The sequence below is a fragment of the Glycine soja genome, chromosome 1, assembly GCF_004193775.1.
Source record: "Glycine soja cultivar W05 chromosome 1, ASM419377v2, whole genome shotgun sequence".
In the NCBI taxonomy this organism is placed as follows: domain Eukaryota; kingdom Viridiplantae; phylum Streptophyta; class Magnoliopsida; order Fabales; family Fabaceae; genus Glycine; species Glycine soja.
The window spans coordinates 23,753,162-23,825,250 of record NC_041002.1 but is presented as its reverse complement, the minus strand read 5'-3'; the positions used below and the strand labels follow the sequence as shown (position 1 = coordinate 23,825,250).

The following is a 72,089-nucleotide window of genomic DNA, read 5'->3' as shown; positions in this document are numbered from 1 at the left end:
GGAGCACAAAAATCTAGTTGCTGATCATTTGAGTCGGATCGAACGTGTCTCTGATGCATATTCACCCTATTCGGGATGATTTCCCAGATGATCATTTTATATATTGTAATAGTATTTCTGACTCTTCTTCTACTCCCTGGTTTGCTAACATTGTCAATTATTTATTTGCCTCTGTTTTTCTCCCTTAGCATCTAAGGCCCAAAAAAAGATAATAAAGTGATGCTAAGCATTTTATTTGGGATGACCCCTACTTGTGGAAATTGTGCAGTGATCAGGTCATTAGACGGTGCATTCCAGATCATGAGACTGACTCAGTCCTACAGTTCTGTCATTCTTCCGCACCGGGAGGGTCATCTGGTGTTCAAAGGACAGCTCGCAAAGTGCTTGATTGTGGTTTTTTTGGCCCACCATCTTTAAAGATGCGTGGAAGATCTGCAGCACATTGTGAGCAGTGTCAAGAGAGCAGGAAATACACTTACATGCGACAACAATGCCTCAGAACCTATGCTATTCTTTGAGGTGTTGATGTCTGGGGTATAGATTCATGGGTCTTTTCCTGTCTCTTTTGGTTATGTTTTATATTCTCCTTGTAGTTGATTATGTTTCAAAATGGGTGGAAGCCAAGCCCACTAGAACTAATGATGCTAAAGTTGTCGCAGACTTGTCAGGTCTAATCTGTTTTGCAGGTTTGGAGTACCTAAAGCAATTGTTAGTGATCAAGGAACCCATTTTTGCAACAGAGACAATGCTATCCCTGCTTAAAAAGTACGGGGTGGTACACAGGGTATCCATACATACCACCCCCAGACTAATGGACAGGCAGAAATTTCTAACAGGGAAATCAAGAGAATTCTAGAGAAGAATTGTGCAGCCAAGCAGGAAAGATTGGAGTACCAGGCTTGATGATGCTCTCTGGGCACATCGGACTCCTACAAAGCACCCATAGGAATTTCTCCTTATCGGGTTGTCTTTGAAAGGCATGTCATCTTCCAGTGGAAATTGAGCACAAAGCATACTGGGCAGTGAAGACTGCAACTTCTCTATGGATCAAGCTGGCGAGGAAAGAAGTTGCAACTGAGTGAGTTAGATGAAATCCGCCTAGAAGCCTACGAGAATGCCAAGTTCTACAAAGAAAAGACCCAGAAGTTCCATGATAGCATGATAGTTAAAAAGACTTCGTGGTTGGGCAAAAAGTGTTATTGTATAATTCTAGGCTTGGACTCATGAGTGGTAAGTTGAGGTCTAAGTGGATTGGTCCTTTTGTTGTTACTAATGTTTTTCCTTATGTACAGTTGAGATCAAAAGCGACTCCACAAACAAGAGTTTCAGGTCAACGGACATCGACTTAAGCCATTCCTCACGAACCCTTCTTTAGTGGACGTAGTGGTGGAAGAGACTTCCTTACTCCACCCTACTCTTCCTCCACCATACTTAGGGAGTTTTCTTTTTCCTATCTCCTCTTTGCTTTTATTACACTTGTCCGATTCTCTTTGATGATTTAATTGTTTTTAATCTGTTATTGTGCTACATTGAGGACAATGTGTTGTTTAAGTATGGGGGGGGGGGGGGAGTGTTCTTTGGTTTTGCTAGTTTTGTGTTTTGTTAATTTGAGTTGTGTTAATTTGTTAATGTTGTTAGTTTCGTCGGATTTTCAGTTTAATATTTTGGGTCAATTTCGTGTGCACGTACGACCTTTGCATGTTTTTCTTTGAATTATAGGATATGTTCAAGAAATGGGTAATTGTTTTGAAAATAAAAGTTCTTGACATTTGTTGACTTGAAATCCTTGATTCTTCTCTACATGTCATGATAGTTTTGAAAGCTCAATTTGAAAGTGATGATTTTACCTTTGTGAGAATTTGAGCCATCCATCATTATAATCATTTGGTTGTGTTTGCCCATTGATTGCTTGCACAATAGCCTTGGCTTGATTCTTGGTGATGCGTCCTAATTCACATGCATATTTGGAAATGATTAAGCAATTGTTTCTTTATAAGCTTCTAGCCAAATGGACTTACCTTGAATTATTCCTTTGCTAGCCCTTTTGAGCCTTGTTTCCTTTCTTTGTTTTGAAGCTCACTACAAGCCTTAAGTGAAAAACCATGATATTACCATATCCTTAAGGAATTTTGGAGCTTTGGAATTGTTTTGAATAAGTGTGGGGGGTTTTTGTTTCATTGGACAACTTGTTTTGTTGCTATGTTCATGATGTATTTGGGCCATACTGATGTAACTTGTATATTGGTTAAATGTTGGACATGCTGAATGGAATGTTGTTTCTCAAAGGCTAGAGTAAAAAAAAAAAAAAAAGAAAAAAAAAAGAAAAATTCGAAAAGAAAAAGAAGCAATAAAGTCGAGTGATAAGATCTTAAATGCACAAGAATGATGAAAACTCTTGGTTCTACTCTTCTGTTTAATTTTTATCTTTACTTCTTTTTATTTTCTTATTTTTTTCTTATATGCACTTATTCCCCTTTGCTCCTCTATTCCTTTGGGATTTAGCCACTTATTCCATATTTCTCCATACCTTGTCTTGGCTCCATTACAACCTTAAAAGACCTTTTGATCCTCATGTGCTTGTGTTTAGGGTTGATTGTCAATTTTAGAATCTTGCCAAGTTTATGTAGTGTTTGCTTTCATGGTGCTTTGAGGGTAAATAGTAGCCTAGACACTTGAGAGATAGAGTGTATATCTTGTGAGGCTTTATCACTTTTCATTCTTGAGCTGATTAACTATTTTGCCATGATTGGGTGCTTGGATGATTTTCATGAATGTCTTGACTTTTTGGATCTCCTTATGTTAGATGTTACCATTCCTTTCATTCCTTGATGTTCATTGAGAATATGTGAATGTTTTTGTTTGTCTCCCTTTGATATCCTTGGATTTTGTTCTTGTTTTCATTTTGCCCAGGAGTTGCAAAAGGCTAAGTATGGGGGTTTTGATGTGCCATCATTTTCTTCTATTTCTAAACCCTTTTGCACCATTTTAATATTGAATTGGTCTTAATTGTCAATTAATTAGGCAGTTTTATTATTTTTGGGCTAATTTGATGTTTTTAATCTAATTTCAGGAATTAATGAAACATTGGGCTTAATCGGATTTTGGTTGTGGACTTGAAGAGGGCAAATAAAGCAGTGCTTACCTTAGTTAATTCTAATTAGGAAATTTTGCAATTTTATTTTATGTTGTTTAGTGTTTATTTCGTTTTGGGCCAGAGTATTGTAATAGGGCCCAGGGACTTTGAGTGACTCTTTTTAAATAGCTGCCTTGGATTCGTGCAAGGCATTTCTATTCTGCTATGCTATTTTCATTATTCAGAGCTTTGGTTTTAGTTTTCACGTTTTCTGTTCCCGTTGTTACAGTTTTCGTCTTAATAGAAATTTCCGTTTTCTGCTTTCTAATTACGAGTTCATTCTTGCTTCTTCTTTTACTTTCATTTACGTTTCTGTTCATTTACGTTTCTGCTTCATGCTTCATTTGCGTTTTCTGTTTGAATCCATGGAAGGCTGATTTTCTTGGTGTTGTTTCCTTTTGAGGACGAAGCCCAACTCTCTTGAGGTTTCGTTTGTATGTGGTTTCCTGGCAGTTTTCCCTTCACCAGTTATCCCAATTTCGTGAATATTAATCAGTGCACACTTCGTGTTCGATTAATTGCCTCTGAGCCTAACCTTGCGTTCATGCTTAATGGACGAAGGGCTAACTGTGTATGTGGTGCCTAATCGCGTATTGAAAACCCTAAGTTGATTTTCGCTTAGTAAATTGAAATAGGGTTGGATTAAGTGGTTGACTGTTAAGGACGAATTCTCCATAACCCAGGATAAGAGAGTGGGCCCTGAATCAGAGGAAACAACCCGTTTTTAATATTAGTAGTTTTCGTATTCCATTTTATTTGTTCTGCTCTCTTAATTACCAAACAACCAACCCCCCCATCGTGACTGTTACTGCAAGTATATTATGAACATTTGGCTTGTCACTGCTCGTTGGGAAACGACCTAGGATCACTTCCTAGTTACTGCATTTTCATGTTTATTTGATTCGGGTACGGCCTCGATCAGTAACACTACTCCATACAGAAGCAAAATATATTATAGCTAGAAGTTGTTGTGCTCAATGTCTTGGATGAAACAACAACTTGAAGACTTTTGAAGTAACCTTTTATCACATTCCTTTGAAATGAGACAACACAAGTGCTAGTAATTTGTCTAAGAATCCGATCATGCACTCTAGAACTAAACATATAGAGATTAGGCATCATTTTCTTAGAGATCGTGTATCAAAAGGTGATTGGTGCATTGAGTTTCTGCATTGAGTTTGTTGACAATGAAATAGGTTCTTCTTTTTAGGAATGAAATAGGTATCTTAGATGGATCTTAGTATTATGATGTTGATGCAATCCTACCCCCCAAGGGCATTGGATAGAAGACTCCAAGAAGATTAGGCCAGAGATGCAACAGAAGGCCAAAGTTCTCATGAGCCCTTAGGGTAGATTTTGGCCCATGGGCTAAGTATGAGCCCACATATCTTTGTACATATTAGATTAGGATTTCATTATTTTAGGGTCTTGTATTTAGGGCTCCATAATGTAGGTAGGGTACCCTAGAAATGTAGGATTTTTCAGCCCTTGTATTTTAGGGCACCTAGACTAGTTTTTGTATTAGGGGTAGTTTTGTAATTTCACATACATTAAGTGAATATTTGATGTGTGTGTGTTGAGAAATAAATTTAATTGAATTGGGAAAAGCTCAATCCAATTAAATTTTAGAGGGGGAGGTGAGCATTGCTTGCTACACCTCATTCCCACATCATATAGTCACACTTTGTTCATGTCCTTCATGTTTACATGCCTCATGACACCTAAGCACACTTAGTGGAGAATCTTGGACTTGATCTTGGATTAGTGGGCTTAACCATAACTAAATTCACTAATCATAATTAGTGAAATTTTGGCTCCACAAATTCAAGTGAAATTTGAAAAGAAATTCAAATTTCCCTCCAATTTTGTGTGACACTTAGGCTATAAATAGAGGTCATGTGTGTGCACTTTTTCAACTTTGATCATTTGAGAATAAACTTCAAGTTCAGACTTCTTTAGAGGCACTAAATTTCGTGCTCTTCTCTTCCTCTCCCTTCATTCATATTCCTCTACATTCAAGCTCTTATCCATGACTTCCTATGGTGGTGTGAGCTTCTTCTAGACTCATCTTCTACTTAAGTGGCATCTCCATTCATCTTTCTCCTTCTCCATCCACTGCAATTAGACCTCAAGAAGCAAAGGAATCCATTGATGAAGATGATCCAAGGCCTACAAGCTCCACATGGAGCTACATCAGATGTTATGCTATAGTATGTAGCTTTTATATGCTCTCTATGTCTGTCAATTTCTATCTTGAATGTATGTATGTTGAGGATGTGTTTGCAATTTTTTTCTTCTGAAAATAATGTTTTACCCTGATTTCATGTTTCTTACCGTTTTAATCGATTACACAGATGTTTTTATGTGTTGATCAATTTTAAAAAGTTTCTATTTTTATCGATTACCTATATGTTTTTGCGGTTTTATGGTTTAAATTTTTCTGTTGTAAACGAATTACCATCTCATTTTAATTGATTACTTGCTATGGTTTATGACTTCTTTTGCATTGTTTTCTATTTAATTGATATACTCTACGTCTTAATCGATTACAAAGGCTGCAGGGGAGTTTTCTGTCAAATCTAATCGTTACATTGTGTTTTAATCGATTACTTATATCAGCTTTTGGTTTTTGGGTGAAAACAAAGGCCAATTTAATCGATTTACAATGTAATTGTAATCATTTAGCTTGCGTTTTTTTTTGTGTTTGTAAATCTGTTTTCTCCTTTTTTGTCTTCACCTCATCAACCATCATTATTAACTACATTTTCTCCCACAACCACACTCAGCAATCAAATGCCTCAACTCTCTTTAAATCCAACTATAATGATTTGCCTTGTCGCCTACGATATCACTACTCTAAACGCGTAATTTCAATTTTTAATTAAAATTCCATTAATTCGCTTAATGAAAAATGAGAGTAAATGTTTGCACAACTATAATTCACCCTAACAACGCACAATACTTTACTGAATAAATAATATATATATATATATATATATATTATATATATATTAACTCAGTACATCATCACATAACAAAAGTAATCCACAACCTTCCCTCGAAGAACTTGTGAGGCAAATGACTATGCAGAACATGCAGTTTCAACAAGAGACCAGAGCCTCCATTCAGAGCTTAACCAATCAAATGGGAAAATTAGCTACCCAATTGAATCAACAACAGTCCCAGAATTCTGACAAGCTGCCTTCTCAAGCTGTCCAAAATCCCAAAAATGTCAGTGCCATTTCATGAGGTCGGGAAAGCAGTGTCAAGGACCTCAACCCGTAGCACCTTCCTCATCTGCAAATGAACCTGCCAAACTTCACTCTATTCCAGAAAAAGGTGATGACAAAAATCTACCTAACAATTTCTGTGCAGGTGAATCTTCTTCCACAGGTAATTCTGATTTGCAGAAGCAGCACATTCCCCCTCTTCCATTCCCTCCAAGAGCAGTTTCCATCAAAAAAATGGAAGAGGCAGAGAAAGAGATCTTGGAAACGTTTAGAAAAGTAGAGGTAAACATACCTCTGTTGGATGCAATAAAGCAAATTCCAAGATATGCCAAATTCTTGAAGGAGTTGTGCACTAATAAGCGGAAGCTTAAAGGAAGTGAACGAATTAGCATGGGCAGAAATGTCTCCGCATTGATTGGTAAATCTGTTCCTCAAATTCCTGAAAAATGCAAAGATCCAGGTACATGCAGCATACCTTGTATTATAGGAATAGTAAGTTTGACAATGTCATGCTAGATTTAGGAGCCTCTGTTAGTGTTATGCCTCTGTCGATTTTTAATTCTCTATCTCTAGGTCCCTTGCAGTCAACTGATGTGGTAATTCATTTAGCTAATAGAAGTGTTGCCTATCCTGTTGGTTTCATAGAAGATGTCTTAGTTAGAGTTGGTGAACTGATTTTCCCTGTTGATTTTTATATCTTGAATATGGAAGATGGATTTTCTCAAGGATCAGTTCCATCATTCTAGGCAGACCCTTTATGAAAACTGCTAGAACTAAGATAGATGTTTATGCAGGCACACTGTCCATGGAGTTTGGTGATATAACTGTTCATTTTAATATTCTGGATGCTATGAAATACCTATCTGAAGATCTTTCTGTATTTCGTGCTGAAATAATTGACCATGTTGTTGATGAATACATGACTGATCTTTATTCTAATCTGCATGCCTCTTACTCTTCATGCAATGAGTCTGAAATTGTACTTGATCATATGTCTGAATTTGATGCTGAGAGTGAATCTGAGAGTGATATTGATTGCATGCCTGGTGGTGGTGTTTTACCTCTTGAGATTGATTTTATAGAGTCAGATAGGACTAACCATGTTTCAGGAAGTACACATACCTCTGACTTTCTTTATGAGGTAAACGCTGAGAAACCATCTCCTTCTACCACTGTCCAGCCGACCACACCAGAATTGAAGCCTCTGCCATCAAATTTAAAATACGCTTACTTGGATGATAGCAAGAGTTTTCCAGTGATTATATCTGCCTCCCTTGCTGATGAGCAAGAGGAGAAGTTGTTGTCAGTTCTCAAGAAGCATAAGAAGGCTATAGGCTGGACCCTGGCGGACATTCCTGGTATTAGCCCATCCACATGTATGCATCGAATAAATTTAGAGGATGGAGCTAAACCAGTAAGACAGCCACAGAGAAGACTCAACCCGGTGATTCTTGATGTAGTGAAGAAGGAGATAACCAAGCTTTTGCAAGCTGGAATCATTTATCCTATCTCCGACAGCCAATGGGTGAGTCCCGTCCAGGTAGTCCCGAAAAGACTGGCCTCACAGTGATCAGAAATGAGAAGGAGGAGCTGATTCCTACTCGGGTGCAGAACAGTTGGAGAGTCTGCATTGACTATAGGAGGCTGAACCAGGTTACCAAAAAGGACCATTTTCCCCTGCCATTCATTGACCAGATGCTTGAACGCCTGGCAGGTAAATCCCATTACTGTTTCCTTGATGGTTTTATGGTTATATGCAAATTACTATTGCTCCTGAGGATCAGGAAAAGACCACATTCACCTGCCCCTTCGGCACTTTTGCTTATAGGAGGATGTCTTTCGGCCTGTGCAATGCCCCTGGTACCTTCCAGCGGTGCATGATTAGTATTTTCAGTGATTTTTTAGAAAATTGCATAGAGGTGTTTATGGATGATTTCACTGTATATGGATCCTCTTTTGATGGTTGTTTGAATAGTTTGGAAAAAGTTTTGAATAGATGCATTGAAACTAACCTTGTTCTAAATTTTGAAAAATGTCATTTTATGGTTGAGCAAGGTATAGTTTTAGGCCACATTATTTCCAATAAGGGTATTGAAGTAGATCCTGCAAAAATTTATGTTATTTCACAATTGCCTTACCCCTCTTGTGTGCGAGAGGTGCGATCTTTTCTTGGTCATGCAGGATTCTACAGGCGCTTTATAAGGGATTTTAGCAAAGTAGCCCTTCCACTGTCCAACTTGTTGCAAAAGGAGGTGGAGTTTGACTTTAATGACAGATGCAAAGAGGCTTTTGATTGCCTCAAAAGAGCGTTGACTACCACCCCCATCATCCAGGCACCCGATTGGACAGCCCCTTTTGAGCTTATGTGTGATGCATCAAATTATGCATTGGGGGTTGTCCTTGCTCAGAAAATTGATAAATTGCCCAGGGTGATATATTATGCTTCTAGGACTTTAGATGCTGCCCAAGCAAATTATACTACTACTGAGAAAGAGCTTCTAGCCATAGTTTTTGCTCTTGAAAAATTTCGATCTTATTTGCTTGGTACTCGCATTATTGTTTATACTGATCATGTAGCTCTAAAGTACTTGTTGAAGAAGGCTGATTCTAAGCCTAGGTTGATCCGATGGATGCTCTGGCTCCAAGAGTTTGACTTGGAGATCCGTGATAGGAGCGGAGCACAAAATCTAGTTGCTGATCATTTGAGTCGGATCGAACGTGTCTCTGATGCATATTCACCTATTCGGGATGATTTCCCAGATGATCATTTGTATATATTGTATAGTATTTCTGACTCTCTTTCTACTCCCTGGTTTGCTAACATTGTCAATTATTTAGTTGCCTCTGTTTTTCCTCCCTTAGCATCTAAGGCCCAAAAAGATAAGATTAAAAGTGATGCTAAGCATTTTATTTGGGATGACCCCTACTTGTGGAAATTGTGCAGTGATCAGGTCATTAGACGGTGCATTCCAGATCATGAGACTGACTCAGTCCTACAGTTCTGTCATTCTTCCGCACCGGGAGGTCATCTGGGTGTTCAAAGGACAGCTCGCAAAGTGCTTGATTGTGGTTTTTATTGGCCCACCATCTTTAAAGATGCGTGGAAGATCTGCAGCACTTGTGAGCAGTGTCAGAGAGCAGGAAATACACTTACATGGCGACAACAAATGCCTCAGCAACCTATGCTATTCTTTGAGGTGTTTGATGTCTGGGGTATAGATTTCATGGGTCCTTTTCCTGTCTCTTTTGGTTATGTTTATATTCTCCTTGTAGTTGATTATGTTTCAAAATGGGTGGAAGCCAAGCCCACTAGAACTAATGATGCTAAAGTTGTCGCAGACTTTGTCAGGTCTAATCTGTTTTGCAGGTTTGGAGTACCTAAAGCAATTGTTAGTGATCAAGGAACCCATTTTTGCAACAGGACAATGCATGCCCTGCTTAAAAAGTACGGGGTGGTACACAGGGTATCCATACCATACCACCCCCAGACTAATGGACAGGCAGAAATTTCTAACAGGGAAATCAAGAGAATTCTAGAGAAGATTGTGCAGCCAAGCAGGAAAGATTGGAGTACCAGGCTTGATGATGCTCTCTGGGCACATCGGACTGCCTACAAAGCACCCATAGGAATTTCTCCTTATCGGGTTGTCTTTGGAAAGGCATGTCATCTTCCAGTGGAAATTGAGCACAAAGCATACTGGGCAGTGAAGACTTGCAACTTCTCTATGGATCAAGCTGGCGAGGAAAGGAAGTTGCAACTGAGTGAGTTAGATGAAATCCGCCTAGAAGCCTACGAGAATGCCAAGTTCTACAAAGAAAAGACCAAGAAGTTCCATGATAGCATGATAGTTAAAAAAGACTTCGTGGTTGGGCAAAAAGTGTTATTGTATAATTCTAGGCTTGGACTCATGAGTGGTAAGTTGAGGTCTAAGTGGATTGGTCCTTTTGTTGTTACTAATGTTTTTCCTTATGGTACAGTTGAGATCAAAAGCGACTCCACAAACAAGAGTTTCAAGGTCAACGGACATCGACTTAAGCCATTCCTCACGAACCCTTCTTTAGTGGACGTAGTGGTGGAAGAGACTTCCTTACTCCACCCTACTCTTCCTCCACCATGACTTAGGGAGTTTTTCTTTTCCTATCTCCTTCTTTGCTTTTATTACACTTGTCCGATTCTCTTTGATGATTTAATTGTTTTTAATCTGTTAATTGTGCTACATTGAGGACAATGTGTTGTTTAAGTATTGGGGGGGGGGGGGGGAGTGTTCTTTGGTTTTGCTAGTTTTGTTGGTTTTGTTAATTTGTTAGTTGTGTTAATTTGTTAATGTTGTTAGTTTCGTCGGATTTTCAGTTTAATATTTTGGGTCAATTTCGTGTGCACGTACGACTTTGCATGTTTTTCTTTGAATTATAGGATATGTTCAAGAAATGGGTAATTGTTTTGAAAATAAAAGTTCTTGACATTTTGTGACTTGAAATCCTTGATTCTTCTCTACATGTCATGATAGTTTTGAAAGCTCAATTTGAAAGTGATGATTTTACCTTTGTGAGAATTTGAGCCATCCATCATTATAATCATTTGGTGTGTTTTGCCCCATTGATTGCTTGCACAATAGCCTTGGCTTGATTCTTGTTGATGCGTCCTAATTCACATGCATATTTGGAAATGATTAAGGCAATTTTGTTCTTATAAGCTTCTAGCCAAATGGACTTACCTTGAATTAATTCCTTTGCTAGCCCTTTTGAGCCTTGTTTCCCTTTCTTTGTTTTGAAGCTCACTACAAGCCTTAAGTGAAAAACCATGATATTACCATATCCTTAAGGAATTTTGGAGCTTTGGAATTGTTTTGGGAATAAGTGTGGGGGGTTTTTGTTTCATTGGACAACTTGTTTTGTTGGCTATGCTTCATGATGTATTTTGGGCCATACTTGATGTACATTGTATATTGGTTAAATGTTGGACATGCTGAATGAAATGTTGTTTCTCAAAGGCTAGAGTAAAAAAAAAAAAAAAAAGAAAAAAAAAAAGAAAAATTCGAAAAAAGAAAAAGAAAAGCAATAAAGTCGAGTGAATAAGATCTTAAATGGCACAAGAATGATGAAACTCTTGGTTCTACTCTTCATGTTTAATTTTTATCTTTACTTCTTTTTATTTTCTTATTTTTTTTCTTAATATGCACTTATTCCCCTTTGCTCCTCTATTCCTTTGGGATTTAGCCACTTATTCCATATTTCTCCATACCTTGTCCTTGGCTCCATTACAACCTTAAAAGACCTTTTGATCCTCATGTGCTTGTGTTTAGGGGTTGATTGTCAATTTTAGAATCTTGCCAAGTTTATGTAGTGTTTGCTTTCATGGGTGCTTTGAGGGTAAATAGTAGCCTAGACACTTGAGAGATAGAGTGTATATCTTGTGAGGCTTTATCACTTTTCATTCTTGAGCTGATTAACTATTTTGCCATGATTGGGTTGCTTGGATGATTTTCATGAATGTCTTGACTTTTTGGATCTCCTTATGTTAGATGTTACCCATTCCTTTCATTCCTTGATGTTCATTGAGAAATATGTGAATGTTTTTGTTTGTCTCCCTTTGATATCCTTGGATTTTGTTCTTTGTTTCATTTTGCCCAGGAGTGCAAAAGGCTAAGTATGGGGGGTTTTGATGTGCCATCATTTTCTTCTATTTTCTAAACCCTTTTTGCACCATTTTAATTATTGATTGGTCTTAATTGTCAATTAATTAGGCAGTTTTATTATTTGGGCTAATTTGATGTTTTTAATCTAATTTCAGGAATTAATGAAACATTGGGCTTAATCCGGATTTTGGTTGTGGACTTGAAGAGGGCAAATAAAGCAGTGCTTACCTTAGTTAATTTCTAATTAGGAAATTTTGCAATTTTATTTTATGTTGTTTAGTGTTTATTTCGTTTTGGGCCAGAGTATTGTAATAGGGCCCAGTGACTTTGAGTGACTCTTTTTAAATAGCTGCCTTGGGATTCGTGCAAGGCATTCTATTCTGCTATGCTATTTTCATTATTCAGAGCTTTGGTTTTAGGTTTTCACGTTTTTCTGTTCCCTTGTTACAGTTTTCGTTCTTAATGCAAATTTCCGTTTTCTGCTTCTAATTACGAGTTCATTCTTGCTTCTTCTTCTACTTTCATTTACGTTTCTGTTCATTTACGTTTCTGCTTCATGCTTCATTTGCGTTTTCTGTTTGAATCCATGGAAGGCTAGATTTTCTGGTGTTGTTTCCTTTTGAGGACGAAGCCCAACTCTCTTTGAGGTTTCGTTTGTAATGTGGTTTCCTGGCAGTTTTCCCTTCACCAGTTATCCCAATTTCGTGAATATTAATCAGTGCACACTTCGTGTTCGATTAATTGCCTCTGAGCCTAACTTGCGTTCATGCTTAATGGACGAAGGGCTAACTGGTGTATGTGGTGCCTAATCGCGTATTGAAAACCCTAAGTTGATTTTCGCTTAGTAAATTGAAATAGGGTTGGATTAAGTGGTTGACTGTTAAGGACGAATTCTCCATAACCCAGGATAAGAGAGTGGCTTCTGAATCAGAGGAAACAACCCGTTTTTAATATTAGTAGTTTCGTATTCCATTTTATTTGTTCTGCTCTTTAATTACCAAACAACCAACCCCCCCCCATCGTGACTGTTACTGCAAGTATATTATGAACATTTGGCTTGTCACTGCTCGTTGGGAAACGACCTAGGATCACTTCCTAGTTACTGCATTTTCATGTTTATTTGATTCGGGTACGGCCTCGATCAGTAACACTACTCCATACAGAAGCAAAATATATTATAGCTAGAAGTTGTTGTGCTCAAAGTCTCTGGATGAAACAACAACTTGAAGACTTTGAAGTAACCTTTTATCACATTCCTTTGAAATGAGACAACACAAGTGCTAGTAATTTGTCTAAGAATCCGATCATGCACTCTAGAACTAAACATATAGAGATTAGGCATCATTTTCTTAGAGATCGTGTATCAAAAGGTGATTGGTGCATTGAGTTTCTGCATTGAGTTTGTTGACAATGAAATAGGTTCTTCTTTATTAGGAATGAAATAGGTATCTTAGATGGATCTAGTATTGAATGATGTTGATGCAATCCTACCCCCCAAGGGCATTGGATAGAAGACTCCAAGAAGATTAGGCCAGAGATGCAACAGAAGGCCCTAAGGTTCTCATGAGCCTTAGGGTAGATTTTGGGCCCATGGGCTAAGTATGAGCCCACATATCTTTGTACATATTAGATTAGGATTTCATTATTTTAGGGTCTTGTATTTAGGGCTCCATAATGTAGGTAGGGTACCCTAGAAATGTAGGATTTTTCAGCCCTTGTATTTTAGGGCACCTAGACTAGTTTTTGTATTAGGGGTAGTTTTGTAATTTCACATACATTAAGTGAATATTTGATGTGTGTGTTGAGAAATAAATTTAATTGAATTGGGAAAAGCTCAATCCAATTAAATTTTAGAGGGGGAGGTGAGCATTTGCTTGCTACACCTCATTCCCACATCATATAGTCACACTTTGTTCATGTCCTTCATGCTTTACATGCCTCATGACACCTAAGCACACTTAGTGGAGAATCTTGGACTTGATCTTGGATTAGTGGGCTTAACCATAACTAAAATTCACTAATCATAATTAGTGAAATTTTGGCTCCACAAATTCAAGTGAAATTTGAAAAGAAATTCAAATTTCCCTCCAATTTTGTGTGACACTTAGGCTATAAATAGAGGTCATGTGTGTGCACTTTTTCAACTTTGATCATTTGAGAATTAAACTTCAAAGTTCAGACTTCTTTAGAGGCACTAAATTTCGTGCTCTTCTCTTCCTCTCCCTTCATTCATATTCTTCTACATTCAAGCTCTTATCCATGACTTCCTATGGTGGTGAGCTTCTTCTAGACTCATCTTCTACTTAAAGTGGCATCTCCATTCATCTTTCTCCTTCTCCATTCCACTGCAATTAGACCTCAAGAAGCAAAGGAATCCATTGATGAAGATGATCCAAGGCCTACAAGCTCCACATGGAGCTACATCAGATGTTATGCTATAGTATATGTAGCTTTATATATGCTCTCTATGTCTGTCAATTTCTATCTTGAATGTCTATGTATGTTGAGATGTGTTTGCAATTTTTTTCTTCTGAAAATAAATGTTTTACCCTGATTTCATGTTTCTTACCGTTTTAATCGATTACACAGTGTTTTTATGTGTTGATCAATTTTAAAAAGTTTCTATTTTTATCGATTACCTATATGTTTTTGCGGTTTTATGGTTTAAATTTTTCTGTTGTAAACGATTACCATCTCATTTTAATTGATTACTTGCTATGGTTTATGACTTCTTTTGGCATTGTGTTCTATTTTAATTGATTACTCTACGTCTTAATCGATTACAAAGGCCTCAGGGGGAGTTTTTCTGTCAAATCTAATCGATTACATTGTGTTTTAATCGATTACTTATATCAGCTTTTGGTTTTTGGGTGAAAACAAAGGCCAATTTAATCGATTACAATGTAATTGTAATCATTTACTTGCGTTTTTTTTGTGTGTTGTAATCTGTTTCTCCTTTTTTGTCTTCACCTCATCAACCATCATTATTACTACATTTTCTCCCACCAACCACCTCAGCCAATCAAAATGCCTCAACCTCTCTTTAAAATCCAACTATAATGATCTGCCTTGTCGCTACGATATCACTACTCTAAACCGCGTAAATTTCAATTTTTAAATTAAAATTCCATTAATTCGCTTATGAAAAATGAGAGTAAATGTTTTGCACAATATACATTCACCAAACAACGCACAATTACTTACATGAATAAATATATATATATATATATATATATATATATATATATATATTAACTCAGTACACATCATTCACATAACAAAAAGTAAACTAGTTTATGCATATAATTAAATCTATGATTTACATCCTCGATTCAAAAAGAATTATAGAATCAACTATGGAGGAGTTAATTAACAAAACACAACTCTCTCCTAAAATAATCCCAACATTATCACGTCAGCTTGGCGGCTCAACAAAAGAATCTTATTTCACATACTCTATTGTTGTTCCTCTGCTCCCATGAACGAAGGTTCGCGATCATCATAGATACCAACCACACATTACAAAAATTACAAGGGAGAGTTTATTGTAAAAGAAACCAACACAAAAATCAAATGACCATAATTAGTAAGAAAACATTAACAAATACCATAATCATAGACAAACATCCATTAGTCTAACATACACTCAACAAGTAGTCATCAGCCTTCCACAATTCCAATCAATCATGCTCAGTATGATGCATGCACCTGACCTCAACTCTCAAATGCAATGTGGTACCATTCATCAAGAAATAGCCTAAGCGTGTCCATGAGACATTCTCACTTAGGAAAACTAGGCAACAAGTGTCGAGGTCGTGCACAGGAAACTCCCTCCCCCCTATGGTGATCGACCTAAGTCTTAAGGGAGTTCCAAACCGAGTGACATGCCCGCAAGTACAAATATTCCCCCTCATGAGAAACTACAAGTATTTACTGACAAAGTTTATACTATTTTCATGCAATATAAAGTATGAAACATGTGCACCATCAATGCACAGACCATGGATGATTAAAGATTCTAAGTCATCCCCTTCCAGAGATGCTTAAAACTCTCTAACCACTATATTTCCCCCACCATGGATATCCATCATGGTCATTGCACCCCCACGTACATACACAACATACATCATCACAATGACATTTTAAACATCAACATCTCATCTGAATGTCATTATCAACAAACATCATCTCATCTAAATGTCATTCTCAACATCAACTTCATCTCATCTTAATGACATTATCAACAACAACATCATCACAACACCTCATATCAATATTATCATAAACGCCAACATTGTCTCGTATCAATTATTATCACTATCATCTTCAATAACAACATCATTCTCTATCAACATTATCATAAACATCAACGTCATCCCATATCAATTAATATCACCAATAACATTATCATCAGTAAATCACATTCCACACATATATACATATATAGTTCATGCCTGGGATTCACACTTCCTAGGTCTTTAGACAATACAAGTCTAATAAAAATAATAATGTCATTTATCAATAACAGACGTATCGCATCCCATTAGCTGAAAACATTATCTTTCTTGAAAACCACCATACACAGGGACAAACATGCATTCCTATAATTGGATTCCCTAACCCCAATTATGGTATCAAAGCCATAAAATTATAATAAACTCCTCTCACCTATTGTGTGCTCTCCATCAGCTCCTCTCTACATTGCTCAAAGACCTCTCTCGTTCACCTTCGTTAGTCCAAACGCAAGGTTCTATATACCAAATCGAAGGAAACTTCGTATAGATTTCAAAAACAAGGTTAATAATTACATTTGGGGTCAATTACCCATGTGAAAACAAAATAGGCTAAGGGGTGTTTCAGGTTCTACTACAAGGAGACGTCAATTTGAAATTTCGACCACGTCAATGTGACCGGGGTTCAGTGAAGGTCATGAAAACAACATCAATTTTATAAAAAGATAACTTTTGCAACATCTCGTTTTCAAGGGTTTTTCAAAGGAAGTATAAAAACACCCTATTATAGTACCTAAAACACAAGAGACACTAAGAGAAACTGAAACTAACTAGCAGAATGGCTTAGAAGTCAAGATTATCTTAGAGAATCTATGAGAGAAAGGATTGAGGGCTTGTTCACCATCGAATCCTTGAGGTGGATTTTGAGGATTCCACTTCGATTAAAATGTTCCTCTCTATGAGGTGGTTCAACGACAAGCAACAACGGCTTGTGGTGGCCATTGATGGTTGTGGGTGGTGAAGGAGGAGTTTCTAAGGTGGTTTAGATGGAGTTTTGAGAGGGAGAGGTTGAAGAATGTATTTATACTTTGCAGATCTCGCTTAGCGAGCTCATCTCGCTAAGCGAGAATGCACTTTTGGTGCTAAGAATAACTTTTCACGCTAAGCGCAAACCCCTCTTAGGTTGGCATTTGTGTTGAGCGCGACAATTCACACTAAGCACAATTCCTCTTGTGCTAAGCATGACAATTCGTGCTCAGTGCAATTCACTCTCGAGTTGGAATTGCACTTAGCACGCTAAGAAAGATGTCAAAAAATTTTATTTTGCAAATCCCAACAGTTATAACCTCAAGATGTGGGTTATGAACCTATAGTCCAAATTTAAAGAAGATCCAACAGTTAACAAATCCAAGATCACAGTTTTACCGGAGTAGGTTTAGTAAAATTTGAAATCTCATAATTTCAACTTAGGTCAATAAAACTCCACATAACTCAACATCCACATCAAGCAAATCACACATGGCTAATTCACACCATACCTCAAATTATCCAAGTCAATCATTTAATCAAATAACACAATAAATACATTTAAACATCAATTTACAGTTAGCAAAATTTCAAGGCATTACACCAACCTTACCCTATCCACAAATCATTCCAACACCTTTCCCCAACTTATTGTTACCACCCCTCTCTGAACCCAAACCTCTTCTACTCTCAAACCTTATGTTTTCTCTTTAAAATGACAAGTAACCCTTCAAGAGCTAAAAAGAAGGAAAAATCCTTTAAGTATCTGGACTTGGAATGGTTCTCTCAACATGAGATCAACTTTCCCAATCTGTTGGAAGTGCAAGGGCTATCAAAGCTGGTGCAGATGGAAGGGACTTTTTATCCTAAGCTAGTCAAGGTTTACTACACTTGTGCATGTGATGACCTTAAGTAACCTCTTCTCTATTGTTAATGGAGTATATATGGTCATTGATGCTGCAATGTGGAAGGAAGTAGTTGGTCTAGACATAGGTGGAGTTCGCAAGTTTGGTGAAACAGTTAATGGATACAACAAGATGCAGACCTATAAGGGAATGCTTCTTGATCCTACTAGGATTTTAAGGAATCACTTAGGAGTTGGTGGACTAACTGCAGAGGGCAGAATGCTAGTATACGTCATCACCTACATTCTCGCACCAAGGTCAAGCAATCATGCTTAAGTTACAGATGATGATCTACAGATTGTTTATGGTATGAAATTAGATATCAAGATGAATTGAGTATTACTGATTGAATACATTATGCTGAAATGTCATCGCCTAGTGGATTATGAATTTCCTTATGTTATGTTTGCCTCTTAATTCATTGACAACTTTAAGGTTGATGTCTCTAATTAGATTGTGCATTTTAACAAAGCCTCTAGTGAAATTACCAAAAGGCATCTCAAGAAGCTTGGAATGAGGTATGTTGATAATGGTTGGAGAGCCTCCTACTGGAAACGTTGAAGGGATGGAAGAAGATGATGAAGTTGAAGATCAACATGAGCCTACAGCTCAATGGAGTCTTTTTTAGTCTCTTATGATTCAGAAGATGGATGCTATGCTCCACCTCCATCAAGAGCACTCAACAAAAGTTCATAGCTCTTTGGAGAATATAACTCCCAGGCTAAAAAAAACATAGAGACTAGGCTTACTCTTAGTAACTTCCGAAACCCTAATGAGGATGAAGCTTAGTTGTGTTTTAAGTGTTTGTTTCTGCTGTTTGGTTATCCTTTATGATTGTTTTTAATAATTTTTTATTTTTCTAGTCAGTTGTTATGTTTTTGATTAAGTTGTTATGTTTTTATAATGGTTGTAATGTTTAATGACTTGAATGAAATGCGATATTTTCCCAATTCACATCATATATTTGTCTGTTTTTACTCTAAGTGGTTGTGAGCATTTGGCCTTGTTATGCCAAATGGGGGAGAAAACATTGCATTAGCATTGCATTAGGAAGAAATAGTGCATTGCATACCTACATTCTTATTCTGTCATATGACAACTCTACTTTATGATGATGATGATATGATTTGACACTTCTCTTAGCAATAGTGTTCAGATATTTTTTCCAGGTTTATCTCAAGAGAAGTTTATACTCTCAAGCCTTTCCAAATGCACTCAAATGGCAATTCAAGTTTGGATTAATCAAAGCCAAAAAGGGGGAGATTGTTAGAGATAGGGGGAGCAACATGAAGATCAAGCTTTGAAAAGTTCTTTTTACATGCCCAACTCTTTGAGTGGCATTTGTATGGATTATTGCAGCTTAGTCTTAATTTATCCATATGTACATCATGCATCATCATGTAGAGATAGGAAGATTGTTTCTAAAGTTAGAAACTTCTTCAATGCATAAACTCTCTGTTTTAATCAATTATGAGGTTATTCGTAATCAATTACTCAAGTCTTTAGAGAAGCTTGCAGAGAGTTTCTCGTTCTGGTTTAATCAATTACCATTTATCGATAGTCGATTACACAATTTAGTTGAGACCATGTTTGGTTTTGATGAGTCTCTACTTTAATTGATTACCAGGTGATCATAATCGATTACTTTGTTCTTGAAAGTGTTCTCAGGAGTGATCAAGAACACTTTAATCGATTAAATCAAGAATCTAATCAATTACATTATTCTTGAAAGCTTTCCAGGTTTTGGGAAGAACACTTTAATCCATTGAAATGAGAATTTAATCGGTTACTTCTTCAAGATAATCGATTACATTGACAATTTAATCGATTACAGGTGATTATAATTGATTTCTCTATAAATAGTCACCTTGTGTTCTCACTTTCAATGATTTAGAATGAGCTTTTGCGACTCACTCACTCTAGTCTTCATTTTTGAAGCATTCATGGTTAAAATGAGTTGTTAACCTCTTTGTGAGATCACGAAGAGATCCATTCAATCAAGCATTGGTTCTTGCATTTGAATGACCAGGTTGTGTCTCTCCTTGACTCAGTTTTCATATGTTTTTACATGTTGTTTTAGAAAATGCATGAGTTTATGAAAGCATGCTAGAATAAGGTTTTCTAGTTTGGGCTAAGGGTAGGTGTCTCTTAGGATTTCATTCACAAAGGACCTTAGGGTTGGGTCCCTTAGTCTTTTTTTCTGGGTAGGAACTAAGATTGGTTGTGATTACTTGTAAGAACTCAAAGTGCATAATGGAGACCTATTTCAGGTTGAATTAGATAACTGGAGTAATTTCTCTAGAAATAGAGAGTGGACCAATATAAAATCTTGTTGTACATCTTCTCTTGAATCTTATCTCTCTCACACATTCTTTATCAATTTGCTGAGTTTAAAGATATTTATTTTGTAAAGAATATTAACAAAAGGATTTTATGTAAGGGTGATTGATTAGATATTGGTTTTAAATAAAAAATTTATGATACGATCCTTAGAAGCGAAATTTTTTCAAAACTCTATTTTTTAGTTTGATTTGATTTCAAAACCGATTTCATCCCGCTTCTTAGTTTGTGAGTTCCATCATCTTTTTCATAAATACCCTTTCAAACCTCAAGAAAAGGTTGACAAACTATTTGGTCCTAAAGTATCATATCTTTGTGCTATAAGAGCACTAATATATCTTGTTAGTTATACAGGACTTTATAACATTTGTTATTAGTTTATTAGCAACATATAGTTCTTCACCTACACAAATATATTAAAATGGAGTGAATAATATAGTTTTTTATCTTAGAGGAACAATGGATACAAATTTATTGATTAAAAACATTCAAAGTGAAATCTAATTGGTTGTACAAATGTAGGTTATTTGTTAGATCCTCATAATGGTATATCATAGATGGGATATTTGTTTAAATGTGGTGGTACAACCCTTTCATGATAGTCAGTCAAACAAACCATAACTGCAAAATCATCTAATCATGCAAAAATTTTAGCTTTACATGAGGCAAGTCGCGAATGTGTTTGGTTGATATATGTAATTCAACATGTGTGAGAAACTTATGGTTAATCTTCAAGAAAAATGGCATCAAAGATCATATCTGAAGACAAGGTCGCATGTATCGCTCAGTTGAAAAAAGGATAATTAAAGGATATCGAATAAAGCATATTCTACCAAAATTCTTTTTCACTCATGATCTCCAAAAGAATGGTGAAATAAATGTTCAACAAGTTTGTTTGTGTGAGAATTTAGCATATCTCTTTACGAAGTCATTACCAAGGAAGACTTTTGAGCAACTAATTCACAAGATTCAACTTAGTCATCTTAAAGATAATTGTCTGCATGAGTGGAGAAATAAATATGTTATGCACTCTTTTTCCTTTCCCCATGGTTTTGGTCCACTGGGTTTTCCTGAAAAGGTTCTTAATGAGGTAGGTGATAACGTATTGAAGAATGATGTACTCTTTTTTCTTCACTAGGTTTTTATCCCACAGGATTTTTCCTAGTAAGATTTTAACAAGATACATTCTCAGACAATGGACATCCAATGGGGAGTGTTACAAATAATCTATTTGTGGCTATCCATATCTTTATCTTTCATGATTTATCTTTATTTCTATTTATCTCTTGCAACTTCCCAGTTAAATTTTGTATCTATAAATAAGTTACTCCTCTTGAAAGTAATACACACAATTATTATTCTCTCTAAACTCTTCTCTTATCTACTTTTTCACTCTTATCTTCTTTTCCAAGTTATACTTTATTTAACAAATTGTTAATTGTTAGTTTTCTATCAACGGGAGGCACCAAACCTACAATCTTTCTCTTCTTTCTTTCTCCTTTTACCACCAAACCAACCATATAACACCATTAAAATTATTCTTTTAAAAGAGGTTGAATGGAAAACATAATATATGATAATTACTATTTTTCCAATAATGATTACATTTAACCTTTGAAGTGTTTAAATGGAAAACATAATTTTCTTAACAAATGGGAGACTTCTGCATTTCTTTTAGTATATTACAGTATTAGTTTTAGAAAAATATTATTTATTATGCTTATATTATGAAATCACATTATTATTGTTGTTGTTGTTGGTGGTGGTGGTGGTGGTTGTTGTTCTTGTTGTTGTACAAGAAAGGATAAGATACAAGAAGTTATTCTGGTTTGCCTCAACCACCTAGACGACATCCAGTTCTTGATAAACCACCAAGTTTCACTAACTTCAACGAGTTACAAGTACTAATTACTATCACTTATGGCTCTACAACTCAAGTTCTACACCAAGTTTGTGACAACTAGTATTATTTGTCCTATTAAGCCCTTGCTAGCTCTAATACAAATTAAAGGATTCGTTTTTTAGCTTGCACACTGAATCATCTTACAGATGAATATATAATCTCAACACTTAGCCTTTTCTCTCAAGGTGTTTTGAGAGTTTTACAAAATTTTATAGAAATATTCTACACAATGTTGCATTCAATTTTTGAATCGTTGTACATGCAATTGAAGCCATTAGAGAATCACGTAGTGATTGGTAGTGTGTGAGAAGAAATACTGGTAGCTAAGTGGTTTAGTGGGCGACAGTTAGAGTTGGTTGTTGTTGTGTGGCTTTGACTCCCAAACAAGATATGTAAAAAAAAAAAATAGCGTTATTAAACTAAAAACAAATTTAGGCTGGACAGAATGTGCTTACTTGCTTGTGTCGCATATCAACTGCTAGAATAGGGTGAAAGGAAAACTTTCAAGTAACACACTCTTCTTTTGAGAGAATAGCCCCAATGACGATGAATTAGGGTTGTAGAGTGGGTCAATCCTTGGAGCTTTATAGAAAGAAAAACTTTTTTATACTTAAACTCAGTCAAATTTGATAATTATGCGTAAAATGTTAATAATAACCTCCAAAATTAATTAACATAATGCCTAAAAAATTAAAAAACTATGCCTAAAATCATAGTTAATTTGGCAATTATGCCTAAAATGGTAATAATAATACCTAAAATCAATTAATATGTCTATAGTAAACACATTATTATTTGACAATTTGGGTATGTTTTAATTTATTTTTTCAAAATTGATTGCAAAGTTTGAGTTTAGAATTGTGCTATAATTGATAATTTCTTAATTGATTTGTTATTATATTTATATGGAGTGTTTTTGAAATTATTTACATATTCAATTGTCCATTCATTATCGCACTTGCACACGGGTTGTCATTTTGAAATAATTTAATAACATTTTGACGGAGCAAAAGTTAAAGTGGACAATTAATTTGAAATCAATAATTAATTTACAATTCCTAATTCAATTTTTTACAAATTCTTTTATGTTAAAATATAATTCAAAAATATTTTATAGTATTGTTTAAAAACGTCTTTTATGTTAACAAACATATATGTCATGAATGATAGGCGTCTCTTCAAATTATAATCATAAGAAAAAATGTCATTCATAAAAAAAAATCAAATTTTTATTATAATTAAAAACTTTCATTTAGATTGATAAAAATAAAATAAAAAATTATTCACCAAAAAAATATTGATCGAAATAAGATTTAACACTACTTATTTAAATTACTACCCCACACACATGATTATTATTTATTTCACTCATTTATTGCATTTTAAGAAGGTTAAAATGTAATTCTTGTCTCTCTATTTGTATAAACATGTGATTTTAGTCCCCATTAATTCATTCCTCCCTTTTAAAAAATTTATGATTTTAGTCTTGTTTTTAATTAAGGCATTTTATCTCCCACTTTTAAAAATATTTTATTTTATACCTATGACCAATTTCAAATGTTGATGTTGTACATTTTTAATTATTATTTTTATATAAATTAAGCTTATCAATAATTAAATAATTTTATCACATGAGTAATAAATATACATGTGTTAGTCAACATTAATGAAATACATACACAATCAAAGTTTGAAATTGGTCATAGATTAAAATCACTGGATTTTTAAATATGAGAGATAAAATATTTCAATTAAAAAATAAGAGACTAAAATTACATATTTTAGAAAATAGAGAAACAAAAATTACATTTTAACCTTTTAAAAATCACAATCTACTAAATATCTAATCAACTATCTGTAATGGATAATAATAATTAATAGCTAAAAATGTAAACTTTACATTATTTGGTTAAAATAAATCAATTTTTTAACAGTAAATAATTTCTAACGCAAATTTTAAGAAAAAATTACATATATAAGATATTTATGAAAATTCAGAAATAATGTTCACATGTGCATGACACGGGCACTACATTTTAGTTATATTATAGTACATACATATTTCTACAAAATACTAAATACAAATTTTGAAACTTTATAATTTATATGAATTCGTGGGTTTAAAATCTAGTGTTACGTTATTTCACTTATTAAAAACCATTTACAAAATAGGTTAATTAAGTTTTTAGTCCTCAAACTATGAAGGTTTTAAATTTTTGGTCTCTAAAATATTTTTTAAAAAAGTTGATACTAATGAATTTGCAGTTCTTAAAAATTGTCCCTATCGTTATTAAATCTTTGTTAAGTTATGAGATGTCTAGTTAAGTGGCCACGAATATCACCATAGATTATAGATGAGAATGATGAATTGTTGTTCTGCGTCGCATATCTCCTCATGGTGGTTGTTGTACGTTCATGGGTGCTTTAAGTGTTAGGGTTCAACAATGATTCTTCTTTTTTTCTTTTGTATTTTAATAACATAATATTCTAATTATTTACCTAAATATAATAAAACTTACGTGGTATGTATGTGAGATACACGTGGTATTTAATTTATCTTATTTCATGACACTTCGTTACTTAGTAGAAGACATTAACGACATAGACTATTTCTAATAACGACAAATTCTTTAGGGATCAAATTTTCAAAAAAAAAAATAATAATAATTTAAGGACCAAAAATTCAAAACCTCATAATTTAAGGATTAAAAACTTAATTAACCCTTTTAAAAAATTATACTGCAAAAAGTTTATAAAAAAATCGACAATAAAGCTAACTCAAATTACCTTCCCATGCATCGTGCAACTCATGTTCTAAAATAATTTAATTAAGGTATCATAAAAAATAATTTAATTAATTAAAATATTAAATAAAAGAAATAAACGTATGCAAATTTAAATACATTGAAATTGTGGATTTTTAAAAAAAAATAACTAAAATTGAGGATAAAAAATAACTAAAATTACAATTAAATTATATGAAAACTTAAACCAAGTGAGAAGCATATAACTCGTAATTAGAAAATTTTTATTAAAAATGTATATAATTGCATAATGTTATTTTTGTAGATATCTTTTGTATTATTATCTTAATGATTTAGTAAAAAAAAAACCTTCTACATACAAGAATATGGAAAATAAAAACATGGTTAATTATGCATTCACATTATCTCTTGTAAATTATATTCATAATATTTTATATTAAATATTAATTACTAAAATTATTAAGATCATCTTTTGTCCCTAAAGAAAATTAAAGAATCATAGGCATGTCTGATTGCTACAAAAGGCACATACAACGACGGTTCTATAAGACATTCAAAGACGACTTTAAACTATTTTTGTAACAAACGTCGTCGAAAGTCAAAACTTTCAACGACTGTCCAAACAAAAACTGTCTTACAAAAGTGTATCCTTTTAATACGATTCTTATATAAGAACCGTCTTAGAATGATACCCTCCTAAGACAGATTTTCAAAGAACCATCTTAAAATATCTTTTTTTAAAAAAATAAAATAATAAAAATAATGTCTTAGAGCTTTACCAATATGCATTGTTTTCAATATTCTAAAATTTAACACCATTAAAAAGTAATTCATCTACATAAATTTTACTATAATTTCAAAGGTATATATATCGAATGTGTAAAGAAAAGGTGTATATTGAATGAACAAGTAACATTAAACAACACCAAATTTACTATGAAATGCTTTCAATAAAATAAATTTGTTACATGAATCAAACCTTGCTGAAATAGAAAACTGGTTTTGGTACATGAATTTGGCCTCCAGTAGCATAAACTTTTTCACCAGGAGAATCGTGAAGTTCAATCTACAAAATGGGCTTAAAATAGTTGACAGGCTGATACAAATACACCTTGATGCAACTTAATGGAAAAATATTCACTAAACTTAACAAGCATGTACCTAAAAAATAAACACATAAGTTTCCACATCTACATTGTAGGACTCTTCACTGCACTGAATTTTCACTCCAATTAAGCCAGCAAATCTTCGTTCAAGAAATGCTCCTGCGTCCTTTTCATTAGAAAAGAAAATCAGTGTTTCCCTTGATATCAAAAGTAATTGAGGTGTTAATTATAAGGAAAGATGATAGTAATAAATAAGTAAAAGTTGTACTATGGATAGATATAGATACACTACTCTTAGAATACATGGAGAGTTTCTATATGCCTTTGGATTTCTACTTAACAAGAGCATAAGCAAACAATTAGTATGAAGTATAAAGAAAATCTAAGCGAGAGAATGTGAGGGTAGTAAAGCCTAAGGCTTCATAGGAAGTCCACCAATAATTGATTAATTGAAAAAAAAATATGGATAATTTTTAAGTGAAAAATTAAGGATAATTTTTTTTTTAAAATAGAAATTATTAATAAATTTAATATTATTAATTAAATAAACTGTTTTTAATATAAATTAATTAAAAAGATCTTATAAATTATAAAAAGATACAAAGGAAGGAAGTATATATTTAGATACTATTAGAGAATTAGCACGTACAAAATTTGAGACTTAATTAACCCTACTCACCAATGGCTTTTTATAGTGGTTTAGAGGAAGCGATTTCCTGTCAAAGTTGGCAGCGTAGGTCCAGTGTCATGGTTTTATTCAAGAGATTGACATAAGTAGTTAAATATCAAAACAAAGTGATTTAGTTTGTTTATGTAACTTCATAGTCTCAAAATTTCTCACAAAAGAAAAGAAAATCTAACAGTGATATAGCTTCATTGATCAATCTTCCGATGGCCTTAATTGTAAATTTAACAATATAAAGTAATTTGAAATTTTATAAGAAATATAAGAATTCGCTTTATGAACTTACCATTTCATGGTTAAGGATGTTTAACTTCTATGCATAGGCGGTTTCAAGGCCCGGCTACCCTGGGCAATTGCCCAGGCTCTGGCATAACCCTTTTAATTTTATGTTACTAATATTTTTTTTTTTTGGTGCTGTACTATTATTTTTCTTTATTAATGAATTAAACGGGCAACTATCATGTTTAGCACGCAGATTCAACAAAAAGTATCTTGATGTTAAATAGTTAGTTGAACTAGCTGGCATAACCCTTTTTGTGGACTGTGTATTCTTATCCTTCACTTTTTTTTTTTCTTGGTAGAATTTTCCTTCTCATTTATTTACCCTTTGTAAACAATAATTACGATAATTCATGCAATAGGGTAATAACAACTATAGAAACACCAATCACATGAATTCATTATTATTGGTCAACTTTTTCACAAATTTACTATGAGCTTAAAGCAAATATCATGTGATGTTGTTCTATAAATCTAAGTTGTACATTTATCAATTACTAGTATTTTAGTGAATGCTTATTTTATATAACTAAAATTTATAATTTATAATAAATAAATACTTATATATAAATTATGAAATAATTTTACACAAACATAAAAATGGAAAAAATTAAAAGAAAAATATTAAAGAAAGGGCAAGAAATTGAAAGGGCAAAACAATTGTAAGAGTTAAAAATTAAAAGGGCAAAAATATAGGTAACAGAAACAAAAGAAGTAAAGCTTCGTCACCGCAGCAACACTGTAGAAACCTTAAAGCTTCCGCCATCGACACCTACTGGTTCTTTTCCGACTACCGCCTTCCCCTTTTTTTTCGGTTAGTAATTGTTTAATTTCAACTGATTGTGGTTTTAAATTGAAACAATTAACACAAAGGTAGCAGAGAAGAAGAAGAAGAAAAATTTGGGTTTATTTGCACCGCCGAGTAGTAGCAGACACAGAGAAGAAGAAAAATTTGGGTTTGTCTTTGAAAGGTTAAATATTTTATGTTATATAGAAGTACTAACATTGTGAAAATGGGTCCCATATTTTTCAAGTTTATCTAAAATCTCATATGGTGAAATTATAATATTGTATCATACTGATAACTTCAATAAATTTCATTATAAAAAATATTTACTTTATAATATATTTTGTCATTTTGTGTGCTGCTAAGTGTCAGATTAAGCTACTACACAGCAAGATTCATTGGTTATAAAAGTTTTATTGATAAGTCAAACTAAAGTGTGTATCTAGTAATATTATAAGCATATAGTATTATTTATAATAGCAGTAAAAAGATCTTTTACAGTGGAATCATACCACTTGTAAATTTGTTTATTGATAGATAAATTATCTACAATAAAGGTTTCTTTTGGTTATCTAATTTTATTAGTTTCTATAATGGTGTTTAATTGAATATAATATAATGCTTGTTCCTACTCTTTATAAATCATAAGAGATTACTTTTATTTTGAAAAACTATTCTTATTTAAATTTTGATTCTTATGATTTTAATTGTTAATTGAGTATTAACTTAAGATCATTTAATTTCAGAGATGAGGAGATTTTTGGTTGATAGAGCAAGTATTGAGAATGTGAATGTTGTACAACAAGAAGCCGAATTAGAACCGCCACCTAATGTGCTTAATGAGTTTAACCCAAATGAGATTGTGCGTGATCCAGGTCATAGGAAACAAACGAGCTTTCAAATATATTGCAAAGAAAAGATCTTAATATTGTGAATGCCATGGAATTAGTTGATGTTGTCAAAGCTCGGTTGGGCACAATGAGAGAGAGTGGCTGGAATAATTTTTTTGCCGATGTCCAAGGATTTTGTGTTGCTAAAAGTATTCTGGTACCAAATATGGATGACGAAATACCAGTTCGGGGTCGTTCAAGAGCAGAAGGGAGGACTATCACTAATCTTCATCATTACCGTGCAGAGATTTTTTATGTTGCTATTGATAAAATATGTGTGGAGATGGATCACCGCTTTAGTGAAGGAAGTAACATTATACTTGATTGTTTCTCATGTCTTGACCCCAAGAACTCTTTCTCCAAGTTTGATGTTGATAAGCTTGCTCGTCTTGCTGATATTTATCATGCAGACTTTTCTGATGATGACCGAGGAACAATTAGGGATCAACTTGAAACTTATGTGCTTCAAGTGAGAAGAAATGCTTCTTTTTCCACTTGTGAAGATGTTCAAAGTTTGGCTATGAAGATGGTTCAAACTGAGAAACATTTGGTATTTCCATTGGTTTATAAACTTATTGAGCTAGCTTTGATATTGTCGGTGTCGACAGCATCCGTTGAAAGAGCTTTTTCAGCAATGAAGATTATCAAGTCTAAATTGCGCAATAAGATCAACGATGTGTGGTTCAATGACTTGATGGTATGTTACACCGAGCGGGAGATATTCAAGTCACTTGATGATATTGATATTATTCGAACATTTACCGCAAAGAAGTCTCGGAAAGGACACTTGCCTCGTAATTTTATTTAACCCGCTATTGTAAGATTATGTTTATCTCTTTTATTTTAAACTATATTTTTGTTGACAAAATGACGAGTCTCTTTTATTTTGATTGATTACTATTTACATATTATATACAATGTGAATTTGCTATCTTTAAATTTTTGCCCAGGCTTTATAATTTTTCTGGCTCCGCCACTGTTCTATGGTCTGTTTAGTATCAACGCCTTGACACCAGAGTTTCCTGTGAAAAGTACCTATAAAGAAAGTCATGTGATAAGGATATATAGTTATTAATAATCCCTTAGATTATTTAATTTTCAATTTTTCCTATCCTTTTTAGGAGATTTTGAGGGATTTTTTATAAAATTTAACTCATTAATTTTTCCCTCAAATAAATTAATTTTACAATTTTTAGAGTGGAAGATGTTTTTTTTAATTTTCTAAACTTTAATTAGGATTATTATCTATTATTTTTATCTTCTTTGTAATTTTAGGAAATAAAAAGAAGACTAAAAAGAGTCTGTGAATCATTTTCTGCAATTTTAGGATTTTCTGGATTTCTTTTGTAATCTGCCTTCACTCCAAAGACTAAATCATTGCTATTTCATGGAGTGTTCTGGGGTGTGCTGCATTTCAATCATTTGAAGATGCAGATAAGTAAAACAAACATCTTGAACTTTAGTTGTCTAGAAACAATATTCTGACTAATGACGCCATTTTGTATATCACATCAAATTTTCATATGTTAGCAGAAAAGAGTTAAGAAAAAAAAAAATAGTTCATATACATGTGATGTGACCATATGCAAAATGCTGCGTGGCAATAAGGTAGTTTTAAGAGAAAAGAAATTTCTAGTGATGTTGATGTTTAATTTGCGTAACCCATATTACACATTGTCATATTCAATAATTGAAGCCAGGTGTTAACCATCCATTTCTTAAAGAATCATACATGCAGTGATGCAGGAGAAGACATAAAGACACCTATATTTATTTAGCTCCAAAAGTAAGCTTCAATTCTTTCTTTCCTTTTTTTAGAGTTTAAATTTTAAGTATTACGTGTATCATCTGATGATGTACTGATATATTATTTAAAATAGTTATATTTTTTAAGCAATATATATAAGGATTAAGTATAAAAAGTTAGCCGATTACAACTTTGATTTTTATATGGTCCTTGATTAAATACACAACTTTAGTCCCTGCCAGTAATTTCAAGATCGAGGTCAAAGTGTTTTTATATAAGAAACATCATTCAAGTATTCTCCATTGGAATATAATTTAATCTCACAATCTTTAATTCAAATAAAATTATAGAAATTATACTTATACAATAAACTATACAATAAAATATACAAAAGAAAGAGAGAAAATAAAAATAAACTTAAATTTAAATTGAAATAAATGATAGGATAAAGAAGAGAAATAGACACAAAAATATAATGTTATTTCTAAGAAACGTTATTCAGATAGTCTCTTTTAAAATTTAATGATTAAGTAACCCATACACGGCTAATAGTTCAATCAATTCCTAATCAATGTTTTCAAAAACTAACCAATCACAAATGACAAAACTGATAAACACTCTAGTACGTGATTTAACAATTCAACTGAAGTGAATCATGATTAAATTAACAATAATTATATGGATTTCTGTAGCTTACCTCAAAATGGAATTAAACAATCTCATTTTCAATAACCAATACAATTTAGATAATTATTTTATTATAAATTCTATCATTAATGTATTGATTATCACATTTAATATAATATTCGATCTCTTAATTTCTCCCTCATCTTATTTGTGTAAAACTAAAAATTTATATTATATAAGACATATAACACATATCATATATTTTCTTTTATCACATACTCTTTCTTAGTTTTACTTAATTTATTATATAACTTATAAGTATAACACGTTTAGTTCATTTTTCAAAAAAAAGTTATTATATTTACTTATAAGTATAATACATTTTTCAACAAAGCATAAGACTTGGTTAAAAAAAATTCTACGTACTACGAATTTTTTCTAATTATTTAAAAAGTAATTATTAATTTTTAATTATTTTAATTCTCAATTATTCTTTGAGATTCTACAGAACCGAACAAGTTTAGTTTATAAGATCTTCGAAAACCTTTTGTTAGTTTCTGATTTTGTATATTCATTTTAGTTTTTTTTTCATTTAATATTTCATTGTCATTTTGCATATAAAAATAAAAATGAAAGACATCTTAAAAAATACACCGAATAAACTATAATAATATAAGGATCTCAAAAACTATATTTCTATAATTTTTATATTTTTATATTATTTTATCCAATTTATCAAATAATGTATACTTACAAAATAATGGTTGAGAAAAAAAAATAGTTCTGATCAATTATTTTCTTTGTTTGGTGGGAATGGTTCAAAACAATAAATCACAACTTTTTGCCGATTTTATACCAATTTGGCTAGTTTTTTAAATTAATTTTTGCCGGCAAAACATCGATTTTATCGTTTTTCTAATCGAACAAGTCAATTCAATCTAGCTTTTGAATCTATGCTACCACCACTAGTATTTTATCACTTTTTATTATTACTTAATAACAAATGTTTTTATTTAATCCAATAAAAATAATTCAATATCTATTAATAATTAATAATATGAAGATAAAGTTCACCTCGTCGTGTACTAAACATTTTATTTACGTTATCAAATACATATTTACAAAAACTTTTGCACTCTTTATACTGATATTACTAGCATGAATAAAATTAAAATAAATTATTAGTAAAACAAAATAATCAGATTAAACAAATATCATTCAATCTTTTTTAAAATAATTTTCAAGATAATAAAACTTCGAGTAAATAAAAAAATTAAAACGCAAAAGATTGATATATGTAACAAAATTAATGTACTTTGATCATTATTTGTTAAAAAAAATCTAGAAAAGTAACTGCAGAAAATTTTAAAAATTAAAATTTGACTGTTTAAAAAATATAAACAAAAAATCAGGAAAGAAAAACACGAAGTAGAAGGGAAAGTAGAAAAGTAAAAATAAGTTACAAAAAATAAAAATGAAAATCTAAGAAAAATGCGATATAACTTTTATATTGTATTATTATAGATTATGGGTGGACTATATTAGTATACATTAGTTAGATAGAATCTAGATACCTCCAATTTTGAAATATAGTCGCCAGTGAAGTGTCGTCCACATTGTCATTGTCACCTACTTCAACACTGTTTGGTCAAAGGGGTCTTTGAAATTGGCCTTCTCACTGAGATCTTGGAATTCATCCACAAGATTTTGAAGCCTTGCAACAAACTCTATCAAAAGGGAAGCAAATGTTGCCAAAGACAGAGAGCTTGCACTTTCATATACTTTGGAATCTTGCTCAAGTAACATGTTATCTCCATAAAATGAGAGACGTGGCCATGATATTTTATTGGACAACAAGCTTTGAGAAATGTGCAATTCAGGAACTGAAGGCTCTATGTTTATGTTAAGTCTTGAATCAACTCCTGTTTCACTGAGGGAAGAGATCAGGGAGTGTTTGTGTTCATGATGGTCTTTGAGATCAATAAACAAATTGTCATGATTTTCAACTTCTTTAGGCTTTTTTGCAGCCTGCCAGCTCTCTGAATTTACTAGGAGGAATGATTGTTGGTCAATCTTCATCGACAATTGCTCAGCTGCTTCATGCACTTTCAAGAGTATGTCTATGTTGCTTAGCTTTTCCATCTTTTCCACTTTGCTTCCAAGTTGACGCAATACTTTAGCTCCTTCAGTACCAACCTTCTGAAGTTCATTACTGAAAACCAGCCTCTTTTCTGGGGGTGCCTGTATAGATATGAAATTTGAATACCAAAAATGCATGGTAACAGAAAAATACGTGTAAAAGGCTATAAATAAATCAAAGGAAAATTTTCTGCACCATTGTTCTTCATTCTCAAATTTCACAATTTCAAGGTGAGCCAGAAGAACATGGTCTAAAATAACATCATGTTTTCCTCAATGTAGATAGGACAACCACAACTTTATAGATTATAGATAAAGTGTAAAAAAGCAAAAATCCCCTTCGCCTTCTCAAACCAATTGATAAATGACACATCATCTACAATAATTTGAATTAGTAACTTACTATGTTATATTCAGTCAGCATACGTTAATTTCACTGCAATGATAAAGTAATTTAGACAAAAAAGAGCAAATTATAACAGGTTCGTTTATCTTAAATATGGGGGAAAAGAAAGGAAAAAAACTGAACAATTACAACTTAGTAGTAGCATAGACTGGTAACTGATGCTATTCACGAACTTTAAAAGGAGTCTTGAGAGAATTTATACAATACTAAAAATCAGGCATTTGGGATGATGTTTTAAGAGAATGCCACTCAAGCCATCAACCACGAAATGGAAATTGTAATGCTAATCATGTAAGTTAACCATTGGTCAAATATCTTCAGAAATTCAATTGCTTGGCTGAACTCTACCTCAGACATTTTGGAATAAACCAGTCTGCCTGGTTCACAAACATCAGCATCTTCCTCCTAATACAAATATGGGCGTTTCATTGCCCTAATGTAAATGAATTGGTTCTTTGGTATTAATTTAATGATAGATCATTTCCCACTATTTTTTTTTTTTTTGAATAAGCATTTTCCCCATTCTTTTACAAAAAATATATACAAGATAAGCCCTCAATATATATGCAATTGATCATCTTACAATTCCTCCTTTCACTATAGACATACAAAAGATGACACAGAGATTGAAAAGGTACACTTTATGAAAAAATGATTAATGAAAGACCACAAATCAAGTAGATGAAGCTGGATAAATTTACAGTGTGCAGAGCCAATTATAAACCAAAAGTTCATTATGTACAGAGCCTCAGAAAATTTCAATCTTTACCTGTATTTCCGAAAGAATGCATCCATGCATTGCCATGACCATGAAAGCACAATGCCTCAAAGCTCCGCTGACTTTAACATAGCTTCTCCAAGGATAATTGAATGTCTTGTATGGACCATGAGGTGGCTCCCATAATGCAAAATCTACCTGTGAGGGTAAGATATGATCATAAAATGTAACTGCTAGTTTTGGCATTTAGGTTATTGAAGAAGGGAGAGATGACAACTAAAATATGAATACCAAAGACTCTTCTTGACTTGATGATTGAACTGCTGCTCTATAGCCACGGTAAAGTGGATCATCTGAGGCTTGATAAACAAGAATTTTTGAAGGGACCCTCTCATATGCAACACATTGCAGGTAACCATTAACACAGCCTAAACAAAGTTACAAAGGAACCAACTCAGAGTGACAACAACAGAAAATTAAATACAGGAACTAGGCATAAAAAACACCAAAAAATCTTTGCGAGGATTCAGAACATGAGGAAATTCAAGCAAACCTTCTAAAGATGCAGCAACTCCATTGAAATTTTTCACCACCAATTTATGCAGATCCTCCCCAGACCAGATGGGGTATATGAAAATATTTACAAACAAACATATGCCAGCACCAATTGCAATAAGAATTAATCTATAAAAGGCTGTGGAGAAAAATTCCCTGCTAGTTCTTCCAGATACCAATACAATACAAAATGTCAACAAAAACACACGAAAACCATATTCATATGTCTTCATTGCAGGCAGTAGCTTCACATAGCTTGCACAAAATCCTGCACACCACAAAAGCAGAATCATCAATTAATCATAAATTTTTGTTTTATGAAGCAATACATTTGCCCATAAAAAATTACATTATCTTTTATAACAGCGGATGATAACTTAATTATTAGTTAATAATTCACATAGATTGGCTAATGAATTAGGAGGCATTTGGAAAGTGTTTTTACGGAGCTTTTCGGGCTCATGAAAATCACTTATAGCCTTCAAATAAGCTCTATGTTATTTATACAAGTTTCAGAGATAAGCTCAGCAAAATAAGCTCTTTTTAAAATATTCTGCAGTCAAGCTTAGTAAGATTTCCTAGTTTATCACTATCATTATTTGGTTAACCAATCTATATACACCTTTGCTAACTTAGAAATCCGTCTGAAAATCAGTTTCCCAGAAGTTATAAATATTTTAAAATAAAAAATGGTATAAATATGAACTAAAAAAACCATATTTTCTCCATTTCGAAATAATTATAGAAAAATGTCAGAAACTGCCTAAACTTATTAGTAAGTTTAACAATTTGTAGAACTAATTTGTATAACGAGATACTAGAAGAAACCAAAAAGAGGAAAATTTTTGTGTTATCTACAAAGAGGAATGCTATAACACACTCATAAATGTGCTCTTTCCAACTCACTGTCTACATGAGTAGAAATTCAAGTCGGTTGCATTAAATATCACTAAAGGGTTATAATTAAACAAGGAGAACGAGCCTTATAATTTCTTAGGACCCACGAATGTGTAAAAAAATGTGGAAAACAAAAACATTTAAACATACTTCAACTGAAAAAAAGAAAACATTCCACCTGCGATAAATATGCATAGTACAATGATAAGTTCCTCGAACTTTCCAGACAAAACGGCCAACTCAGCAATTCCCAGCGCAAGCCCTCCAGCGGAAATTGTGCCCAAAGAACGATTGAACCCTTTGTTCAAAGTTGCACCTGCACCAAAAACACCAAAATAATAATAAAAAATCATTAAAATGTACTGTTTTTACTAAAAGCATCAAAATATTAATAACAAATTTCGTTAAAGTTTATTATATTAATACTATAATTCAATTACCAGTTTACCAAAGACAAATTTGATTTATTTACACTGAATATACATCAAAATTAGATTAATGAAGTGAAAAAAAAAAAGAGTTTATCGTAGTGTAGAAAATTTTACACTTTTTTTTTCAATTTTAGTGACTTTTAAAATAATTATTAGAAAATCAAGAAATTTATTATATATGACAACATAATTCATTTCAATTAAATTAAAAAATAATAATTAGATTATTCATATTTTAATAATATTAGTGAGTACATACTGTAAGTGTAAAACCAATTAAAAATAATATTCAATATGACTTTAAAGAAATTTATCAACAAATTTATCATTTTCACAGTAATATAAGTGAAGAGTGTAAAAACTTGGTGCATATCCTATTTTTTTCAATTAATATCAGATATCAGAGCCAAATATAGTAAAATGGTGGACTTTTACTAATAATTACCTTGATTTTTAAAGTGTAAATTATAATATATATATATATATATATATATATATATATATATATATATATATAATGACAATTTATAGAAATTAAATTATTAATAATAAAAACAAGCTTGTTGTTGAAGAAAAGTAAAAGTAAAGAAAAGAGGAAGAGCCGAATCGGAGAAATCTCTATTCTAAAGTACAGTTTGTGAATAATAATATACCTACCTACGCTGAATTCGAAGACGACAACGACGGTGAGAATGGCCCAGATGGAGTACTTGCTGAGCTGCTCCTCCTTGATGTAAATGAACAGCGACACCAGCGCCAGCGACAGCCCCGCCTTCGCCGCAAACACCACCTTCCGCGGATCCGACCGCGCCATCTCCCGCAGCTCGCGGAAGAACCTCCCCACGCCCTCGCCGAACTGCGCCACACGATCGGAGAGGGCGTGGGGAGTAGCGACAGAGGCGGAGGTGGCGGTGGTGCCGTTTAGCCTCAGGTCAGAAAAGTCCTTCCGCGAGAGGAGCCTCTCCTTGCTCCTCTCCGCGAATATTTGCCTCAACGACACGCTTCTCGCTGCCGCCATAGCGGTGATTCTTCCTTCTTGTTTTTCTTCTTCTTCGGACTTACGATGACATCGTTTTGTGGAGACGGAAAGAGGAGGGGGCGAACGACGGAGCTGGATGCTGCGTTTGACTGACGGGGGAGTGTTTTGGAGGGAGCGCGCGTCGTTTTATGTGGCGATTTGGCGGGGGAGTGTAAGTGAAGAGTGAAGAGTGAAGAGTGAAGAGAATGAGAAAGCGAGTTGGAGAATGAAGAATGGAGGAGAATGGAGAATGCAGAATGGAGAATGGAAAATGGAGAATGGACGCTTTTTGCGGTGGGGGAAGCGTGACGGATATTATTATTATTTCTAGAAATTTCAATTTGCACCATTCAATCATAGAAAAAGGAAAAAAATGTTATGGACATTTCAATTCAAAACACCAAATTGATTTAATACTTTCCTTTTTTATGGGTTGTTTAATATTGATAAGTAGAAATTAAGAAAAATAATACTAGTAGTGATATGAGATTCTCTTTTATACTCTTATTTCTCCCATTCCACGATAAATATATATTTAAAATAATTGAATATTAAAAAATAAGAGTATAATTAATAAAAAAATAATAATTAATATGATATTGAATTTTGTAAATGACAGATAAATTGAAACAATTTTTTTTTCAAAAAATCTGAGACTTACAAAGAAACATAAGGAATAACAAACTTGAAAATTTAATAATACAATTAAATGTGGATTAACTCAGGTTAAATACCAAAATCAAAATTTGCGTGCCAAAATATTAGAGTTTAATTAATTAAATTTTTATTCCTTAAATATTTTTAAAATTTAGATTTTAGTTCTTAAATAAAATTTTCACCGGTCAAAATTTCTAAATTTTCTTCCATTATATTTATTTATATACACATGTATTATTTTAAGTCTAAAATTACGTTACATTTATAAATGGTTGTCTAAAATTGTAATAAGAAAATTTGACTAATTTTTAAAAGAACAAAACTTACTTAAAGTACCATAAATATTATTTTTATTGTTGTCCTCTAATATTAGGACTCTTATTTTTTTTTTCAACATCATCAAACTTTTTCCACAATGTAATGATTTACATTAATAAGCTGCCTATTAATAGCAACATATAATAAATTATTTACATAAAGTGCAGCTGTGGAAAAAATAAAACATGTGTCATATATTATAGGACAACAAAAACTATATCTATGGGATTGTAAGTAAGTTTTGCCCTTTTTAAAAAGTTGTTTAAAAATATTAAATATAATCCAATTAAATGTATTTTTACTATAGCTTTCTATTTTTTAAAAAATAAAAACAAAATAAATTCAAAAAAAATGGGCTCGAAATTTTTTACTGCTTGTTTGGTTTACAGATTTCTCACAACGTCACCATGCAACATGATGGTAAAAAAATGAGTGCCAATTTGTTAAAAGCAACCTCAATTCTCCTTGTTGGCATTCGAATAACTATAAAACAAAGAATCTCCTGTATGGAGAGTTGCCGTAAACATTACATAATGAAGGAAAAAAAAACATTCATTTAATTTTTATAATGTACAAATTTTACATTTTAGTCTTTATATTTAAAATCATCCTTTTTAATCCCTCAAGCAATTTTGAATTCTTTTAGTCCCTACCTCACAAAATAGCAAATAAAAGGTAAAATTTGTGTATGGGTAGGAGTACAAAATGATCCGAAAGTATTTGTAGAAAAACTATATATAAAAAAAAGAGTTTATAAATATAAAAATTAAAATATAAAATTTATGTAAATAGATGAATCAAATAAGTAATTTTTCCTTAAAAACATAAGGGTTAAATGCACTTTCAATAAATTAGTGTAATTTAAAATAAATAAATAAAATCATTATTTTTTGTTGGCCCAGTGATGAATCATTTGAAGTGAGATTATCAAAAAGTAATTAAGCCACGTATAATTTGCCTTGACAGTGGAGACAGTTGTATGTGATGCATTGTTAGAATAATTTTTTTTTATTATTCTTACATTAACTGTGAGACGTATATAGTCATAATTGGTCGATTTGTTGAAATTAGGTGATGAAAATGTATGTGATGAATAGTTCATTAACATATATATATATATATATATAATATAAAGGAGTAGTCTAGGGAAATTATATTTTTTAACTTCACTTTATTTGTTAACATGTGTTAATTTTTTTGGTTTTATGGTCTTTTTAGTCTAATCAACAGAATGCCCATAATGAATATCTTTAATTGTTGACACTTGATATAAAACAAGGGCATTTATGATATTTCCCCAGCCCTTGTTTATTTTGTTGCATTTGAGAGTGACGTTGCTGCTCTTAAGACCGTATGCATCTCCTTGATCCTTCTAGAACCCCCTCTTTGTACACTTCCTCATTTCTCTACCCAAACGGCACCATTTCACCTCTTGCTCGCTGGCTGCACCGCTAGAGCCACCACATTTCTTCTTCGTCGGTCATGTTCCAACAAGGTTGTTCCACTCCTTCATTTTTTTCTTTCTCTTCCTCAATCTTCTCCTCTCTTTTTCGTTTTTTTCCTCTTATCTTTCTCTTTCTTCCTTCATTTCACTTTTTAGTTGGACATTTTCTTGAACAGTTTTCGTTCAAGCTTTAAATTTTGTTTGTTTTGATTTTTTTAGTGGAGATAGGAAAACATAGGATGTACCGGTTCTTAAGGATTATTCGATTTGCATTCCTTGTAGGTAGTTTTGGATGCTTATTGGACCCAATGGGTGTGGAAAATCTACCCTCTTGAAGGTATTTTACACGATTTTGGTCATCTTTTTGCTGTTTTTTTTAAGTGTTTTTTTTATGTTCACTATTAGTTTTATTTTGTATTCAAATTGCATCACTTTTTTGCTGTGTTTTTTGCTGTTTTTTTAAATGTTCATTGTTAGAAATGTTAGTTTCATTATTTGTGGGCCTTGTATTTAGGGCTCCATAATGTAGGTAGGATACCCTAAAAATGTAGGATTTTTCAGCCCTTGTATTTTAGGGCATATAGACTAGTTTTTGTATTAGGGCTTCTCCCAATTCAATTAAATTTATTTTTCAACACACACATCGAATATTCACTTAATGCATGTGAAATTACAAAATTACCCCTAATACAAAAACTAGTCTAGGTGCCCTAAAATACAAGGGCTGAAAAATCCTACATTTCTAGGGTACCCTACCTACATTATGGAGTCTTAAATACAAGGCCCAAAAATAATGAAATCTTAATCTAATATGTATAAGGATAAGTGGGTTCATAGTTAGCCCATTGGCCCAAAATTTATCCTAAGGCTCATGAATATCCTAGGGTCTTCTCTTGCATCTCTGGCCCAATCTTTTTGGAGTCTTCTATCCAATGCCCTTGGGGGGGGGGAGGGGTAGGATTGCATCATTTTGGAATGACTTAGTCAAAAGAGGCAACATTGCTTGAAGCAGAGAAGATTTCATGTGGTAAATCTGAAGTGGATTTCATTGTCTCTTTTATTTTTATGGTAAACCCGATTTGATATGGTAAGTTCATTCCTTTTTGTCATCTTTACGGTTTTATTTGTGAATGTTTCCTTGCACTTTGACATTTTAGAAGAAGAGTTTGTTCTATTTTTTTAGTGTTCTATTTTTATTTATTTTTTTAGATTTTGCATTCTTTTATTCTCACTTTGGGTATTGTTAGGCTTTCAGATTCCAACAAGGATAGGATTCTGGCTTCAATATTCACAAAATTGATTCTTGCTCAATTTTTCCAGCTGCAGATCTGCATTTTTTTATTCTCACTTTTGCCTATTCTTCACTTTTGTAAAATGAGTAGGTTGGTTAAGGGAATGATGGATTTTGATTTTTAGAATCATAATTTAGATTAGTATATGCTGGGGGGGTAAGGATGTAATGAATGGAAAGTATAATAAATGGTATATAAATTGTTTTTTTTTTTAATTCTGAACAGGATAGGTGAGTAGTAGTATAGAGCATGTATCGCTTTATAGGACTAGATGTTGATGCATATCTACATCCTTTAAATATATTTTTTTTCATTCCTAGCGATATTCATTATATTGTGGGCACCATTTTGAGAAATTGTCATTTTTTATCCTTGCATTTTCATATGGTAAGTTCATTCCTTTTTGTCATTTTTACGATTTTATCTTTGATGTTATTTTATCTAATTGTGAATGTTTCCTTGCACTTTCTCCTGAGGATAAGCTGTTTACAACCTCTGTGACATCCTAGAATTTCTACCCAGAATTTTGTAAGTGTTACATCTAAATAATTATATATATATATATATATATATATTGGGGGAAACATATATTCTTGGTAGAAGTATGTACATTGGGGGAAAGATACGCGGGTTGGACTAATTACCGAAGGGTAATCCATAACTGGACAGTTATAGAGTAATTCGCAATTAATTAGTCTAAAAATTATCGTTTTGCGTGCAACTTAAAATTTAACAAAACCTACCTCTGAACCACGCTCAGGGTCTCATTTCTGAGCGTTTTGATATATATATATATATATATTGCCTACTTTCGAAAACGGGCCCCGACGGGTGCAGAGAAACTCGAGGAACTAGAACCAGAGAGGTGGCACACAAACCGAGGTAGGATTTCAGCATCCAAAAAGGTTCAATTTTTCTTCCTTATGGCTGAGCATGATGTCAAATCAAAGGAAAAAGGTGGGCCCTTTTGCTCCACTTAAAAGAGGACATGTGGCAAGTGCTTTTAAAAAAAAAAGGAAAAGAAAATATTTTTTTTAAAACAGCCCAAATCTTCTCTCTCTTCATTCAAAAAATTTCAGAAGCTTCTTCCTCTCTTCCACGTTGCTTTTTCTCTTCTTCTTCTCCATTGAAGCTCCAAAATTCCTCTTCCTTTCTACCCCAAATTGCAAGGAGAAGCCATTTTCGGAGTATTGGAACACACCTCTACTTCGTGGGGCTTCAAATTTCAGGTATGGGTGGACTTCTTCTCACATGAAATTCGTGGGTGTTGGGTTTTTGGGAGCTATGATGGGTAGTTCTACTAGGTTATTGCCTTAGGGTAGTTATTTGTGAAAGAATTTGTTGAAATCATGCTAAACTTGACATGTTTGATGTGAACAAAATTACCCATGCTGATTTAGGGTTTTATGATGATGCTTTGTGATATATGTATGCTGAAAATGTTGATGGAAAACTGGTAGAGATGATGGGGAGAGTTAACCTAGGGTTAAATGTGAGAATGGTAGTGTTGTGAGTGGAAAAGTGGGAGATTTTGAGGGTTAGAAAAGCCAAATTCGGGGTTAGTGGAAATTGGAGTCTAAAGTGAGTTGATTCTAGTTTAGAATGTCAATTTGGACGTGTAGGAAAGCTTGGGCAGAGCAAATGAGAAAAATGAGTGACAAATGTGAAGGAAAATAGCCATTTCTAGGGTAAATTGGGTGTTGAGAGGTCAAATTTTGAATAGGTGGAGTTTTCACCTTAAAATCAGTTTGAGCAAGTCTAAATCAATGTTATAGACTTGATTGAGATGAGAGTTTACCCCAAAATTACCCAATTCTCATTTTAACCTTTCAAACCATGAAAATTTATTAAATTGATGGGTTTTGGATACCTAGATTTTGATTTACCTTGATCTGAAGCTTGTTTTTGGTTTAAATATGATTTATACATGATTTAGGACTTGTAGGATCCAATTTGAGTAAAATTGGATGGGGGAAAGTTGGATTTCGAAATCTGCCAAATTGTGCAGCAAAAGCTGTCAAATTGTGCAGCAAACTTGACCAAATGTGCAAAAAAATGGTTGTGCAGCACTAGTCACGGGAAAGGTAGTACATATCATGTTCCAGGCCTTTTCTAGCAGATCCCAACGGTCAAAATGTAGATTTATGTACTAGGAATCTCCAATAAAATTTTCAAGTTGATCCAATGGTTAACGAATCAGAACAAAGAGAATTTTATTGGGGTATATGAGTATGGAAAGCTGTGGAATTTGAATGAGTTTTGGGCAGAGTTTTTCTGCCTCTACTCTGTTTTCTTGGTTTAGGGTAGTTTCATGATAAATGAAATCGAATTGTTTGGATATTGTGGAAGCTTGGAAGGGTTGATGGGGACCCGATGGTGAGAGGAACGAGGATAAGGGCTACGTGGGAGTGCGTGAGCTCAAGTTAAAGGTAGGCAACTGGGGATGGTATGCTTGTGCCTGACTTGTGGAAAATGGGAGAGTTGATTTGCGCCATCGCCTGATCGCCACCTAGTACCACATATGACGGGTGCCCTATAATCCAATAAGCTTGATGCAAGAAAGTGTGGAAGAGTTAGTCTTCCTACTTTTATTTGTTGACCACAAAGTGGTACCTGGAGATATGTCGTGGGGGTCAGGAGACCTTGGGGACGTCAGGTGGGGTGCTATTGCCCAAAACCAAGCTTGACTAATCCCAACCCAACCCGGGCATAGTCAGTCAGTGAGAACCTGTGACATACCTAAACAGGCGAGCTCCAGGCAGTCAACCAATAAAAGAACAAAGTCCACGAAGCAAGGAGGCTTGTGTGGCGGCTGGCCAGCTATGTATCTTGGGTGGTATATGGAAATTAGCCTCTGGTAATCGATTACCATTCGTGGGTAATCGATTACAGGGCTTAAAAATGGAGACAGGATGTTAAATGGCCTCTTGTAATCGATTACCAATGGTGTGTAATCGATTACACAGGGTGATAGGGCACTGGTAATCGATTACCAGTTGGGTGTAATCGATTACATAGTGCTACCTGCCACGGGTAATCGATTACCATGTAGGTGTAATCAATTACACAATGTAATTTGTAGATTCCAATGTGCAAAGGCTAAGTAATTCGTTTTTGGGCACTGGTAATCGATTACATACTTTGGTAATCGATTACCAGAGAGGAAATCCCTAGAAAAAGATATTTTGACTATGCGTAGCCGTTATGGGACGCATTGTATTGTTACCTATAGTTAGATTTCTTGTGAAAGAGTCTACCCTCTTTCTTTTATCTCTTGTAGATCGCGATGGCAGCGCAGTTGATCCATGATCGCATGGTGATGGAGTGCCTAGAGGGTGTTTGGGAGACCCTTGAAGGCAATGAGAGGTGCTGATTCCGTGGCACGATTTGACTCACTGTAACTTCATTAGTACATCCGGAGGAACCCGCACACACAATTCAGCAGCCTATGGAGTGGATACTACCTACACCTACTCCATATCGACTAGTTGAGCCGGTCCAAGTGATAGAGGTGTCATCCTCTGAAGAAGATCTTGAAGAGGACCCAGAGGAGTTACCTCCTGAACCTACTGTGGATGCCCTTGACTTCCCAGAGGATGATGAGGGCCCAATCCTTGATGTTGATTCTCCAGAGGATGTTATGTCAGCATCTGAGGCAGACTCTACAAAGGAGAGCGGCCCTGGAGGGACAACAAATAGTGAAGACTATTCATCATAGCGGACGACTCCTTAGACTAGGCGTACATACTTTTTGTGGGTGGGTGTATCTAGTTTAGACTGCTAGGTTTACTCTTTTGATTTTTGGGTGGGTAGACCTATTGTATAGAAATTTTGATGATTATATATATTGTGGCTAAAGCCACCACAATTGTTACCTTTGCTCTGGATGTCACTATGTTATTTTGCAAACTCCCATATTTTGGACAGTTTTAGATGATAAATATAATTATGTTTAATCTTGTTATTTGAAAAGGAAATATTAACAAACTTTATTTGAAAAGAGTTTACCGACCACATCTTATTATTTTCACGTGACGACCTAAAATGATGGCTGGTATATTTTCATTCGAAAGAGTAAACTAGTTTAAAGGTTATGAGTGATCAGAAAGAAATGAATCCGAATAGAGTTGTGAACTGGCCATTCAGGACTCTATAGTGATAATTTTCCTTTTGAATTTAATTACCGTGAAATGAATAACAGTGTGAAAAAAAAGAGAGAGAAAATAAGAAAAAAAAATTCCCATGGTTTCTGCTATTTAATTTATTACTATTAAACCAGTCATTATGTAGGGACGCCACAACCTCTAAATAATAACTTTTTCATTCCTGGTGATATTCATTATATTGTGGACACCATTTTGATAAATTGTCCTTCTTTATCCTTGCAGGAGATGATATTCATTATATTGTGGTAAACAACCTTTGCTAAGTTGATTCTAACTTACTAATTGCTATGTGATTTTAATTTTTAGAGTTATTTGCTGCAAGCTAGGGGATTTATTAGGGAACAATTAAACATGAACATGTCATTTGAACTTTATGCTTAGAATTGAAATATCTTGATTGTTTTCTCAATAGAAGCATGATCTGAAATGTGATTTTTATTTTAACTTTATGATTGAAGCATGATTTGCCACCATCTTATAAAAAGAATTATAAGTCTGTCATAGCAATGAAATGAACACTAAAATTTGATTATACTACAAATTACATATAATCTTATAGTAAAATTATTTACTTTGTGAGGTTACTTTTCTTCATTCCTATCTTTAAACACGAGTAACCAACATGTTGATTGGAAATGGATAGAAATGCAATTATTTTTAAACAAAATACATTACTTTTGATTTAAAATCTGTCAAATTCCTATACATACCCAAGTACTTTTCCCTTACTCTTTGGTTCCTTTCTTTTCATCCATTTTTCTCCCTCCCTTTTTATGAGAAATTTTTTTATGTTTAAGCATTTTGCCAGAGTTTGTAGTTTAATATTTATTACACGTGACTTGAACAGGACCGTTGCACTTCCCAATGATTGTTGGGCAATTACATGAGTACATTATCGAGACCAACAAAGAGGCTTGAGGCTTCTCAAAAACCCATCCAATAATAATTGACATTGCAACAAGCAATTTGGAGACACAAAAGGATTCTGACTACACCTTCCTTCCTCTATTTATTAGACGTGACTTGACCAGGGCTGTTGCACTTCCCAATAACTGCTGGGCAGTTACATTGAGTACATTATCGAGACCAACGAAGAGGCTTGAGGCTTCTAAAAAATCCATCCAATCATAATAGACATTGGAACAAGCAATTTGGAGACACAAAAGGATTCTGACTACACATTCCTTCCTCTCGGGCTCTGTGGAAACCCAAAATAGAGATTTTGACCATTAACTTATCATGCCGAACAAAGCCACTCAAACATTATCAAGATGAGTACTTAGTCATCAACTGCTTCGAATGTTGTAAGTTTGTAACATTTCTATTGTTTATTCTTTTGTCTTATTACCGCCTTCATGTTGTTCATTTTGTTATGGTTTTGATAGTTGAATTCTTTGTCCTTAAATTGTTCACTAAATCGTAATGAAATTGGCAGTGGAACCACTGTCATCAGCCCATATGTTCCTCTCATCAGCAACATAATTTTTTTTCTAACAAAAAGGATATTATGAAGCATGTTTTCATTGCACTGTACTCAATTGTTTTTGTTGGTTATTTTGTTGCTTATTTTTGTCATAATTTAAGGCATTCTAATAATTTATTTTGTCATAAAATAAGGCATTCTAATAATTTATGTGTGGTCCCCGTAACACACCCCTGTTTGTTTCCCATCCACAACCTTCTCCCTTCACCATGTTGCCTTTCCAACTTCCCCACTGTCATACCCTAATTTCGTCCAGGGACCATCCGTTGTTGGGATGCGACCCTCGTTTGACCACTTTGAGGTATTTGGCACCCATTGTTAGGCAATTTGTGAAGTTCCGAGACATGCCGGAAGCCAAAAGAAAAGCGTCGTAGCACAATCCGTGAAGTTTCGTGACATGCCGAAAATTAAAAGGAAGTGTTAGTGCGCGATCTGTAAAGTTCCGTAATGTTCCGGAAGGCAAAAAAGGGATGATTACGTAATCCGTAAGGTTCCGCAACATTACAGAAAGAAAACAAGTATCGTTACGAAATTCGTAAGTTTCCGTAACTTTACGAAAAAAGAATCACCAAAAAAGGGCAGAGGGTGTATTTAGTAAAAATGGGGGTTCAAATTTGTAAGTTTCCGTAACTACGTAGGTCTGATTTTCTCATCACAATTGAGGAATACGTAGGAGCAAAGGGAAACGCCCTTGTCGACCACAAAAAGATAAAAACATAAAAAGACATAAAAAAGGACATAAGAACGTAAAAAGGGAAAAAATATAAATTGAAGTCATATTTGCACATTTGATTAAAGGTTGCCGTCTCTTGTGACGGACGCGTGGGGTGCTAATACCTTTCCCGTGCGTAAATATAAGTCCCGAACCTTTCACTTAGGGTTCGTAGATCACGTCTTTTCCGGTTTTTCTGACGTTTTCCTCAAATAAACGTTGGTGGCGACTCCGCACGTATTCCTTTCTTGGAACACGCACCCGCGAGTCACGCGTCGCCCTCCCGCCGAAGGATAGGTTGCGACAATTGGCGACTCCACTGGGGAACATTTTTTGAGAGTTAGGCCATTTAATCTTGTGCAATGTTTAATCATGACATCCTCCTTTGTTGATTTCCCTTTATTTTCCTTATGTTCTTGTGTATATAACTCTTTGATGCTTTTAGTGTGTTTTAAAATGTATGCATGAGGTAAATATTTTCATTTGATGCACACAAACACCAACACTATTTGCACACACGGTGATTTGAAAAAGAAAGGTCTCCGACTTGCTTGATTACAGTGAACCCTCATCTAGAGTTTTTCTCTTTGATAACATATTGTTACTAGTAGTCCCTACTGCTGCAATATGTTCTTCGAAGAGGATGATACCTCTAGAGACCATCAAGAAAGATATGACCACCTTGGGGATTATCACTAAAAACCCTTTTAGCTCTCTCCCATATAGGTCCCTTGAATAGGGGCACGAAGCGGACACGCTGCGTGCTATTTTTTCACACTGCCATGCATAAGTGTCACGTACCCTTTTGCTTATATTTTGTGAATATTGTCATACTGTACATTCCCGTGTTGCGCCTTTCGCATAGGCATCACGCACGGATTCTGTTGTGATCTCCTCTTTGGCAAACCAACAGAGGGTCCATGCCACCTTCTTAAATACATACGTCGGGCACTTTGCTACCCCAAGACGTTGTATCTAAGAAGGAGACAATTTCTCGGGCTCCGGTATTCATAAATTGCATTTGTGTTATATGCATTTCTTCATGCTTTCATCCATTTCACCCATGATAGGTGTCAAAGTTTTAATTCGCACCGATTTTTGTTCACTTTAGTAAAACATGGGATCAAGTCAAATGCCTTCACTTAAAAGGAGATTCTATCAAGTCAAGGTCAAGAGCCTAGGGACCACCAGTCTAAAGGAGTTATGGCAGTTAATGGGTCAGCTCCAGCGGCAAGCTATTCACAAAGCTTACGGTAAAATCTGGGACTTAGCCATGGTAGAAGTCTCCACAGCGGCCATTGCCTCCCTTGCCCAGTATTATGATCAGCCGTTGAGGTGCTTCACCTTTGGGGACTTCCAGCTATCACCTATGGTAGAAGAATTTGAAAAGATCCTAGGATGCCCTCTAGGGGGAAGCAAACCATACCTCTTCTCAGGGTTCTATCCCTCATTAGCTAGAATTTCCAAGATAGTCCAAATCTCGGCACAGGAATTAGACCACAGGAAGCAAGTCGAAAATGGGGTGGTTGGAATACCAAGAAAATATTTGGAGGCAAAAGCAAGAATCTTGGCAGGTAAAGGTGAGTGGGCCCCGTTCATAGATATTCTCGCACTGTTGATCTTCGGAGGAGTCCTCTTTCCAAATGTGGATGGGTTGGTGGACCTAGCAGCGATCGACGCTTTTCTTGCCTATCATAACCACAAGGAAAGCCCGGTTGTCGCTATGCTAGCCGACTTATATGACACCTTCGACCGAAGATGTGAAAAGAGCAATACAAGGATTGTTTGCTGTACTCCAGCTCTTTATGTATGGTTAGTTTCGCACCTTTTTCGTCAAGAGGTGAGGCATGCTTGCCCACTAGAAAGCCACCGTTCATGCACAGAGAAAGAAGGGGCAAATTGGGACCGACTCTTAGCAAGCAAAGAAGGAGCATCTGTCAACTGGTTCCCTCAATGGAAGGAAGGAAGAACCGGAGTTCTTATTTCATGCGGAGGATTTCCAAATGTTCCCTTGATGGGGACGAGGGGTTGCATCAGCTACAATCCCGTTCTTGCTATAAGACAACTTGGCTACCCTATGAGAGGGGCGCCACTAGAGGATGAGCTCATGCTTGTCATTTCACGAGGTTTCAATAAGACCAACGTGGAGACACTTCAGAAGGTCCGCAAGGCATGGGAGGTGTTGCAAAAGAAGGACAAGGAACTCAGGGGCAGTAACAATGGGCCCATCAGGGGCTATAGTAAGTGGTTAAAAGCCCACGTGCAAGGTTTGAATTGGCTTCCGAGTTTGAGAATCGCTAAAAGAGAGGAAGTTGAGGCACCGGAGGAAGACGAAGAAGTGCAGGCCCTTAGGGTGGAACTCGAGCAAGCCCAAACAGTTAAAGAAAGGTTCAAGTCAGCAGCTTTGAAAATCCGAAAGGAGAATACCGAACTGAGAGATATAAATGTGGCTACCACCAAAGCCTTAGAACGAGAAACCAAGAGGGCTTGTAGGGAAGAACATGGCCGGAACAAATTCCAAGGGGCTCTGTGGGGCAGCAACAGCGAGCTTAAACTTCGAAGAGAGGAAAGGGACCAATCACGAGTAGACAGTTTGATCTTGAAAGATGAATTGAAGGCTTGCTCGAGGTCCAAAAGAAGTTTGTCTCAACGGTTATGCGAGACAGAGACCAACATGTTAGCTATCATCACCAAGTACCAAGAAGAACTAAATCTAGCCACGGCCCACGAGCATAGAGTGGCGAACGAGTATGCCCAAGTGTACGCGGAAAAGGAGGCTAGAGTAAGGGTGATCGACTTGCTACATCAAGAGGCAACGATGTGGATGGACCGATTTGCCCTTACCTTGAACGGGAGTCAAGAGCTTCCCTGACTACTAGCCAAGGCCAAGGCAATGGTGGACACCTACTCTGCCCCCGAGGAGATCCACAGACTTCTCGGCTATTGTCAGCATATGATAGATCTAATGGCACATATAATTAGAAACCGCTAGGGAACTTGTATTGTCACTCAGATCTTGACATGTTATAACTTTTTGAATAAAATGAGTTTATCCCATGTTTTTACTCCAAAAGTCAATGCAAATCAAATCACTCATGCATTTTATCTCTAACATGCATTCATTACTTTTTACCTACTCCTCACGTTTGGTTTTTTAGGAAAAAACACCATAACTAAACGCGCCCCAAGGCATCCCTATCGCACCAGATCCAAATCTAGAACGATGGGTGATCAAGAGAAGACACAGGAACAGATGAAAGCCGACATGTCGGCTCTGAAAGAACAAATGGCTTCCATGATGGAGGCCATGTTAGGAATGAGGCAACTCATGGAGAAAAACGTGGCCACCGCTATCGCCGTTAGTTCGGCTGCCGAAGCAGACCCAACTCTCCTAGCTACCGCGCACCATCCTCCCCCAAATATGGTAAGACGAGGAAGAAGCACACTGGGGCATAACAGCAACCCCCATTTGGGATACAACCGAGTGGCTTACCTTTATGGATTGCCGCCTAATTACACGCCGCCAGTCATGCAAGACGATGCGGGTCATGTCTCTTCCCCCATCCTTGAAGGGGAGCCTCCTCAACAGCCCGACGAGGTCCACGAAGATCATCAAGAGTATGCCCAAGGGGATGTCGAGTTCTACCCCCCGATCCCCGTCGAGGGGCCGGCACCCAACACTTTGTCTCAGCCCAACCTCACAGCACAACCAATATTCTTGTCCACAGAAGGACCACCCCCGGCGACCGAGGAAAGAAGGGGACTCGATCTCCTCGAGGAGAGATTGAGAGCTGTTGAAGGCTTCGGTGACTATCTGTTCGCAGACATGACAGATCTTTGCTTGGTACCAGATGTCGTCATCCCCCCAAAATTCAAAGTGCCCGATTTTGACAAGTATAAAGGGACGACTTGTCCTAAAATCCATCTCAAGATGTATTGTCACAAGATGGGGGCACACCCTAGGGATGAGAAGTTGTTAATACATTTTTTCCAAGATAACTTAGCTGGAGCTGCAGTTGTTTGGTACACTAATCTGGAAGCTTCCCGCATCCATACTTGGAAGGACATGATTACTGCTTTCCTAAGGCAATATCAGTATAATTCCGATGTGGCTCCCGATTGCACTCAGCTACAGAATATGTTTAAAAAGGAAGGTGAGACCTTTAAAGAATACGCACAGCGGTGGAGAGACCTGGCGACACAAGTGGCCCCTCCCATGATCGAAAGGGAGATGATCACCATGATGGTAGACACTTTGCCAGTGTTTTACTATGAGAAGTTAGTAGGCTACATGCCTTCCAGCTTCATGGACTTGGTATTCGCCAGGGAAAGAATTGAAGTAGGGTTGAAAAGAGGGAAGTTCGATTACGTTTCCTCCACAAGTACCCATGCTAAAAGAGTCGTAGCAACTGGGGCAAAAAGGAAGGAGGGAGATACTCATGCCGTCACTTCCGCACCCGCATGGGTCAAGCCCCCGCAGACCTCTCATGGTACACATCAATATGCACAACATCATCCGAGCTTTTCAGCTCGCGCCGTGAACTCCTCCAATTCAACACCCGTGCAGCCTAAGGCACCCATCCAGAGGGAGGCCCCCCAAGTTCTGGCTCCAACCATGACTCGCCCGGCCGGCAATTCCAACGCAATGAGGAACTTTCCCCCGAAGCCAATTCCAGAATTCACCCCTCCCAATGACATACGAAGACCCCTTGCCGTCCCTTATCGCCAACCAAATGGCCGTAATAACTCCCGGGAAGATCTACCAACCCCCTTTCCCAAAGTGGTATGATCCTAACACAACTTGCACGTACCATGGGAATACCCCGGGGAATTCCATTGAAAAATGCTTGGCCCTTAAATACAAGGTCCAACATTTGATAGATGCTGGATGGCTGACATTTCAAGAGGTAGGTGTGACCCGCTCGCTAATCATGGAGGGGGAGCAGTTAATGCCATTGAGTCAGATAGGCCGCGCAGGTCTAAACCTTTAAAGGACGTGGCAACCCCTAGGAGGTTTATCTTTGAGGCCCTACAAAAGGGAGGTGTGATTCCCCACGGTGGGCATAAAGAGGATTCTTGTTTGTTGCATTTCGGCAAGCTACATAACATGGAAACATGTTTGGCAGTAGAGGAATTGTTGCAACGAATGATAGATCAAGGCCGACTGGAAGTCGATGATGAAGGGAGGGAAGAGCAGCATATATGTATACAGTCCGCGGATGAGAGAAGTTTTGGAAGGCCTAAACCTTTGGTGATATATTTCACTAAGGACGCAGCTCCACAAAATCCCCAATACCCCTCGGCAACTAAACCTGTTCCTTTCCCATACCAAAACAGCCACGCAGTCCCGTGGAGGTATACACCTCCGAGTGAAAGGGAAGAAGAAGCCACCGACGTCAGCTCATTGTCGACCAAGGTAACCAATATCACGGGGCTGAACGGTGTGACCCGCAGCGGTCGCGTGTTTGCACCTTCCGACCTGCCAACACAACCTGCAAACAGTAAGGGAAAGGCCAAGATGGTGGAGGAACAAAATGACAAGACGACCCTCACTCCAAACGAGGATATTCCGGTAAAGGGTCTTCCGGAGAAAAGGGATGGCTACGACAAGAAGGAAGTGTCGCTAGAGGAAGCAAGCGAGTTTCTCCACATTATTCAGCAGAGCGAGTTCAAGGTCATTGAACAGCTCAACAAAACCCCGGCCAGGGTCTCTCTTTTGGAATTACTCATGAGCTCTGAGCCTCATTGGGCTTTGCTAGTAAAGGTCTTGAACAAAGCTCATGTGGCTCAAGATATCTCTGTAGAGGGCTTTGGAGGACTCATCAATAATATCACCACCAACAATTATCTCGCCTTCGCCAAAGAAGAAATCCCTGCCGAGGGGAGAGGGCATAACAGGGCTTTACATGTATCAGTCAAGTGCATGGACCACGTCGTAGCCAAGGTGCTTATCGATAACAGTTCCAGTTTAAACATAATGCCCAAAAGCACTTTGGAGAAATTACCGTTTAATGCTTCCCATCTAAAGCCAAGTTCCATGGTAGTCTGTGCCTTCGACGGCACCCGCTGAGAGGTTAGGGGAGAGATCAACCTCCCTGTACAGATAGGCCCCCATACCTGTCAGGTTACCTTTCAAATAATGGACATTAACCCCGCTTACAGCTGCCTGTTGGGGCGCCCATGGATCCATTCGGTGGGAGTCGTTCCCTCTACACTCCACCAAAAATTGAAGTTCGTAGTGGAAGGGCATTTGGTTATCGTATCGGGCGAGGAAGACCTCTTGGTGAGTTGCCCATCCTCTATGCCATATGTGGAAGCCACGGAGGAGTCATTAGAAACGGCCTTCCAGTCTTTTGAGGTGGTTAGCATTGCCTCTGTAGATTCCTTCTCTGGGCAACCTTGCCTGTCCGATGCGGCAGTAATGATGGCCCGAGTGATGTTGGGGAATGGTTATGAGCCCGGAATGGGTTTAGGCAAGGACAACGGCAGCATAACCAGCCTGATAAGCTCTAAAGGAAATTGTGGGAAGTTTGGGTTAGGCTATAAACCCACACGAGCGGACATAAAGAAAGACATTACAGGAAGGAAGAGCGGAGATCAAGGCTCGCCATTGGGACAAGAAGTCAAAAGAGACCCGCCCTGCCACATCAGTAGGAGCTTTATAAGCGTGGGTCTAGGACACGAAGGCCAAGTCATTGCGATATGTGAAGATGATTCGCCAAGTGGGTCGGAGTTGGTACGACCATGCCCTCCTGGTTTCCGACTAGGAAATTGGCGAGTGGAGGAATGCCCAGACATTTACGCAACAAGCATAATATAACCCTTTGTGGCTTTTAAACTCTACAGTTAGGCCTAAGCTTTAGAGTTTTCTTTTGTTAAGGCTTTGTGTCTTTTGTTCCTAAAATTATAAAATAAAAGATCTTTCTTCATCTGTTCGTACGTCTCTACCCATTCTAATCCATTTGCATGTTTATTTCTTTACGTTTAACACCAGATCCGACGACGAGTCCCTCGAAGGTACTAATATCTGGGACCCGACCATTGATTTCGAGCAAGAAACCAATCAAACGGAGGATGAAGAGGACGAGGATGTGGGACTTCCCCCAGAGTTGGAGAAGATAGTCGCCCATGAAGACCAAGAAATGGGGCCTCATCAAGAAGAGATAGAACTAGTGAACTTAGGAACCGACAGTGGGAAAAAGGAAGTAAAGATAGGCACGGGTATGACCACATCCATTCGTGAAGAATTGATAGCCCTGCTGAAAGACTACCAAGACATCTTTGCTTGGTCGTACCAAGATATACCCGGTTTGAGTTATGACATTGTACAACACCGACTACCTCTAAATCCCGAGTGTTCCCCGATAAAACAAAAACTGAGGAGGATGAAACCCGAGACATCCTTGAAAATAAAAGAAGAGGTGAAGAAACAATTTGACGCTGGTTTTCTGGTAGTCGCTCAGTACCCGAAATGGGTTGCCAACATTGTACCAGTTCCTAAGAAGGATGGGAAGGTGCGAATGTGTGTGGATTATCAAGATTTGAATCGAGCCAGTCTCAAAGACAATTTTCCTTTTCCGCACATCGATATCCTCGTGGATAATACGGCCAAGTTCGCTTTGTTTTCCTTTATGGACGGATTCTCCGGTTACAATTAGATAAAAATGGCGTCGGAGAATATGGAAAAGACTACCTTCATCACCCTGTGGGGAACATTCTGTTATAAGGTGATGTCCTTTGGACTCAAGAATGTTGGGGCAACTTATCAACGGGCTATGGTAGCTTTGTTCCATGATATGATGCACCAAGAGATCGAGGTCTATGTGGACGACATAATTGCCAAATCTAAAACCGAGGAGGAACACCTTGTCAACCTGCGGAAGTTGTTCGAAAGGATTAGGAAGTATCAATTGAGGTTGAACCCCGCTAAGTGCACTTTTGGGGTCAAATCAGGGAAATTGCTAGGTTTCATCGTAAGCCAGAAAGGGATAGAGGTGGACCCCGAAAAGGTGAAGGCCATCCTTGAGATGCCGAAACCCCGTACCGGGAGGCAAGTCCGAGGTTTCCTGGGACGTTTAAATTATATTGCCAGATTCATATCACATCTCACTGCTATTTGTGAGCCGTTGTTCAAACTCTTACGCAAAAACCAAACTGTCCGTTGGGATGAGGATTGTCAAGAGGCATTCAGGACGATCAAAAAGTGTTTCATGAATCCTCCTGTGCTTATGCCACCGGTACCCGGAAGGCCTCTCATCTTGTATATGACGATTTTGGACGAGTCAATGGGATGTATGCTGGGGCAACATGACGAGTCCGGGAAGAAAGAGCGCGCTGTCTACTACTTGAGTAAGAAGTTCACGACCTGTGAAATGAATTACTTCCTGCTCAAAAGAACGTGTTGTGCTTTAGTCTGGGCGTCCCACCATCTAAGACAATACATGCTGAGCCATACCTCCTGGTTGATATCCAAGATGGACCCGGTTAAGTACATCTTTGAAAAGCCGGCTCTCACAGGACGGATTGCCCGGTGGCAAGTCTTGCTATCCGAGTTTGATATAGTTTACGTCACCCAAAAGGAGATAAAAGGAAGCGCCTTAGCAGATTATTTGGCTTAGCAGCCTCTCAACGACTATCAGCCCATGCATCCCGAGTTCCCGGATGAGGACATCATGACCTTGTTTGCGGAAAAACTAGACGAAGATCGGGACAAATGGACTGTATGGTTTGATGGAGCGTTAAACGTTCTAGGCCATGGCGTTGGAGCAGTATTGGTCTCTCCAGACAATCAATGTATACCTTTCACAGCCAGGTTGGGGTTAGACTGCACCAACAATATGGCTGAGTATGAAGCGTGTGTCTTGGCCGTCCAGGCGGCAATTGACTCTAATGTCAAAATGCTCAAAGTGTACGGGGACTCAGCACTGGTGATTCACCAACTGAGAGGGGAATGGGAAACTAGAGACCCCAAGCTGATACCCTACAAAGCCTATATCAAGGAGTTGGCTGATTCCTTTGATGAGATCTCCTTCCATCACGTTCCCCGGGAGGAAAATCAAATGGCGGATGCGCTTGCTACTCTGGCATCCATGTTCCAGCTAACACCGCACGGGGACCTACCATACATTGAGTTCTGGTGTCGTGGCAGACCCGTGCATTGTTGTCAGGTGGAAGAAGAACGGGATGGTAAGCCTTGGTATTTCGATATCAAGCAGTTCGTTGAAAGCAAAGGATACCCACAGGGGGCTTCCGACAACGATAAAAGGACATTAAGGAGATTGGCGGCCGATTTCTTCATGAGCGGGAGCATACTATATAAAAGAAACCATGACATGACTCTCCTGCGATGCGTGGATGCCAAAGAGGCAGACCACATGATCAAGGAGGTCCACGAGGGTTCGTTCGGAACGCACGCCAATGGGCATGCTATGGCCAGGAAAATCCTGAGAGCATGTTATTACTGGCTCACCATGGAAAGTGATTGCTGCATCCATGTAAGGAAATGCCATAAATGTCAAGCGTTCGCGGACAATGTCAATGCTCCGCCGCATCCTCTGAATGTCATGTCCTCCCCTTGGCCTTTTTCCATGTGGGGGATAGACGTCATAGGGGCCATCGAACCCAAGGGTTTGAACGATCATCGCTTCATTCTCGTGGCAATAGATTATTTCACCAAATGGGTCGAAGCGGCTTCCTACACCAATGTCACGAGGAGTGTAGTGGTCAGATTCATCAAGAGGGAGCTGATTTGTCGGTACAGACTCCCTAGGAAGATCATTACCGACAATGGTACCAATCTGAATAACAAGATGATGAAGGAAATGTGCACGGATTTCAAAATCCAGCATCACAATTCCATGCCCTACCGACCAAAGATGAACAGAGCCGTTGAAGCAGCCAACAAGAATATTAAGAAAATTATTCAGAAGATGACAGTATCATACAAAGATTGGCATGAGATGTTGCCTTTTGCCTTGTATGGATACCGAACTTCGGTACGAACTTCTACTGGGGCAACGCCATATTCCTTGGTTTATGGAACGGAAGCAGTACTCCCATTTGAAGTAGAAATCCCTTCCCAGAGGATATTAGCAGAATCAGGCTTAGAAGAATCAGAGTGGGCTCAAACACGCTATGACCAACTCAACCTTATCAAAGGTAAGTGCTTGACGGCCATGAGCCATAGGCGCCTGTATTAACAAAGAATGAAGAATGTGTTCGACAAGAAGGTGCACTTGCGCAAGTTCCATGAGGGGGACCTTATGTTGAAAAAGATGTCCCACGCTGTTAAAGATAATCGAGGGAAGTGGGCCCCGAACTACGAAGGACCTTTCGTTGTGAAAATGGCTTTATCTAGAGGGGCCCTGGTGCTTAGCAACATGGATGGCGAGGAGCTGCCTTTACCCGTGAATTCTGATGTTGTCAAGCGATACTATGCTTAGAATCTGGGGCAATTGAGGATATCGCTGCATGTTCTTTTATTTTTGTGTATTCTTCTTGGTTTCCCCCAGGGATTCCCGTTTACTGTATATTTCTCGTCACAGTCTTTTAAAAGAAGAGAACATGAGTTTGAGATTTCAGTCCTCACTTCGTAAGTAGAGGTCACGACCGATGGGTCGTCGTCCCTTGCCTAGCTCTGGAGAAATGGAAAGCGCCGCTGCAAGGCAGCCTAGTATCCTTTAAATTTACAGTAATTACTGTTGTGTCTTTAAAGTAAATATTGGATATCTGCCCTGAGTGGGTTCGAGTAAGCAAACGCTGCCCGTTGAAGGCCATACTTACATCTCCCCTAAAAAAAAAGTGTAGCTTAGCTCACCTGGGCGAGCACCCCTGCACCTGAAAATATAAAAAAATGAGGGAGGGGAATTTTTTGCACCCCAAAAACTCCCCCCCCCCCCTCATTCAAAAGCAAGACCCACGGATTTCATGAGTTTGCAGCCCTAGGGTCACCATTTTTCACGTTTTTGATTCCGTTTTGCGCTATTATTCATCTCCAACAAGTAAGTACCTCATTCTTGGGCTCTCTAGCTTTCCATTGATGTATTTTGGTACTCTAAGTTGCATGTATTTGCTAAAAAACGTGAGGGATTTATCCTTGAATTGTTGCTTGTTTTTGTTGAATTGAGGGGTTGTAAGGGATGGCCTTAGGCCTAGGGGGCATTCTGAAGTAATGGGGCATGCCACATTGCCCCCATTCTCTTGATATTCATGCCTAAACATGCGCCCACCAAGTGCTCGATGAAATGCCTCAACGACATATGAGCATGGTTTTGTGAACTTTGGACTGTGGGGCTGATTTATATGTATGAGGACAACACGTAGAGGATAAAATAAGTGCCCGAATGCGATTCTAGGCCTAGGAACCCAAGCTTTTAATTTCAATATAAAGGAGCATGACTTATGCCTAGGAATCTAAGTTTTGGTTTTGAATGTAAAAAGGCATGAATATTAGGACATGTTTGAGAGGTTTTTGATTGGCTGCCTCATGAGGAATACCTTGCACCTAGGTAGCATGGAAAATACCTTTCAATGGTATGTATATATGTGAATATATATAGCATGGAAATGCCTTGCAAAGTGTGAATGTATAACAAATAATGCATTTCAAAAATCTGTATATGTAAGAGTAAAAAATGCCTTTCAAAATACGTATATTTGTGGGTAGGTAGCATAAGGAGCCTTTCAAAAAAAATGTACCCATGGCGAAATGGCACAAGAATGCTTCCCAAATGAATATATGATGTGGAATTGCCTCTCAAGTGTAGATAGATGGCATGAAAATTCATTTTCAAATAAATGCAAGTGTGTGCATGACGTGAGATTGGCTATCCAATGTGCGTATATGTATAAATAAATGTGAATGAAACAACAAAATTTTTTAAATACTTCAAATGTGCGTAGGTAATTTTTGGTAGTAAAATACTTTGAATATGAACATGTGTAATTTTGGCACAATACCTTGAGCATGCATATATGAATTCTTTTCAAAAAAATTATGTGGTAACTGGAATGTTTTGAATATCCTTGTATATTGATAAATAGCAAGATACTTGGCACGTATGCACGTTGGTAAATGTTCTTCTTTAAGGAGATGTGGTTACAAATTTGTTCTAAATCAAAAGGATTAGCATGCCATTTTTGCTTTAAAATAGCATTTCCTTGTAAACTAACTTTCCAAATGTTTGCCCTCGCAGGAAATGGCTCCGAAAAAGCTTTCCGCAAAGAGATCTAGGAGGGACGCCGCAGCTGAAGGGACAAGCGCCGCTCCCGAGTTTGATAGCCACCGTTTCAGGAGCGCCGAACATCAGCAGCGTTTCGAGGCCATCAAAGGATGGTCGTTCCACTGAGAGAGACGCGTCCAGCTCAGGGACGATGAGTACACCGACTTTTAGGAAGAGATAGCTCACTGGCGTTGGACGTCGCTGGTCACTCTCATGGCTAAGTTTGACCCAAATATAGTCCTAGAATTTTATGCTAATGCTTGGCCCACAGAAGAGGGAGTGCGGGACATGCGATCATGGGCGAGGGGGCAGTGGATTCCCTTTGATGCAGATGCCCTCAGCCAATTCCTAGGTGACCTGCTGGCGTTAGAGGAAGGCCAGGAGTGTGAGTTTAGTCAGAGAAGGAACAGGGCCGATGGGTTTGACGAGGAGGCCATTGCCCAGCAGTTATGTATACCGGGTCAGGATTTTGCCCGGACCGATGCAGGGAGGCGGGTGCGGATCATGCGCACCAGTATGACCACCTTGACACAGATGTGGATGACGTTGCTGCTCAGCAATGTCCTACCCAATGATCATAACTCCGACCCTTCTCTGCCGAAGTGTCAGCTGGTGTATGCCATCCTGACACGGATGAGCATCCATGTGGCTCAATTGATTGTTGATGCCATCTATTTATTTGTAGGTATGTAACCCACCAGGCACCCTCTAGACCCGGATAAGTCTAACAGGGCCCTGGGGTTTCCAGCGTTGATCACGGGCCTCTGCCAGTCATTTGGGGTTCCCATCACACCTAGTAAGGTGATCCGGCCACCGATCACCCGAGCCTTCATTGAGAAGTATTGCACGCCTAGGAAGGCGCAGGGTGATGCGCCACAGGCCGTAGACGCACCGCGACCACCTCATCAGGCTGATCCCGCTGGGTCATTAGGCATGGAGCGGTATCTACAGCACTTGGTTCGCCAACAGGCGGCCAACCACCGGGGGTAGGTGCAGATACATGAGTGTCTCTACCAGCTCAGCCTCAGTCAGCAGGGCCTGGGTTTCGCTCCTTTTGCATGCCCTACTCCAGATCAGTTTAGGGTTGAGGTCGAATGGCCCGGAGATTGGCCCGAGGACCAGACGGAGGAGGCACCTACAGGAGTTCCCGATGATGCAGAGGACGCCCGCATGGATGAGAAGATGGCAGACTTGCTCGGCTTCTTGGGAGGAAGCGGAGCCACGTGACCGAGGTCACCGCATTTTTTGACATTACTATTTTTTGATTAGTTTGCTATTGACGTTTTTCTGTTATTGTCTATATTGCTGTTGGCATTACTATTTTCTATTTTTTGTTCATATCGACTTAGCGCGCGTCTTCTCGCTCGGCAGATGGACTCAAGCAGTGTGCTTAGCAGGATGAGCCCTCGCTCAGCGAACACGCACAGCTCATCCTTCTTCCAGATTCTTTCTCGCGCTCAGCCAAAGGAGTGGTGCGCTCAGCAGATGACTCGTTAAGCCAGCAGATTGACTTAGCGAGAGGATGAAAATCAGCACTTCACAAACTTGCCTAATTAACCTGAAATTGAGAGAAAATGATTATTAAATACACAAAACGGGAGTACTGAATATTTATTACCTATCTTTAATCAAAAAGTAATTACAACACTACAAAATAACCATAAATTGGAGGAGTTTGATACAATTAACACATGTTTTATACAAAAAAGTTAGTCGTATTCATCGACTAACACACAACCCACCATTCTTCCTTTTCTTTACTACCTTCTGCTGACATTCAATGGTGAATCATATCCAAAATCTCAAACAAACTTCTACAACATGAATCTTCCATCAATATCCAAAATCTCACCATTCCTTTTCTTTGTATTTTCATTCACTTTAAAATTATATATAAATATATAAAAAATATAGTTTACTAAAACCACGAAACATTCTAATACCACGGCGGGATGATTTCCTTATCCAAACCCAAAGATACAATATAATAATAGATATAGCAATTTTAGTAGTATGAAAATTTTTATATAATATAATCAACATTTTAAGTAGTATAAGAAATGTTATATCAACGTTTATTCAAAAGTTTAATTTCTTTTCAATTTTTTTTATTGTTAATCAATCATAGATTTTTTTAATATAGCTTATAGAATAATTATTATAAAAAATGATAAAAAAATTTCAATATAATTACTATAAAAATTAATAAATTTACCACATATGATAATTTTGTGGTTGAATAACAATATAAATGTACACATATTATTCATTTATTAAATTATAGTTGGAGAGGATAAAATTATCAAAGTTTATAAGTCATTTTCATTCATTTTGAAAGAATATATAAATATTGCTAAGACTTCCTAAATTCATAGGATCTTCTAATATCACGGGATGACAACATTATTCAACCCCAAAGAGAAAATATAATAATATACACTTCCATGAATGGATAAAATATTTGTTGGTGAGACTCACAATTGACAAGCATTGAAAAAAGTGCATGAACCCTCTTCAATGATGTGAGAAGATAACTCATAACAATTATGTGATATTACTATTACTATGTGTTTGGATGGGGGATTTAAAAATTTCTAGGAAATTCAAATACACAACATTTTAATTGCCTTGATTTAAATTCCTTTCATTTTACAAATATTTTGTTTGGATGAGGCAATTCAATTTCTTGTATTTTAATTTCCTTGTTTGGATAAAGTAATTCAATTTCAATGAAATTCAAATTTTCATTTTTAAATATTTATTTAAAAATTAAAATTTCAATATTGAATGAAAATAAATATGAGTCATTTTTTAAATAGTTAAAAATTCAAAATAAATTTAATTCTATACAATACTTAATAATTTTTTAATATTTAATAATTAAATAATCAAAATAATTTTAATGCTAAACAATTTTTGAATCTTGCACAATTTTGAATCTTACACAATATTCTTACACAATAATTTATAAAGATTAAAATAAAAAATTGTAAGAATGGAAAGAAAAGAAAACTAAATTAAAATACCTAAAAAGATACTTTAAGTTCTATAAATATTATTGATGGACTCTGGACTTGCAAGTTACCACGCTAGTGATGTCTATGTTTAATAAAGCCAGGCCAACATAATTGATTTCAAAGTGGGTTGCTTGAAGACTGGACGTAGGCACTGGAAGTGACTGAACCAGTATAAATCGAGTTTGCATTTCTCTCTTCCCTTAAACTTCTTTTATTTATTGCTATTTATCTTTTGCTTTAAAGAAGTTTATTATGAATTATCTTTTGAGTAATTCATGTTAAGAGTGCATTGTTAATCCAAAAAGTGAGTGAAATTTTAATTGGGGAATAGTCTTTGTATCTTAATTCAACCCCCCCTTCTTAAGATAACTGAGGCCATTTGTCTAACATGTATAACAAGCTAGACATTTTCTTAGAACCAAGTTGAATGTGATATTGTTCAGTGAGAGTTTATAGGGATAATATATCAAGATTTGAAGCCAGAAAATGTGTTACTCTAGAGCAATGGGCATGTGTCCCTAATAGATTTTGATTTGTCATTTTTAACATCTAGCAAGCCACAAGTATCTTAAAGACAATAACTTGATAGTGTAGTTTTTAATTATAAGCAATATTATTTTTAATAAGTTTTAATTTAGGCCACTAAAAAAAATTTTATTTACATTGTTGCCTCTTTGCAGCTTATAATTTCAGCTACCAATTCAAAGAAGAAGAAAAAGAAGAAACATAAAACTCAGAGGTTCCAATTAGATAGCTTGCTTTTTCTATACATATATGTAAAAGAAGAAAATGTGTAGGAATTGAGTCTTTTAAGTCAAAACTGCTTGTTTCATTACAACTATGAAATACTCTCTTTGATTTATATTTGCAAGATATCCATATTTCAAGAGGAAATAATTTTTTCTCTACTTTATTGCTTATAGTTTCTTGAACTCAATGCAACTTGTTTGTGTAGTTTTCACTGGAGAGGCATGAGTTTACCTTGAAAATGTTTAATTTAGTTAAAATTAATTAGTCAACTTAATCTTATCATCTCCCTACTTATCAAGTTTTATTATTTGTTAATTATTTGTTTAAATATTTTAATTTAAAATTAATATATTTTTTATAAATTGGTTTTAGTTGGTTCATTGTAAAAACAGACAAAATATTAAAAAAAATTGCATAAAACAACATTGCTTGGTCTAATATTGATGTGTTAAGGGCACTTTCTACATCATTTTTCACCAAAACTGATGTTGTAAGCACATTGAACATCGGTTTTGCCAAAAACTGATGTTATAAATACACTTTCTACATCGGTTTTTTCAGAATCATGCTGTTATGCACCTTACAATGTCGTTTTTGACCAAAACCGATGTTGTTTTTGTAGTTTTTGCTTTTTTTTTTTGTATATTTCTTACTACACGACATCGATTTTTGTAAAAACCGATGTCGTGTGGTGTATGTTAACATTGGTTTTTTGTAAACCCTTGTTAATGTCGATAGTTTCAACATCGGTTAAAAATCGATATTGAAAGTAAAAAATAATCGATGTTAAAAGCCTATTTTCTAGTAGTAATTGAATTATTTAGGTATTATTCAAGTTTAATTCTTAACAAAAATAATTTTTTGTCATGCTTTACTTACCTCCTAATTGAATTTTGGATTAGTTAAGGTATCTTTCCCTGATGAATCAGTGGATTAAGACGGAAAAAAAACAACTTAAAGTACATACATCAAAAGCACAAAGAATGTTTTGCGGGAAAGTAATCAAGGAAAAAAAACTATAAGTTCTATCGTATTTTCTCGCAGGTTTTAATTTCATCGTTTGAGGGTTCATTGCCCCTTTGAGTCAACCAAAAAAAAATATCATAAGCACGAAGAAGCCAATTAAAAGTTTATTTATTGAGCTCTAAAATATCAACTCTTAAACAATTTAAAATTTTAAGCATTGTGTGTAAATTATTGTACAAAATCAGGATTTTTTATGTTATTTTAATTAAAAAGAAAGATTTAAATAACATCATGTGATTTAAACTTAAATATTTTTTTATGATACTCTTTAATATAAGTAGTTCTTAAATTAACCTCTAAACTATAAGTACTGATTATTTTAGTTATTAAAATTGTAAAATTATTATTATAGTCCCTTAAAGTTATTAAATATTAGCCATTTTAGTCCTTATTATTATACTTTTAAAAATTAAATTGGCTAAAATGAAATAATTTTGATAAATAAAATTTCTATCATTTTTCAAGGATTAAAATAATATTATGAATATTGTTTTTAAAGACTAAATTGACAATATTTTGTTTTTGTCTCCTAACCACATGTATTCTCTACTAGAAGCAATCTTGTCATGTCGGTAGGATCACTATGGACAAATTCTTCTTTCAAGTATTTTATGTAACTGCATATCCTTAAGAACTAAAAATCGAGATTTTTGATTAAGTTGGAACAACTTCTGGTTGTATTTTTAATTTTAGAAAAAAATTTAATTTATTGCTCATTTAATAACGTATTGATTTATCTAAAGATTTAAATTTCTTAAGTAATGTTGAGTTTGTTATCTTATCTTTAGTTCCCAGTTTAGCGAAATCAAATTGCATTCTGATAAGTTTCCATTATCTTTATTTAGATTATCTTTAATTAGCTTTATTTATCTTTTTGTTAGTCTTATCTTTTTGTTATTGTTGTTGATAAATGCCTATATAAAGGCTCATGTCCTATTCAATAAATATCCATTCTCCAATTTGTTTGAGAGACACTTTGCAATCTTTACAAATTGGTATAACAAAAAGCAGTAGACTTTGAGTGAATGAAAATGAGTGGGGAGAAGAATTTTGTGTAACCCTCCATACCATGTTTCGATGGTCATTATGACAATTGGAGCTTGCTTATGGAAAATATTTTGAGATCAATGAGGTATTGGAATTTGGTGGAAACTGGTTATGTAGAACCAGCTAAAGGAGCACTGTCAACCGAGGTGCAATAGAAGGAATTGGAGGATCTAAAGTTGAAATACCTCCAGGTTAATAATTATGTTTCAATCCAATCATTGACAAAACAATTCTTGATCAAATTTTGGAGAAAGGGACATCAAAATAGATATGGGACTCTATGAAAAAGTTTGGATGGAATGCAAGAGAGAAGTATTCAAATATGCAATCCCTAAGGATGGATTTTGACGTTCTTGAGATGAAAGTTGGTGAAACCTTAACTAAGTACCGTGCTCAAGTTATGGGTTTGGCCAAAAAGATGAGGAGCAATGAAGGGTACATGAAGGAAGTCACCATTGTGAAGAAAATCCTTAGATCTTTGACTAAGAAATTCAACTATGTTGTTGTCTCAATTGAAAAGTCTAAGGACATTGATAAACTTACCATTGATGAACTACAAAGTTCCCAAGTTGTTCATGAACACAAGTTTATTAGACCAAGTGTAGTAGAACATGCACTTTCAATGATTGATGATAACTCCTATATTGTAGTAGAATGTGTAGCATCTATCATCCCCACAAAGTGTTGATCCTACAGAGCAATACAACTTTAAACATAATGTTTATACTATGGGCTAGGACTCCAAACAAGAAAGAAACATGTTTTAGCATCACAAAACAAGATCTTCCTCACTTGTGGCACTGTAGATATGCTCATCTTAGTTACAGAGGGCTATAATTGCTACAAACTTGGAAAATGGTTTGTGGTTTGCCTCAATTATTTGCCTCCACAATTGTATGCTTTGATTGTGTCAAAGGGAAGCAACATCGTGAGCCAATGTCAAAGAAAAGTCAATGGAGAGCAAGCCATAAGTTGCAATTGGTCCATGCAAACATTTGTGGTCCAATTACTCCACCATCTAACAATCAAAATAGACATATTTTGTGCTTCATAGATGATTATTCTAGAAAAGCATGGGTATATTTTCTATTGAAAAAGTCAGAAGCTTTCTATCACTTCAAGTGCTTGTTAAGAAAGAAACTGGATTGCATATCAAATGTCTCCGTACAAATTGGGAAGGATATTTTAATTCATTGGAGTTTAATGAATTTTGAAAGCTCAATAAAGTAAAGAGGCAATTGACTACAACTTATACTCCACAACATAATGGAGTAGTTGAGTGCAAAAATAGGATTGTGATGAATCTTGTTAGATAATGTTATATGAAAAAAGGGTTTCGAAGACCTTCTAGCTTGAAGCAGTGAATTGGACAATGTATTCTAAATCGAATTCCCAGACTAGTTGTTAAAGGAATGACATCATAGGAAGCTTGGAGTGGTGAGAAGCCTTTAATTGAGCATTTTAGAGTATTTGGATGTGTGGGGCGTACACACACTCTAAATGCTAAAAAGATGAAGCTAGAAAGCAAAAGTGTTAAATGTGTTCTCCTTGGTGTTAGTGATAAATCCAAGGGGTACAAGGTGTATGATCCTGTCTCAAATAATGTCTTGAAAAGCTGAGATTTGATATTTAAAGAAGAAAAATATTGGAGTTAGGATCAAAGAAACAAGAAGGGTTGCAAGAAGACTTAGAATGGAGGGACAATAAGTTTGACAATGAAGAGGCTGATACAACCACAAATGAGGAGAAACCACAAGGTGACATTGATCATAATGAATCCCAACACAATGAAGAGGAACCACAAGGTGAAATTGATCATAGTGAATCTCAACACATGCCAAATCAGAATGTTACAAGGGGAAAAATAAAGACATGTTCCAACACAATTGGAAGATTGTGTGATAGGAGAAGAACTATCAGAAAAAGAATATGAGATCAACATGGCCTTGATAGATTCTATAGATCCAATGTGCTTTGAGGAGGCACTAAAATGTGCTGAATGGAGGCAAGCCATGATTGGTGTCAAATGGATATACAAAGGATGCAGAGAAAATTAGGGTCAAATGGATATACAAAACCAAGTTAACTGAACATGCGGCAGTGGACAAATTCAAGGCACGATTGGTGGAAAATGGGTATTTACAAGAGTATGGATCGACTACAATGAGGTATTTGCACATGTTGTTAGGATGAATACTGTTAGAATGATAATAGCACTTGCTGCACAAAGAGGTTGGAAGATCTATCAACTTGATGTGAAAGCTGGCCTTTCTTCATGGAACATTGAGTGAGGATGTGTATGTTGAACAACCAAAGGGATATATGGTTAAAGGAAGTGAGCATATGGTTTATAAACCTCACAATGCCTTGTATGAGCTTGGTTTAGCCGCATTGAATCTTACATCATCAGTGAAGGATTCCAAAAAAGTCAAAATAAGTAAACACTCTTTATCAAATGGAGTAAGGAAGGTAAGATTCTGATTGTTAGTGTAGATGATCTCATATACACAGGAAATGATGAACATATGATGAATCATTTTAAGAAATCTAAGAAAAAGGAGTTTGAAATGATAGATTTAAGGAAAATGATGTTCTTTCTACAAATTGAAGTGAAGCAATGTTCAGATGGGATTTACATATGCCAAAAGAAATATGCTTTGGAGATCCTAAGGCAATTTGGCTTTGAGGAATGCAATTCAGTATGCAATCCTAATCCTATTGTGTCTGGTTGTAGATTATGCAAATATGAAGGAGGAGTCAAGGAAAATGAAACATAGCTCAAACAAATGGTAGGCAACATGAGGTACATCACAACTACACGACCAAACTTGATGTTTGTGGTTAATTTAATCAATAGATATATGAAACAACCAACATAAAAACATGCTAAAGTGGCTAAGAGGAACCTTAGATGTTTGAAAGGTGTTGAAAATTATGGAATCCTGTATAAAAGAGGAGAAAATGAGAAGTTGTTGGCCTTTATTGGAAACTTGGAAGATAGGAAGAGTAATTAAGATATGTGTTTCTAATGAGTGGATGGTTTGTAGCTTGGTCTTCTCAAAAGCAAACAATTGTTACACTCTCCACAATAGAAGTGGAGTTCATTGCAGTAGTTGGATGTGCCTGTCAAGCAACTTGGATGACAAGAATTTTGAAGGAGTTGGGATATGATTAGAAAGGAAGTACAAAGATAATGTGTGATGATTCTTCTACTATTAAGTTATCAAAAAATCATATTATGCATGGAAGGAGCAAGCACATAGATGTGAGGTTTCATTTCCCAAGGTCACTAGAGATGGAAACATTCAACTAGTTAAGTGTGGAACACAATGTTAGGTCTGAATGACCACCCTTCTCATCTGTCTTGGATTTTGATGAATAATAATAAGTATAAATTATTGATGTTTTAATGAGTTTTTCACAAATGGACATGATCAGCGTGTTAAAGGATTTAACTATAGTCTACATGTATCGTACTTACCCAAAGAAAAAATGCTTTGCTAATTATTGAACTAGCATCCAATGCAATAAACCAAAAAGCGTCCACTCATTATGGTAATCAATGTTATACACTACATTTTGTTAACTCTCACATCCACGTAGTAAGAGACTAACATGTTCTTTTGAAATGATCAACATTGATAAATAAGTCTATGTTTGCCGAAAAAGGGAAGTACACATTTTCTATCTTATACAAATTCATTTTGCCTCTCTTCATTTTGAATTGCTAACATTTGAATTTCTGGAAATGGAAGAATAGAAGAAAATAGAAAGTATCCATAGAATATTCCTCTATTGAAACCAAAGCATGACACGTAGCCTTATCTCCTAGTATAAGACAATGGTCTTTTCATGGAATCAACACTGATCTCGTAACAGATCTTTCTTTGAAGTCTATAAAAGGCAGCCTCTACTCAAAAATGAAAAAACAAGTCATTATATTGAGAAAATGAGAATATCTTTGAAGCAATACTCTGTTGAAACCACTGCACAACTAATTTAAATCTTTCATTTATTTATCCTTTGTTAAGCAAATTTATCTTGTATTTGAGCTTTATTGTTTATTCACTCATTGAGTGTTATTTAATACTTATATTCATTCAAGCTATTGTTTGTGAAAGTCAAGAGTGACTTAGTGTTAAACAATACTTGGGTTTCTTAGATTCAATGAGAGTCTAAGACAGTACGACAAGTGGTATTAAGAATACTTGTATAGTTAGGAGTAGAAGGTCAGAATACTTATTTTGTAATTAAGTTATGATTAGTGGAACCCTTTACTATTGAGTAAATGATAATTGGACATAGCTCAAGTTGACTGAACCAATACAAATCAAGTGTTCTACTTCTCTCAATAGTTTATTAAATGTTTTATTAGTACTCTCTGTCACTTCTTTAATACCAAGTATTTATTTGAAAAATTGTTTTAAAGACTCTCTCTTATTAAGTCACTCGACAATCAAACTTATCTTTATTAAAACCTATTTTTCTCTTCAATGGATGACTTATCATGTATACATATGCTTTTTTGTCTATATTTGTTCTAAAAGTTACAAAAGTTATTATCTTTGATATTCATACTATTCAACCAGTCCCCCTTCCAGTGTAATTGTTGTTATTTCACACAAGATCAAGTTGTTGATGTGATGACTAAGCCCCTAAAGCTTGACTCTTTCCAAAAACTCCAAATACAAATTGGAGCGTGCAAGGTTCCTAAACTAAACTAGTTGCATAGCCATAATTAATTCAAGGAAGGGTTTGTTGAGTATGTTGTCTTATCTTTAGTTTTCTGTTTAGCTAAATCAGATTGCATTTTGATATGTTTTCATTATCTTTAATTAGCTTTAGTTATCTTTTGGTTAATCTTATCTTTCTGTTATTGTTGCTAACAAATGCTTATATATAAAGGTTGGTCTCCTATTCAATAAATATTCATTCTCCAATTTATTTGAGAGACACTTTGCAATGTTTACAAGTAATAATCCTTTCGTTCTGATGTAAACCCATTTGCACAAGGGTTGATGATGAATCTTCAAAGGTTTTCTTTTTTCTTTTTTTTGTATGAAATTCAAAAAATGGAATGGATAAGGAGAATGAAGAAGGTGGTTGGAAGAATCACTCCTCTAGAATTACTGTCACACACAAGGTGGTGTTCCTTGATAAACCAATTTATTGAATCACTCAAGTAACTAAGGAGATTCACTCTCACACTTTAGAAGGTGATTAAAACTCAATTCAAGATATGTTTTTTATTAGAAAATGTGCAACCCATAAATAGCAATGACATCAAGTTGGTTACACAAGTGAGAAGATGAAATGATCACCAATAACAACAATTGATGGTGTCATTATACCTAATTAAATTAGAATTAAGACACAAATACATGTGGAAAAATGCTTAGCTCTTGGTCAGCCAAGAGGTAGCCACAAGCCTAGAGTTTCCACCTTATTAAACCTTAATTTCTTTAAATTAAAACAAGTCCATAGGTGGTGAGGATCCAAAGAGAATTGACAACCACTTTAACACAAGTTTGAACTTTTATTTTAACTAACAAAATGCTAATAAAATCACTCAAGAAAGGTGGCACCCTCTACTCTTCTTGGAACATGGTGCAATTGACAATCTGAAGCTCTTCCACTTGTAACTTGGGCCTAAATTCAAATAGCATAGTTAACACTTGTTGAAGAGCTTTCTTGGCCTTCTTTGTTCTAGCCCTTGGCATAGGTCCTCTAAGTCCTTCTAAAGGTTCCTTGCCCTTAGTCCTTGTCATGTCCTCATCACATTCCAAAATGACTCCAATTTTAGTCTTCAAAAAAAAAATTCTAAATTAATTGATATTCTCACTTTTCAATGAGTTATTCAAATACTATTCCAATTCCACCCTCTAATAAATGATATTATCTTAAAATACTTAATAATGCATTTATTAAAATTAAGAAAAAGAATAATAATATTTTAGTAAAATTATTCCTTAATAAATATTAATTCTCGTGGAATGCTTGTTTTCTTGTTTTGTGTGAAAAAACCCTTAAACATCAATCTCTAGGAATGGAAGAAATAATTAAATAGTTAACTTTTTAATGATTTGATAATATATGGCTAAATTATAATAGCATTGTATCAAAATCTAGCAATTCCTTGAATTGGTACTGGCTTTATTGTCAACAAATTGTTGAGTTTTCTTTTAGTTCACGCAATTTTTATAATTTTTTTTTGCATATTACGTAGCAGTTGATATCTGTTATCTGTGGATGAAACTGACGGCCACTTATTGATGAGTTGAGCTATTCTTATAAGAAATTGATTTATTTCTTCAAAATTCATTTGGGACGTAAAATATTACTGATGGAAACTTTAGGCCTAAGAGAGGACATGTGACATACATGCAATAATCCAATTATCAATTTATTTCAAAAGTGGGTTTGAATAACGACGAAGTATCCCACACGCCAAAATGGTTCGGATTCCAATCGATCGATGTCGACCCATTCCATATTGTTTTT

The 72,089-nt window shown here is 35.6% G+C and overlaps 2 protein-coding genes across 5 annotated transcripts; one reads left to right on the top strand and one right to left on the bottom strand.

Annotated features, from left to right (window-relative positions):
- Positions 1–18,201: 18,201 nt before the first annotated feature.
- Positions 18,202–29,809, top strand: LOC114416050. The gene is made up of 2 exons (XM_028380949.1): positions 18,202–18,387; positions 28,910–29,809. Exons 1-2 carry the CDS (start codon positions 18,202–18,204, stop codon positions 29,723–29,725), a joined length of 1,002 nt encoding a protein of 333 aa, XP_028236750.1. The 3' UTR covers positions 29,726–29,809.
- Positions 26,136–37,798, bottom strand: LOC114413493 (aluminum-activated malate transporter 4-like). 4 transcript variants are annotated; one of them, XR_003666919.1, is made up of 8 exons: positions 37,095–37,798; positions 36,185–36,322; positions 35,108–35,377; positions 34,846–34,982; positions 34,606–34,752; positions 32,866–33,532; positions 26,332–26,442; positions 26,136–26,236 (listed from the first exon to the last, which is right to left on the bottom strand). XR_003666919.1 is itself a non-coding variant. In XM_028377947.1 (6 exons), the coding sequence occupies exons 1-6, from the start codon at positions 37,453–37,455 to the stop codon at positions 32,921–32,923; spliced, it is 1,665 nt and encodes a 554-aa protein (XP_028233748.1). In that variant the 5' UTR covers positions 37,456–37,797; the 3' UTR covers positions 32,763–32,920. The 4 variants fall into 4 exon arrangements, 1 of the variants encoding a protein (XP_028233748.1); XR_003666917.1 differs by having other exon boundaries at positions 26,142–26,442; XR_003666920.1 differs by lacking the exons at positions 26,136–26,236; positions 26,332–26,442 and adding an exon at positions 29,887–29,952.
- Positions 37,799–72,089: the final 34,291 nt, after the last annotated feature.

Bases quoted from the DNA above. Each gene is read 5' to 3' on its own strand.
- LOC114416050 (XM_028380949.1), top strand. From the start codon at position 18,202: ATGGTCATTGATGCTGCAATGTGGAAGGAAGTAGTTGGTCTAGACATA. The intron at 18,388-28,909 runs GTATACGTCATC...TCCAGGTCATAG, and splicing joins CTGCAGAGGGCAGAATGCTA to GAAACAAACGAGCTTTCAAA.
- LOC114413493 (XM_028377947.1), bottom strand. From the start codon at position 37,455: ATGGCGGCAGCGAGAAGCGTGTCGTTGAGGCAAATATTCGCGGAGAGG. The intron at 35,378-36,184 runs GTGGAATGTTTT...TGTGGTGTGCAG, and splicing joins ACTATGCATATTTATCGCAG to GATTTTGTGCAAGCTATGTG. The intron at 34,753-34,845 runs GTATTCATATTT...TTACCCTCACAG, and splicing joins CAAGTCAAGAAGAGTCTTTG to GTAGATTTTGCATTATGGGA.